The 72089-nt window shown below is 35.3% G+C and overlaps 4 protein-coding genes across 14 annotated transcripts; 1 reads left to right on the top strand and 3 right to left on the bottom strand.

Moving 5' to 3' along the window:
• Nucleotides 1-3555: 3555 nt before the first annotated feature.
• LOC112286052 (uncharacterized) lies at nt 3556-7682 on the bottom strand. Its single transcript, XM_024527579.3, has 6 exons — nt 6889-7682; nt 5510-6304; nt 5046-5330; nt 4761-4919; nt 4414-4536; nt 3556-4224 (listed from the first exon to the last, which is right to left on the bottom strand). Exons 1-6 carry the CDS (start codon nt 7012-7014, stop codon nt 4108-4110), a joined length of 1605 nt encoding a protein of 534 aa, XP_024383347.1. The 5' UTR covers nt 7015-7682; the 3' UTR covers nt 3556-4107.
• Nucleotides 7683-19351: 11669 nt separating this feature from the next.
• Nucleotides 19352-27758, bottom strand: LOC112286021 (uncharacterized). Of its 11 annotated transcripts, none has more exons than XM_090252388.1 (18): nt 27353-27758; nt 26055-26448; nt 25428-25744; nt 25113-25232; nt 24895-24984; nt 24511-24626; nt 24072-24171; nt 23768-23839; nt 23507-23554; nt 23201-23278; nt 22930-23049; nt 22526-22631; nt 22107-22270; nt 21707-21841; nt 21464-21594; nt 21081-21143; nt 20574-20652; nt 19352-20005 (listed from the first exon to the last, which is right to left on the bottom strand). In XM_090252388.1, the coding sequence occupies exons 2-18, from the start codon at nt 26416-26418 to the stop codon at nt 20000-20002; spliced, it is 2109 nt and encodes a 702-aa protein (XP_090108514.1). In that variant the 5' UTR covers nt 26419-26448; nt 27353-27758; the 3' UTR covers nt 19352-19999. The 11 variants fall into 11 exon arrangements, with proteins under 11 accessions (XP_090108514.1, XP_024383281.1, XP_090108508.1 ...); XM_024527513.3 differs by having other exon boundaries at nt 19352-19939; nt 27353-27705; XM_090252382.1 differs by having other exon boundaries at nt 19352-19939; nt 26055-27060; nt 27353-27704.
• An 852-nt stretch (nt 27759-28610) lies between these two features.
• On the bottom strand, nt 28611-35871 carry LOC112286020 (protein SLOW WALKER 2). The gene is made up of 16 exons (XM_024527510.3): nt 34810-35871; nt 34527-34602; nt 34088-34207; nt 33879-33954; nt 33568-33636; nt 33292-33372; nt 32985-33056; nt 32455-32547; nt 32118-32282; nt 31865-31948; nt 31554-31697; nt 31219-31308; nt 30961-31043; nt 30172-30591; nt 29724-29955; nt 28611-29581 (listed from the first exon to the last, which is right to left on the bottom strand). The coding sequence occupies exons 1-16, from the start codon at nt 35696-35698 to the stop codon at nt 28772-28774; spliced, it is 3504 nt and encodes a 1167-aa protein (XP_024383278.1). The 5' UTR covers nt 35699-35871; the 3' UTR covers nt 28611-28771.
• A 6915-nt stretch (nt 35872-42786) lies between these two features.
• LOC112285321 (aquaporin PIP2-1) lies at nt 42787-45027 on the top strand. The gene is made up of 4 exons (XM_024526026.3): nt 42787-43348; nt 43632-43927; nt 44117-44257; nt 44432-45027. The coding sequence occupies exons 1-4, from the start codon at nt 43069-43071 to the stop codon at nt 44552-44554; spliced, it is 840 nt and encodes a 279-aa protein (XP_024381794.1). The 5' UTR covers nt 42787-43068; the 3' UTR covers nt 44555-45027.
• The last annotated feature ends 27062 nt before the right edge of the window (nt 45028-72089 follow it).

Genomic DNA, 72089 nt, shown 5'->3' on the forward strand with positions numbered 1-72089 from the left:
TGGGCGCACACCCCCCTTTTAATCAAATGACATTTTTCAACCATCATTGACTACAAGTTCGACTTAATAAAAGAACTGATGGCTTGAGTTTGAAAGTCAACAGCTCTCACCATGTATTATTATCAGGGTGATATTTAGATGCTCATCTAGGCCATCCTTATGTGCATGTGATTATTGAATCTTCAATAAGTATTATTTGTTTTTGTAATAAAATAAGATGTTACTTTTGCAACATCTGCTATTGATACAGTGAAAGATATTCATATTGTTCTTCAACTTGCTATAAAACTTATCCAAACAAGTTAGATTTTCTATCAATAGTAGCAACTGCTAATTTTTTTAAGCCACCAATATTCAAAGAAAATATCCATAGTCAGTTTGTTGGTAGATGATGCAAGAATATTATAAATTATATATGCAATAGACAAGCCAAGCATACAATGAGCGTCTGTGGAATACTTGACTAATAGCTCATCCCATGATGCATTGAATGTTGCCTCATCAGTAGCTCATTGTCTTATTTTAGTTATGCATAAATTCTTCTAAGACTCTCATTAAATAGAATTTTTTTGTAGATTTGCCAACATATTTTTGTTGATATGTTAAGCATTGTTGTATTATAACACAACTATATAGTGAAAGATGATAATATGGATCTTATTATAGAAGAGCCAAGTTAAATGATAAAATAAAAAAATATAGATAAAAGATAGAAAGGTAATAAAACTTTTAGTAGTAATGCTACTTTTTTAGAAAAGTGACTTCTACTTACTTTATAGGACCATAAATAAGGCAAAATAAGGTAGATTGGAAAAATAAATAATAAAAGTATCTTTAGGAGGAAGTTGAGAGTAAATTCTAATAAAAATCACCAAGAAAAACTAGATATTAATATCCAAAGAGGATTGGTTATGAACTAGGATCGAAATCAGATCCCAAGGCATAAAACCAAGCCTCGACAACGATTCTGGGGTTCTTTTGTAAATCAAAGAGTGGAATTTGATAAGAGACTAGAGTTGGTTTCTATAAGCATTAGTTTTGTGTGATTTTGATTTGTAATGACTTTGTAAAGGCTTTACAAACTCAAATTTGTTTCAGATGACTTGGGTTTTTGTGAAATAAAATAGAGTTGACATTTAGAGCAATTTTGAAAGTTTTGTAATAGATCTACAAGTAAAATTTTGTGGATTAGTGGTAATATTTGTGCTTAATATGTGTTGTAAATTTTAGCTTGATCTAATGATTAAATTGAGGATTATTTGAAGTTCAAGTGGGTCATGGTCTCAAAAAGTAGAATTTTAGGTCTAGTGAGGGTTTTTAAGATTTCTTGCAATCTATTAGTTGGATTGAAGTGAAATTTTATGTGTGAGGATAGTAGACTTATTTTTCTACATATATAAATTTTTTAAAATCAATTGAATGGTAAAAAAGAGAAATATTGGCTTTGGAAGATTGGCATCAAGGTCGAAGAAGGACGCCAGCCAATATCCAAGCACGTTTTTGAAGTTATTGTCTATTTAATAATTTCGATCTTTTTCAAATTTTTTTATACTTGTTGTCAAATTAATTATTTAGAAGTGTGAAAATTTTGTTTAGGATTTAAGATTTAGTTAGTTTTTGGTCTAAATTTTGATTGAAGTCCAATAGGATTTTAACTAGGATTAAATTAAGATTGGATTGACATTTATTTGAGATATATTTGTGATCATTCTAATATTTCTTTAAGATTTCTTATTGTTTCTTTGTAATTCCTTTAAGATTTCTTTGAATTGATTAAAGCTTGATTAGCATTGTTATTATCTAATTAGAGTTTAATTAGTATTCTATTAAAGTTAGGATTTTGTTGTTGCAATTTCCATTCTATCTTCCACAGTCAAGTGCTCAGAGCATTCTCAAGCAGGACTTCACGTATTATGATAGCATAAAGAAGACTTGATGCATTAAGTAATTAAGCACAAATGATCGACATTAGCACAAATTCTTTGTTTGGTACAACTTGAAATTGACACTCTATGATTAATATTTCTTTGATTTTGGTTAAAGTCCTAATATTATTATTTTTTGTCTTGTCTATCATGAAATAAAAATAAGAAAAAACTGTTTAGCTAATTGAAATCATGCTGATGACATGTAATAGCAAAATTTTAAATCAATTCATTTTGTAAGTCAAGTCCATGAGGATCACATGTAAAAATTCTTGTGCTCGTGCCATTGCCTTAAGTAGTACAAAGAAAAGATCTATGAGTCATCTTTTGGCATCACATTAGTAGGCATGCTACATAATCTTAGTGCATCAGTCATCCAACAAAATTTCAAGTGTTGTCCATCCATTGAGCTCCTTATTTTAAAGATGAATTTTCTCATTGTAAATATCTTTCAAAACAAATTAAGAGTTGGCATTTGATTGTTTTAAGGTTGGAAGAATGAATTTAGGCATTGTACTTCGATTTAATATTTGTTTGATGGTTTCACAATCATTGAGAAATAATTTGTATGTAGCCAAAAATGTAGACAAGTCTCCTATGTCTTTGTCATGGATATATATATATATATATATATATATATATATATTATAATTTTTATCTAAATAATATAAATAAGTAGAATTAGGTAAAAAGTAAATTAATTTCATAATATCTTTTAGAAAAGCTTCCTAAAAGCTTTATAAATGTTGTTTTGACTTTATATATGTTTATAGTTGATTAATAGATTAGAAAATTGGTCAACAAGCTAAGCACATGCTACATGTATTGGTAGCTTGATGAATAAGCTAACTATGTGGTCCCCATTTTAAAAACTTGCCTTACAAGTTAAGATACATGTCATGTAAAGTCAACACGTTTTTGGAGGTCTTATAGAACATCACAATATAGATCTTAAGTAAATAGTATATATAAAGGTAAGAGTGAAACCTTCTTCATTCTTATCAACTCCTTTCTTGTTTTTAGTTTAGTTTCAAGAGTCTTTAGTTTCCTTGTTTTTTGGCACTAGATATTTTAATTTTCTTTTTAATATATATACTTCTTTATTTCTATTTCTTTGAGAAAATTTTACTTGTTTATTTGCTTTTATCAAATTTTCTTGGTTGTACTTTGCATTTCTAATTTAAATTCTCTACTCTACTATGCATACATCATTAAAAATTTTGCATTGCACTATTGCATTCATCATTGACATCAATGCATTTTTTGTCAACTACTAGAGCCATATCATTCTCATATAATTCAATCAAGAAAAGTTGTTTAATAGTAACAAACTAGTGATAACTAATACACCTTGTACTCATCTTCTTTTTACATGTTTTGTCAATGAAAAACAACTATTGTTACAATAATTGCTACTATGACCACAAATGAGCCAATTTTTTTTGTGGTCGCTAACCTTGCTCTTCTTTGCAAGCAATCTTGACATCACATATTCCTCCAAAAGAGCAAACATTTGCACCTTGGCATCTACTTTTCCAAGTGACTCATACTCAGTTGTTTGGTGGAGCCAACAATATGTTATCAGAGGAAAGGAAGGCACAAGAGAAAGGTGCATCCAACAGAAGGGTTAAAGGGGGATGTGCCCGAACAGAAGTATTAAATAGGGGTGTGCACGTAGTCGGCCCCTTTAAGTCGAACTTGCAATCAATGGCGGTTGAAAAATGCAGTCTAATTAAAGGGGTGTGCACATAGTCGGCCCCATATTTAAAAGCATGTGCTGACTGCCTCACTTCTAAATGTCTACAGCTTCACACTGCTAGTACTCCATCTGCACCCACCTGTCGTATCTAACAACTACAATGTTCAAGCAATCACTCATTCGAAATTCATAGACAACTCTGCACAATATCCACCATCTACCCTTTCTGTACCAGCAATGGTGAGCTTCAGGACTTGGACAAACGATCAATTAAAACAGTCGCACCCTTGCTCTACAACTTTGATTCACCTGTGAAGGCATAAAGCAGCTACTACAGAAAGGTGTTATGTAGAATGCGTCAATCCTCCTCCAAGTGACACACACATAAGCTTAAAACGAAATGAACAACAATCCCGCTGGTGAACTTCGTAGACAGCACACATTCAACCAACTCGTGAAAGCAATAATCCTACAAGTTCCAATTTACATACTGCTCACAGTGCGATGTGCTTTTTTGCTACATGTGAGCATCTCAGAATATTCCCCTGAGGAATTCTCAAAAAGAAATCCATTGGTTCCTTCTCCAACATGAGCATCACCCTGCTCAAACACAACAAGTTCCAATACCCGGGTCAGACGTTTTGCTTTGAGGTTGTGCGCTCCAATCCGCAATTAGTTCAGCATGTCCATTTGAAAACTGTGCTGCCACTCCATTTCCACACAGATCCTTTTAAACTGTTGCTCTAGCATGTTAACATAACTTCTAAGCAAACGAAGTATTCAACAAACCTCCTCGTCGTCATCTTCATGCTTACGTCCAAGGAGAGTGGTCGGCATCTCATCATCCATATTCTTTGCAAAACGACCTCGAACTCTTGGGCGACTATCTGCCAATGTTTTGCGGCAGGCGTACTGGAGGAGCATTGCATAAAGACCAAGAATGGGTTATTGTTTAACATTCACTGAGGATTTGATCAGAGAATTGTTTTTTCTTCTTGAAATCGCTGTGGCCTTGTAGACTTGCTGCAGGACGTACAAACTGGACCAACCGGCTTCTGAACGGTCTTTCACAACTACCGACTACGGAAAATAAAAATAGTTGCAGCTGATGCGTCAAAAGAGAAGCGTAGATGTACCTTGATTTTTTTGTTAAAATTGCGCTGCGAGCGCTTCTGCTGATACCTAGTTATCCTTATCTTCCGCTCTTCCATGCTATACTTCCCCACCCTGTAATTTCCATCATCAAAACTTGGTGATGCACTTCCTGTCAGTCTCCCTTGCATGCCATTCAAAGTCTGCACAGAATCAACGACACAGTATCGTCGTAACTGTCAGTACATAATCCCCTCGCATAAGAAAATATACGAGTCAATTAGAATGTGTGCATTTCACTGAACAAGTCAACTCGATAAATACTTTACCTGGATGTCCCCCGCACTGTAGACACGACGCATACCAACGTTGGGCATAGACCGCATGCCAACGCTCTGAAATTCACCTGGATTGGGCTGTAGGCGCGCTCCGGGGCTTGTCAATGCTCCAGAGCGATCCATCTGCGAGTGGCGAGAATTCACTCCATTCTCCACAGAGGGTGGTGCAGAGCCCATGTGCCGAAGTTGGCCTAAGGCATGACTGCTGTAGCTCCGCTGCATACTCGGTCGAGTCATTTGAGGCAGAGGTTGCAATCCATCACCATCTCCATCCACCTAAAAATTGGGAGAAAATATTTTCATAAATGAAAACACATCGTTATGCAAGAAAATTTCGCTGGACCTTATGCTTAAGAAGCGCCCAACGAGTTGAACAAACATTCAAATTGTACGCCACAATCATATGAGTACGGTGGCCAACAATTAAACGAAGAGACCAAACGCCACAACAGTACCTGATCAACAAAGTTATCTGTATCAACTGCTCCTTCCTGGATGCTGTAGAACTGTTTTTCTTGAGACATTTTCATCCCATTTTCACCCCCAACCAGCTGCTCGACTTGTTCTTTACCATCCGAAGAGGTTGAAGACAATACTGGTGACGAATTGCCGTTCATGGAAGACAAACCACTGTTCTCTGCCGCAGAAGTTAACATCTCCTGGCTTCCAAACCTATACATCCCATTTGTAGCTGGCTGCGACGTCACCACCTGCAGAGTGGGCGACGGTTGTGAAGATGACGTGAACTGTTTTGTTCCACCATCCGCAGGCATTACTCTTACCGAAGGGTAAACCATCCCCGATGAAAATCCCGTACTTGTCGTAGTCTTCGTATCAAATGAAGGTGGACGGAAGGAAGGTGCCATCTGGCCGAGAGTCAGCCCATTCAGCTTCTCAGACGCCACCATGGCTGGTGACACTAAGCCTGGGGACATAGCCTGGCTCATTGTGGGACTTGAAGGAGATCTCATCCCTGTTACACCATTTCCTGGCAAGTAAAGCCCGGACATACCATATCCCAAACCCATGTTCTCCAGGTCCAGTGTCGGTTTATGAAACACATAGTTGGAGTGCAGAGGAGCATTTGAATACGGAGCACTGTTTCCGGGTGCTCCCTGCTGAATTATAGAATTAACGTCACACTTCGCCTCCACCTCATCTACAAAGGAGTTTAGTCCTGTGGATTTAAAAATGTCGCGGGTTTCAAATGCAGTCAAACCGGACCCTGCAATGCTGTTAAACGTGCCATCCTGGTGACAAGCACGATGTACAATTCAGAAATCACTCCAGAAACAAAATTACAGGTATCTTAACTAAATAATAGTCAGCATGGTCTCCATACGGGTCCTGCGTGCTTTACCGTGCTCTCGTACAACAGCAACTCTACGTGGGAGAAAAACCAGAAAAGACCTTTTGCACCAGCAAAGGTGCCACATTTATCAAGCTAGACATATTTACGTGCGATGCATCCTTACTACGAAGAAATGCAGGTGCTGCAAATAATGTAGAAGGAGAAGCATCCATTGGAGTGTGAAGCAATTGTTAAGGCTTCGCCCAACACTGAAATTGCTAAACAACCAGGTGCATGGACGAATTGGAACCCGCCAACGGGAATTGCTGAGAGTTGCTGACAATACGATTAGTTTCTCCTCCGTAATCCCAAACACGCGAGGCGTGTTGCAACACCGGAATTCTAACAGAACATCACTAAACCACAGTAGCCCTTCATTACGAGAAAATCAAGCACAACTAGACATCAGTCGTCATCACAAAAGGTAAGACGGAATTGTGAACACAACCTATGACGAAACATGTGATGAAAGGAGAGACTCACATCAAGTCCGCTAACGTGGCCAAATGCCTCAAAATTAAGTTCATCCGCATTGTCAAGCAGGCCATCTGAGAAAAACAACGCCTCCGCGTCCGACTGATTGAGATACAACTCTTCCTCTCCAGACATTTAGAGAGCCGCGAATGATTTATCTCCCACGAGCGAACTCGCGAATCCAACCAGACCCGCAAGCAACGCCACGCAAGTCCAAAACAACCCCCCTCCTACAACTCCCCGAAACTTCAGCGTCCACCCAACACTCCCATCACACTAACCTGTTGTCCCCACTCATGTTGTCTGATTGTCTCTCCTCCCCAACAAATTCCACCCTGTACCCACAACAAAACTACCGCAAACTGAAGAGAATCCCCACCAATCTCCACCCCTCGCTCTCTCGCAACCCCCTAGCTAAATCCAAGTCTACTTCAAAAGTGCTCTCTCAAGTGTGTTGCCACAACACAGACTCACCAAAACCTCAACTCGAAAACTGTGAAGAAGAAGAAGCTCACAGGGCTCTTTGCTGCTGCTGCTGCACCGCCCAAGTAAACAATGGGAGAGAAGGCTGCGATGACTTTCCAGGAGAGAGAGAGAGCAGAGAGGCCTTGAGATCAAGCGATGGAGGTCATCGATTTCGCACGAGTACAATGGCGATGCAACGCAGCACGGACGGAAGCCCCGTGGAAGGGAAAGGGAAATGAAGGGAAACGAAAGGAAAGGGAAGGAATCGTCTCAAATACAGACGGAACAGAACAGAACAGAATAGAGCCCCCTCCCCTCTCCCCCGCCTCCCTGCGTGAAGTGAGCGACTGAGAGAGTGAGTGAAAGTGAGTGAAAGTGAGTGAGGCAGTGAGTTCAAGCTCCAACACCCGCCTGGTTATCAACAATCCCGGGTATCAACAACCGCGCTTCTGCAACCATCCCGACTCGTGGCCGTGTGAGCGGGCCCCTGAGAGTGAGCAGCACCCATCCATCAGGAAGGAGGAAGCAGAGGACCCAGATGCCAGTAGAGCGATCATCAACAGTCCCATTCCCCATTGTACCACCCCCTCCCATGCCGTATTTCAGCATCTTTTTATGTACTATGCTGTGTGTATTAATCAATCTACACGGAATTGCTTGCTTGCTAAAGCCCACCCCCCCCCCTTCAATGAGCACACCCCTACTACGGGCTTAGCCCTGTTTTCAACCCACTCCACCCATTACTTGAAAAAGGCATAAATCCACGCTTCCCTGTTTAGCCTCTATTTAGTGAGAGATTGCTTGCTGGCCCCCCTATTTTTGTAACCGCTACTCAAACCGAGCGTGGTCCCCATAATTTCTGGGGGTCCCGGGGGGGAGGAGAAATCTTTGCAGTCGCCCTCACGCCTGAGTCATGCAAGAGTGCCCTTACATGGGAACGCGATCCTTTTTCCCTACAAGCCCCCATCATAGAAAACATTCTGTCTCTCTCTCCTTCAAACGGGAATGGGAATGGGGGCGGAATCGCATGATTGCAATTTACTCAGGGCGGGATCCCCGTCCCCCCACTCCTCCCCCGAACCGGCGCAGCCTCGGCACACACTCCTCCTCTGGTAGCCTCGGACCTCAGGTTTGGATCAACGCGGGTTCCATCAATAAGCATCCCGGCCTGCTCCACCCTCGATTGGTCGCCCTCCTGGAAAACTCCATACATCCATAAACCCACACATCCATCCATCCATCCCACTCTTAATCTCTTTCTTTCACTGAGTGGCTTTAAGGCCTGTACTTGCCAAGAATGTTCCCCCACGTTTTACCTCTCTCGCCCTCTCTCTCACTCTCTAACTTTTGCTTTTTTGCTTTATGCTTTAATGGTCAATAGATGAGAATGTAATTAAATGTAGGATGCATATTTTAAGGAAAACACCAAAATAGGAGATTTGATACCTAAACTTGGGCAATATTAATTTGCACTGCGACTCTTTGGTTTAGGAATCCCATACTTTCCTGGGTCTTTCCTTTTTCATGTATAACTAGGTGGGTATGACTTTTTTGCCCATTTGTGGGAAAGTGTTTCATTTCGGAGGTTTGCATTCCATTAAATAAGTAAATAAATAAATAAATAAATCCTAATATTGTTGCAATTTGAAAATCTTCATTTTTTTATGTGTGTTATTATTTATTATTGTATACTAATTTTAATACCCGTGTAATAATTTTGATACAATTATTACACCATTTTTTTAAAAATTATCAAAGAATTATTTTTTTTGCATAAATAATTCTCATATGTTTGGCTTTAAAATATTTTCCTTGTACATCCATATCTTATGCATACTATTATTGTGTGGTTTAGTATAAAAGTTTTAACATGCCACATAATAGAAGTTGAACTATCTTTCAAAACCATCAAATAAGTTGGTTGAGATGAGTTTTTCTCTTTTCTATTTTGTATGCACACATGATTAAGCTGAAAAACATGTTACCTATAAAATCATTTGATTGGCAACTTGGTCAATAACTTTGTTTGTTACAAAAGAAGCGTTTCATCACTACACATTAAGTGACTTATCATTTTCAAATTGTAAATAGGTAAAATAAAGTACTACTTTAAAACTTTAGTTTTTTTTATTGAAATCCAACTTGTTGTACAAGATAGATCAAAGTTTGTAGAAAAGAATCAATTAAAAGAAACAAACATCATCTATACATGAAAATATTTCTAATGCATTTTAAATATAAAAAATGTAAAGAATAGATATTATTCTTTTACTTATCAACAAGTTTTTATATATATTATTATGAATTTAATCTTGTAATATCTTTAATATTTTGTTTAATTGAAAGAGATTGGATTACTCTTCTCTTCTACTGTTGTTTAAATATATAAATATACATTATTATGTCATAAGATATTTAATGCTTAAATATACATATTATCATGGATATATATAGATATTCTAGTAAATATCTATAAAATTAGATAGAAGTAGATAAAAATAAGTTAATTTCATAATACCTTTTAGAGAAGCTTCCTATAAGCTTCATAGATGTTGCTTTGATTTTATATGTATTTGTAGTTGATTGATAGGTTAGAAACTTGGTCAACAAGTTAACCATGTATTGATAGCTTGCAAAACAAGCTAACTATGTGGCGCATATGTAGAAGACTTGTCTTGCAAGTTAAGATATGTATCTTGTAAAGTCAACATATTTTAGAGGTCTTATAGGACATCGCGATGTAGCTCTTAGTTAAGAGTATATATGGAGGGAAGAGTGAAGTCTTCTTTATTCTTATCAATGCCTTTCTAGTCCTTAATCTTATTTCGAGACTTTCTAGTCTTCTTATTTTTGGCAATAGCCATTCTAGTTCAATATTATATCATCTTTGAGTGATTTTTTAGTTTGTTTCAGTGACACAAAGAGTGTATTGAGGATTTTCTTTCTTCAAGATTCATATCTTTGATAGTTTGACAAGAATACTAATTTATTATTTTTATCTTATTTTAGAAGTGAATGAATTATCTCACTTCTATTGTTATGTTTTGAAGATTGCAGACTATTTTTTAACATTGATTTTTTTTTCAAAGAGAGTGGATTATCCCTCTTTGTAAAAAATTTCATTTGCTATTAGAGATTTCAGATTATCCTCCCCTAATTTAATATTTTGAATTTAATTTAATTTTCTATAAAAAAAAAAATTAAAAGATACTAATCTTAGTAGAAGTGAGAATAGATATGCAACTATTGTAGAACTTCATGAATTTTTCAACATTCTAAGAAAAAAAAACTCACATATTTCTAATGTAAATTATGGAAGTACTATACCTATGCCTATAGAAGAAGTTCAAAGTCTATGGCAAGAAGTTGTGCAGCTGATGGACGCAAGTAGATTGACCTTGCAACCAAATCCATGGAATTTTACTTCTACAAATATGATGGGAACAAGGATTAGTATGCCTGAGAAGTTTGATGGAACAAGATCAAAATTTTGAGGATTTTTGCAATAAGTCAAGCTTTATCTAAGGTTGCATCTTTTCCAATATCTTGATGGATTTACTCAAGTTGGATTCATAGGTACACTTCTATCAGGAAGTACCTTCTCTTTGTTTTTACTTTTAATAAAAAAGAATTTGTGACTCTTTTATGATTTGAATTCATTCATAAAAGTGTTTATGGCCACATTTGGAGAAAGTGTTTAAAAAAGAGTAGTAGAGACCAAGCTCTTATCTTTATGGCCATATTTGGAAGAAATAATCGAGAAAGAATAGTAAAGATCAAGCTCTTATCTTTACAGCAAGGATTACAGTCAACTATCATATATGCTGCTAAATTTCAAAATCTAACTTAGAATATGGACTGGAATAATAAAGCTCTTATCAATCAATTTTGATATGGGTTGAAGATTAATGTCAAAGATTTATTACTAAGAATGCAAAAGGTAGAATCTTTAAAATAATTTATTATTCAAGCCATTGCATGTGAAAATTCATCATTTAAAAGACGTCAAGAACAAAGATTTGGCTCAAGAGGAACAAATCAAATAATGACAATAGCTCCCAAGTTTTCAGAAACTTATTCATGAAGACTAAAATCAATACAAATTGATACAATATATTTTAAATCCCTCACAAAGTAGGAAAAGAGTCGACGACATCAAAAGAACTTATGCTTATATTATAGAGAAGCTAAATACATTACTCAATATTATTCAAAGAAACAATGTAATCACAAAATGAGATGTATGGTTGCCAAAGAAGATGAGGTGTTTGAAAAAAAAAAAAAATCCAACTACAATAGGGACCATGCGGCTAAAATCTTATATAACTCCTAATAAAGGTCTTATTCTTTCTTCAAGTCCCTCATCGTATTTTATAATAGAAGTTTATTTAGGACTAAAAAATTACTAAGTTTTAGCTTTGTTAGATTCAAGATCGTCAATATGTTTTAGAGATGAAGATTTTGTCCAAAAACAAGAGATATTATTAGTCAAAAATACTAAATTTATACATATAGAAGTCATAAATGGTTATTTGCTATCTTTTAGAGATGTTACACATGAGATTGTTCTTTTAGATATAACAATTAAATATCATAATAGCATAATAATATTTAATGTAATAAAATCTCCATTCAATTTGGTTATTTTAGGATTAACTTGCTTAAATAAGTGTAATCTTCAAATAGATTGGATTTTTCATAACCTTAATTTTTTTGATAATTTAATCCAAAATCTTATTAGTCAAGTAAAAATACATAAATTTAATACATCTAAACCTTTACTAGTACATGCAAGAGCGTTTACGCATGCTACAAAAGAAGGATTATATTTTGCTTTACATGCCATCCTTGTTTCTAATGGTGAGAAGATGTGAAGTGGTATTCCTAATCAATATCAAGACTTTCAGGATGTTTTTGAAAAGAAGAATGTAGATATTCTTCTAGAGCATCGTCTTTATGATTGTTCAATTGATCTTCACGAAGGAGCTCAACCACTATTTGGACCAATCTATAGCTTATTACCAAATGAGTTGGTTGCACTCAATCAGTACATTGATAAAAACTTAGCTAAGAATTTCATACATCATTCTAAATCTCTAGTTGGAGTTTTTATTTTATTTGTGAAGAAAAAAGACAAATCTCTATGGATGTGTATAAACTATCGAGGACTCAACAAGATCACCATCATGAATATGTATCTTCTACATTTGATTTCAAGACTTCTTGATCAACTAAATCAAACAAAGATCTATATAAAAATAGATCTATGAAGAATATATAATTTGATATGCATTAAAAAAAGAAGTAAATGGAAGATTATTTTTTAAACTAGATATGGATATTTTGAATGTAATGTCATGCCTTTTGGACTCACAAATGTATCAATTACTTTTCAATATCTAATGAATGATGTCTTTTGTGAGTTTCTTGATGGTTTTATTTTTTACTTATTTAGACAACTTCTTAATCTACTTTTAGAATATAGATGAGCATGGAATTCATGTTTGTCATATATTATAAAAATTTAGAGATGTAGAATTATATGCAAAGTTAGAAAAGTGTGTATTCTATTCTATTCAAGTTGACTTTCTAGAATACATCATTTCCAATGAAGGACTAATGATGGATCTAAAGAAGGTCTGGACAATCATGGATTTGAAGATTCTAAAAATAATAAGAGATGTGTAATGCTTTTTAAGCTTTGTCAATTAATATTGGACCTTCATCAAGAATTTTTCTCAACTTATGATACTACTTATATGTTTGACTTATAAAGACAAACTTGACTAGAGTAAAGAAGCCAAAGCATCATTTAATGCTTGAAAAAAAGAGTTTATTTTTGTACCAATTTTATATTGTGTTGACTTCTCTAAGGCATTTTTCATAAAAATAGATGCATCAAACTTTGCCTTGGATATAATATTATTAGAAATGATAGCAAATGACAAAATCCATCTAATAGCTTTTTATTCTAAAAAAATTTTAATAGCCAAGATTAATTGTGAAATCCACAATAAAGAGCTCATTGTAATCAAAGATTCATTTTAAGAATAGTGTCATTATTTAGAAGGCACCTCAAGTCCAGTTATTCTATATACAAATCATAAGAACCTCAAGTATTTTATGTCAACATTTGTTTTAAATTATCGCCAAGCTTATTGGAGCATGTCCTTATCAAGATTTGATTTCAATATCACTTATTGACCCAAAAAACAACAACGTTTATTGGACGTCCTTTTTAAATGTTTTTATCTTAGATCAAAAGAAGGAGATGAATCTTTTAATCAATAAAAAAAAAAATCTTTAAATCACAATATTTTCACCTTCAAGCAACAAAATCAATATTAACTACTAATTCAAAATTTGTTAAGCAAATTTAATTAAGTATGTCCTCTAATCCTCTTGTCTATAATTTAAAGAATAATTCTTCTAAGTCTCATGATACTTCCAAGTTCAAATTCAAGAACAACCTATTCTGTTTTGAAGGACAATTATACATTTTAGAAGGTGGGGCATGATTACGTGTTTTTCAAACTTGTCATGACTTTTCAATAGGCGGACATTTTGGATACAACAAATTTTTGGAGCTAATATTGAGAGATTTTTGATGGCCTCAAATGTAGAAGGCAATTAAAGACTTTGTACAATCATATGATATTTGTTCAAGTTTCAAAACTCCTTGTCATCAACCTTATAGACTTCTTCATCCATTACCTATTTGAGAGCAACCATGGTCTTCCGTTCCTATAGATTTTATCATAGATCTTGTAGTCTGAGATTTATATGATTTTATATTTGTGGTAGTAGATTGTTTTACCAAGATGGTATATTTTGTATTATGTATAAAATCTATCATAGGTGAAGAAATGGCTATGTTTTTTCTTAACAACATCTATCGCTATCACGGATTGTCTAAAGATATTATATCAAATAGAGGGACTCAATTTATATCAAGATTTTGGAGAACCCTTTTCAAGATTTTAAGCATGGATATAAAGCTCTCTTTGGCTTTTCATCCTAAAACTGATGGACAAATACAACAAGTGAATCAAATTTTGGATTAGTATTTGAAGTGTACTATCAACTATCATCAAGATAATTTGACAACTCTTTTATGATTGGCAAAGTTTACATATAATAATTTGGTACATTCTTCCACTCAAAAAATACTTTTTTTTACCAATTATACTTATCATCTATGATTTGATGCTTTTGACTTTTCAAAAGTTGATAATCTGTGCTAAAAGATTTGGCAAATTGTTTGCCAAAGCTTTATACAACAATGAAGGTAAAATTAAATGAAGCTCAAGAACCACAAAAAATTAATGCAGATGCATATTGTAAGGAACAACTATAATTCAACATGGGAGACAAAGTATAGTTACTTTGTCACAATATCAAGACTACTTGTTCTTGTAATAAGATCGACTATTATAGGCTTAGGCCTTTTCCTATTAGTGAATAAGTCAATGATATTACTTATTGATTATATCTATTGGAATCTATGAAGATCTACCCTATATTTCACGTGTCTCTTTTTGAGCCATATAAGAGAGTGAATATCTTGAAAAGAAGACAAATGCCACCTCCTCATATAGAAGTGGATAATAATCAAGAGTTCAAGGTAGAAGAAGTCTTATGTTGAAGGCAACGCCAAAATAAGTTAAAATATCTTATTCATTAGCGTGGATATGATATTAGCAAACGCACATATAAGCCAACAAAGAATCTTACAAATACAACAAAGAGAGTTGAAACTTTTCATTAATGACATCCATCAAAACTAAGATGAAAAATAGCAAATCTTTGCTAAAAAAGAAACAAGATCAAAAGGAAGATAACACTCTACCTTCTATTTTTTTTTTTTGTAGCTTTTGTATATTTGTGACACTAAAAAGATGGAGGACCAACAACTAGCAAATTCAACTGAAGAGCATTCATTTGCAGACTTATCAAACAAGACATTGTGATTGTCACAACCTTTAAGATGACGAAATTGAGATGAAGATCTTTAAGAATGACATGTCTATCCTCGAAGAGATGGCGAGATAAAATGTGTTTGGTATCATGACCTTGGAAGAGACTCTTAATGTTTGGTGATTTTATTAGATGTAAGAACAACTTTTGACGATGTTCTAAATACTTTATTTAAAGGCCTCATCAACAATTATATAACATGGTGGTCTTCTCGACTTAGTATGGGATACTATTAATAATTGAGAGGACCTATCAACCATCTTCAAAGAGAATAAAGATTAGAGTATGCGGCAAATACAATTTGCCATATCTTGGATTTTCTTAACATATGAAGACCACTTCTTGTAGAACTCATCTCTAGAAAGAAGGATAATGTCACAGATATACATAGTTATTCTAATAAATATCTATATGATTAGGTAGAAGTAGATAAAAGTAAATAAAAGTAAGTTAATTTTTATAGTATCTTTTAAAAAAAAGCTTCCTAAAAGCTTTATATACACTACTTTGACTTTATATGTATTTATAGTTGATTGATAGGTTAGAAACTTAGTTAATAAGTTAACCATGTATTGATAGCTTGCAAAACAAGCTAACTATTTGGCGTACATATAAAAAACTTGTCTTGCAAGTTAAGATACATATCTTGCAAAGTCAACATGTTTTAGAGGTCTTATAGGAGATTGCCACATAGGTCATAGTTAAGAGTATATATGGAGGCAAGACTGAAGCCTTCTCTATTCTTGTCAATGCCTTTCTAGTCTTTAGTCTTATTTTGAGACTTTCTAGTCTTCTTGTTTTTGGCAATAGCCATTCTAATTCAATATTATATCCTCTTTTAGTGATTTTTTAGTTCTTTTCAGTGACATAAGAGTGTATTGAGGATTTTCTTTCTTTAAAATTCATGTCTCTAATACATACACATATACATTCCTTCAAAAGATTTAGTCACAAAATATTTAGCCTTTTAAAATTTCCAAACTTAGTCTATTGTACCTTCAATGAGATACATATTAGGACTTAGAATGTCATTCAAATGCCAAAAGTATTTTTTGACACATGACAATACATTGGATACATTTTCTATAATTTTTGGAATTCCAATGCATTGAGATAAGAATTTGACTATTCTTGTCATTTGAAAATATATAAGAATTAATCACTAATAAAGGAATTTTTATTTATCACAATTTAATATGTAATTGTTACATTGAATGGTTAGTTATTGAATTTTGTACACATTATAGAACAATTGATTTTACCAACTAGCTAACAACATCCATTACAAAGGCAATATTGACTTAAATGCATAACAATTCATACATCTGTAAATTTTTAAAAATTTTAATAAAATTTTAGTAAAGTGTTGATATTAATTTAAACATCAAAAAATCTATGTACATATTAAAAAGTATTTAAATAAAAATATATTTTAAATTTTACAATAATGTATGGTTGCATTATAACAATGTAATTACTTTGTTCAATCAAAACACTCATAGATGCTCATTATTTTTTTTTTATTTTATTTTACATATTTTTTTATGTTTTCACAATTATTTTACAAAAATATTAAAATATATTTTTTGTTTCTTTTCCATTATTTATACTTTTGATGCCATTTTCATTTCCAAGACTGATTGTGATTTCTAAATGTGTGAATTTAAGTGCAAGAATTTGCTTTGCTTTTTTCAATCATAATTATTTTGTTTCAAATGTTGACACTGTTTTTGAAATGCTATCAAAGGATTACCTCAATGATGCCATATTAAAAAAAAACATATATATATATATATATATATATGAATACAAAAAAAGAAAAAGAAATTGTATTTATGACATTCTCATAACATTCATGCATCTTCATCAATAGTGAGGATTAAAATCAAAGTGTTCATCAAATAATAATTCATGTCTCAATCCACCATTAAACCCTCCATTAATATTTACCACAAAGATGTGATATATGTGTATATATATATATATATATATATATTATAAATGATTATAAAGAACAAGTTTTAAAAAATTGACACTATTATTCATGTTGGGATGTGGCAAGTGTCATATCTGTTATGAGAGACAAATTATGATATCATGACATCATGACACCAACACCCAAAATTGCATTATAAAAGGAAACCCTTAATTGAACATTGGATTAGGGGAATTAAAATGAAACACTGTGAAAATTGCACCATTATAGTCATGGATTTAGTATTAAACAAATAAGTACAAGTAGTGAATAAAAGCATCTATTTTGGTACTGTTTTTTTCTTTTTATTTATTTTCATGAATAGTGTAAATAACTTTTCCAAATATATCTTTATCATACTCTGTTAAATTTCCATGTAAAAGCTGAAGTCAATTTATTTTTATTTTTATTTTTAAATCCCTTAATAAGAAGTACGTTGTTGTTTTTTAATCTTATAGTTGTATCAATATAAAGATAGATTTTTGTTTCGTACACATAATAATCTCACTCAAACATGCTACATCTTTTTAATTTAATGATGTTTTTATATTTGTTGCAATTTGTTTTTAAAAAATTAACCATTAGTTATTTTTGGCCTGTAATATCAAGTCAAATAAGTTCTATTTTTGTAACTTTACTAAAACCCCCCACAAGACATATATATTTTTTCTAAACTTAATAAAATTATGAATTATCATATAATTTTAGACAAATTGAGTCTCCTATACATAATAACACTAATAAGGTTATGTAGGCCAACAACCTCAAGACTATTATTGAGTATTTTAGTTTTTCTAAGTTTTGCACTTGGATTCATAAGAATTGTAGATATTGGATTTGATTAAGAATATTTTTAATTATTTGTAATCAAAATCTTGGATCACATAATATAAAAAATTATAAAGAATGTTCCTAGAAATGTTTCTAATCCAAACTTCTTATGGAGAAAATACTTAAATATTATCTTATGGAAAAAGAAGCATTTTTTTTTATGAAATTATATATAATAATAATAATAATAATTTCTCTTAAGTGCATTTTTTAACTAAGTACTCACAAAATATTCCTACTATATGGTTTGGATGATAATACTATTCTAAAACCTAATCATAATTGATTTTTAATAAAGAGCTTCAAGTGCATGTATATATGTAAATTGTACATGATAAAAAGCCAAATAAAAATTGATTGGAAATTGAGAAAAAATAATTCCTCAGTTTATAGTTATGCAAATCACAAAATTGCATTCAAATTTATGAAAACAAATAATGGATGACGATTTTTTTCAACTTCTTTCGTTCTTTTTTCTTATCATAGTTAATTTGAAATTATTTATTTGTTTTCAGCATAACAAAAAACTGCAACATCTTATTTATGATTTCATATCCACAGTTTTTGTAAATTCATTAGCACAGGATGATGAAAATGCAGAGTTAAAATGTCTGCCTAGAACTTGGCACTCCAGATACTTTCAAGTTTACATGCTGTTTGCCACAATTCTGTTTTAGAGAATTCACATGTAGTGTTTTTAACATACTAAATGACACTGTAACTCCCCACCCACTTGACATATTTTTTTGTTTTGTTTTGGTAATTGTTTTGATATATATATATATATATATATATATATTTGTTGTGGTGGAAGTAGCAAAAACAAATTTTGACTAAAATTTTGACAGAAATTTTCTTAAGGTTTTGGTGGCAGTAGCAAAAACTGTGGAAGCATTATCAATACTTTTAGAAATACACCTCCACAGTGTGTAGTTTTGCCTTCATATTGATTTCAAACCAATAGTTAATATTTATGAAGGTTTTACACTAAATTTTTTAACAGTTCCTGAATTGAATATCGATGTGAAGATGCTTAGCAATGCAAATAGAATAATTACTGGAACTGGGTTTTAGCCTCAAAGCACGGGAGAACTAAGACATGACAGGGTAATTCTCAAAACGTCCCAAGTCTATCAAAGTCTAAAACTTTCGAAATTTGAAAATTATGAAGTCAAAAACTTCCAATTTCACATTGCAATGACTGACAAATATATAGGAACAAGATACCGAATCAATAGGAGCTACTACAGATTAAAACTATGAGCTTAAGGAGTACAGTTTAAAGGTGTGTGGATTCACTCATTCATGTTCTCTCAAGTTATGAATGCTATACCATGCAATTAATAACCGACAAACTGAAAGAACAATAATCAACGCAAGGTGAGAAGTTCAAGGTCTGGCTTACTAAGGCTAGTATCTAAAGAGGACGCATCTGACTCCAGAATTACTCCAGATTATAAAATACTGAATGAGCTACAAAATGTGGGTACATCAAACCTAAGGAAATTCATGCCTTCCATGAGAACGCACCCACAACTCATGATCATGAAGCGCAGCTCTACCTCCACGATATTTTACAATGCGCGTCTCATCAGGAAATACTTGGGATGTTTCGAGAACTTTTGTGTCACCGAGAGCTACTGGAAGGATCAGAGTTGCTGATCAACGCTACCTCCTACTGGGCGTTACTGATTCAGTTGACTCCACCAGTCCCTCAAAATTTCCCGAGTTGCTTCCGTTGTTCATAGTAGGTAGCTCGTCTTTACCATTTTCGACATCAGGTGATTCAGCTTCGACGTCATGTGCTAATGTCTGTCAAGCACGACAAACACTGGGCTCAGCTTCAGAGGTATTGGCGTACTGAAAAGTTAGCTACACCTGAAATAATGCCCACATGCAGATTGTTTGGATGAGAAACAAGTTTAAGACCAGATGGATCGAACTTCAATTTTAGAATCCACCTTATTTTTAACTCAGACGGGCATAGCATTTGTAAGCGTAAGGAAAATTACAGTTCACCTGCAACTACTACTGCAGGTAAATAGCAGCAGCAGTCCATCTAAACCCTGTTCAATCTTTCACCTCGAAATCGTATTGCAAAACAAATGCAGGAAAAATGCTGCGGTTAAACAGCGTCTTTTGCAGAACGGATTTACGCAGTACATTCGCTGCTTAGCATGAAAAAGGTCATTTATCTTCTTGTCTCACTTTTCAGGACTCAACTGTGTATATGTATTTACACACACTCACACATATATTGTCGAACTTCCAAAGACACTGCTAGTGTTTCGGAAAATGTATGTTAGAACAGACAAAAATAGATGCTCTTGCTGCCAGAAATACCTGAAAACGATGTCGTGCGAGCGTGGATTTGTCCAGCGTTAAGTATGAGATTACCCAACAGAAACCCTAAAAGTTACAAGATTGCGGAGAAAACCATCCATACCTGGGACTGCGACCGAAAGTACATAAATGGAGAATATCGCAAGAAATTGGAAACGCGTGAAGTATAAATGTCCGCATACCTGTTGAGGAACAACTCCTACCATTTAGTACATGATACGGCTTAAATAAAGCATGGCACTTAACCACAGGAGATGTACGTAAGTATCTTCAATAACACTGTCTCAAGTACATGTGAATGCAACTTAAGTGGCTCCAAAGGCGGAAGCAATTGCTCTATGACCACATCAATATCCACAAGTTGTAACTTGAGAACTTTTGTACCAAACATAAAAACTTAACTACAGTTGTAATTGAATCATGTCTGGGATAGTAACCACACAAGAAAAGAAGCCAAATAATGTCGATGACCACTGGCATTCACGCAATACTGTTCGATAACATCTACATATAGTATGTTAGATATAAGACTACTACACAACGAGTGATGTGAAGATAAATCGAAAAAGCATGCCAACCTCCTAAATTTTCGGCTGTTTGTAAAACTTACTTTTCAATTTGCCGAGTGAGGTGACTTTTATCCCACAGTCCTGCTCGAGACAAGTAACCCCACCTGCTAACATACAAGTAATGAATGCAACGATACTTGCACAGTCTTACTTCAACTTAACAAATTTTATAAAACAGTATCCTAGAGACTTAATCCCACCCATAATAAAGAAGTTTCACACATTTGAAGTGTTGACAAAGGGAATGTATAACCAATGTCTTAAGGGCAGAAGTATACCTGGCCCCTGATACACATGGTGTGAACATATTTCACAATCTAGATTGAAGATATGATCACGCACTTTACATCGTTTTGGAAATTTGTGTAGGTTTGGAGATGACTATGATTTTACGAACCGCATGTGTATCTAGACCAGAATATACCTTTGATTGAAGTACTCTCCATCAGCATCCAACATAGGAGCAATTCTCTGATCTAGCCTGCTCATTAGAACGAGCAGCTTCTGCATGTTCTCTGCGAGATCTCTCTCATCCAAATTTGTTATTTTATCTGTCTGTAAACAAAATACACTAAAAATCAGAACAAAAAACACCAGAATAAGAGTATCAACGCAGTATAAGGCAGAATAATAGCAACCAACATTGGCAGAAAATGTAAGAACACACCTGTGCTGGTCTCCCAGCAGTGCGACGTTGTAATGCAAGCCGAAGCTGATTGAATACATCCCCAACAGCTTCCTTTTGATTCATCAACTCGATCAATTTAACTCTATGGTCCTTTCCATGCGCAAGAGCCATCACCTGCATGCAATGAAACGTTAGATCAGAATCTAGTGAGAATACATAGGATAATTAACCGTGAAAGAAAAGCGTCTTTTATACAATCTCTTTATCTTAAGGTGTTACCATACAAGTGCTGAATACCTACGTATTAGAAAAAAAACTCAATGAATAATTTGACAGTGCATTCTCTGACCTCCAACCCTCGCACCGAATTGCGGAACATGAACATCATTGTCAATGTGGCTACATTCTAAGATGACAATACAAGCCGAAACTAAAATACCTCTTTCTCTAACTCGCGACAGATAAGGGCTGTCCTCCATCTCAAGTGCACTTTTGACATGCTCACATCTGTGTAAATATGATCACCAACATATAGTGTCTCATCGCCATGAAAGCCGAGTGCTTTTTCCACCATCAGGGCGCTACCTCCACAGTAAAGCCCACCTGAAAAGTGCAGAAATTAGTACTGTTAAGCATGAGATTGCACGGCAGGGTAGGCAATTATATAAATATCATAATACAGTTAAACAAACACTCAAGTCCAAGTGAACGACAGGATCCGCCATGTTCATCAAATCCTTTTAATTGTATCTACCATGTAGTGATAATGAGCTTTTTTAAATATGACCCAATTCCCGCCCTAACTTCGATTCAACTGTATTGAAACCTAACTTAAGCATTGCAGCTGATTGTCCTTACCTGATGTGGCCTTGTAGCAAGGGCGCATTAGGCCTTCTTCCGTCACAATTTCATATAGAGGATTGGATTTTTGAAAGAACTCAGGTTTCCTAGCAGAAACAATAACCTAGAGCACACTTGCAAAATTAGTATAAAACGACGAATCTGCTTGATGCAGGACGTATCTCTAAGATCATACACAATACGGAAGCTAGTAAATGGAAATACTAGATCCAACGAAAGACTAAAAGTAATTTAAAAAAAGAAAAAGCTGGAAGGTTTGGTCGTGCAAATGTATTTCTAAAGCATACTGTTTCTCAACCAAAACCTTGCTTGGCATCAATTGTGAGTTTAAGGATATAGGTGAAACAGATATGATTGATGCTCGACTAACTCACAACAACACATTCTAGGTAGAAACGAACCATATCAAAGAGAGCTCGCCAACCCATGCCATCTGGGAGGTATTTATCAAAAGCGTATTGCATCATCTTGTTCGTGTAAAGATAATCAGAATTTGTAATGAGCAATAACCTCTTGCCAGCCTGAAAAATCAAGACATGTTAGATACAAGTTAAGCCAACTTTTGAACGGTTGCATTTGAAAACCTGAATTGATTCGACTCCACATGTTCAGCAGATGCAAATCCACTCAATTCTAAAGAAAAATGAGTTCAGAACAGATGAGTGTTCAAACCTCCTTTTGATCCAACAGAGCCAAAGGGAGCTCAGGATCAAGTTCAATAAATAACTCTGGATTGTTGATGATTTCTGCCTGCAGCAATGACATACAGAGCTAGATTGATTAACCTCTCTCAATGCAATAGACGAGCTCCTTAAAGTGTGAAATCCTCTAGTGAACAATCCCCTCTTACCTCATCAACCCGGATAACTGAATGCCGAGGATAATGTCACAAGCTAGACAAATTTATCCACAATAACAGCACCTTTTGTCATGTACATAGACAACACTAAAAGCTAACACCTGAGGTTTTACACGAACCTTTAATTGACCTTCGACGTGAGCCTTGAAAAGCGACTTTGACACCACCTGTTAAAGTGGCTTCACTGTTCAGAATCGGCATTTAGAATAAAGCCCGCAGTGATATACATGCAAAATCATGGTATCCGGACATGCTGTACCAAATCATATGCTATTGAGATGATCGCTGAAGTGATTCTTTTGGTAAGAAGTTATGAGAGCAAAGATGACAGTCAAAGGTACCAAACTGAAATAATTTTTCATCAAAAGTCATTATGTTACCGCATACAAGCCTTTGTAATCCAATGGGCCAATCTCAGGAGGCAAAGAGCCCTCATCAAGCCTTTCCACCATCTGCAATTAATACCAGAAAAACCGTGAGATATCCAGCTCCAGAGCATGAAACCTTATAGCATTGTGCAAGTGAAAATTAGATTTTCATTAGTACTTCAGCTTACTAGCCTAATATCTGTTCTGATTGGCTAAGCTTTAATATTCATACTATAAGAGTTAGAGTTCGTGACTAGGGCTCCCATTCCCACAGACGAGAAAATCATAATGGTGGAATGTCTAGTATATAATTCACCTGCATAAACATTACTGATTCAGATATTGAGAAAAGAGTATTCAGAAACTCCCAGCGCCCCTCATCTCGCAAATCCACGAGTTCACGACCATAGAGCTCACTGTAACCATATGTGGATCCGATGCTAAGTTAAAATAAAACGTTCTTATGTAAATAACAAAAATTCTTTACACATAAATAGATGTATGAATTCACTTATCTCGCCCAAGTTAGAAGTGCTGAAGCATCCAGACACAAACTAGCAATAAAAAATTGCTGCTTCATCATCTTATTTAAAATAATAATAATAATAAATAAATAAAAACTCTCTTGCCTTGCTAATCAAGTTGAGGAATTTTCGTAATCAACAGATAATTGGGTCAAGTATGGGAAAGTCTCCAGCCCAGGTGACTGAAAAAACCCTTATGTGGAGAATATTAAGCAAATACAAGATAAACACCTGATTTCTCGATTTGAGAGCATCTTGGTTCCGTGCATTGCTCGCTTTATGTAACCAAAACGGTCAGCCTTCACAAGATTCCCCCTCTTTTTATCAAGTACTAATCCTCGAATAACCTGCGAAGAGAGAGTCTCGATCATGTAGTGAACATATACGAAATTTATTCACATTATTGAAACTGGCTGAAGTGAATCACGTGATATTGATAGTACTGCTGATATATTCAGGATTGGAATAGAATAAAAACCTAATTTTGATACAGCTTGCTTTCAAAGAAGAGAAATAATGACGTGAAATCCCTAGTGCAAGGCGAGTTGAGATTGCCAAGTGAAGACAAAATCTAGCATGGGAATAAATAAGTATCATCTATTTTTCAACACATACCAGCTCTGGGTCAAATTTGAGGCCGTCCACTGGGTAACCCATAGAACGAAGATTATTCATTCCGTATTCGTAAGCCCTCCCTTCCCAGGCCTGTAGAATAATCAGGCAAATGATGGGATTAAATAGCTTCATATCTAACCAAACAACTTCTGCCGAACAACGATTCCAGAAAATCCCGCTACGATAAATGATGAATCCTCACACAAAGGGTCACTTACATGAACGTTGTAGTGAATTAGAGTATAGTCCATGTCGTAACCAATAGTAGTGATCGACCGTAAGCTTAAAGTGCGACTGCAGAATATACCCCTAGAAGCAACACCATGAGGAAAGCGTCTCTGCAACCCCAAATTACAAACGCAGAAAGACATAAAGACATTGACCGGGAACCTCGATAAAATCAGTTCAATCAACTCTACTGTGAAACCTTAAAATTATAGTGCAATGGAATCCTGAGATATATTGCAGACAGTCCGTGGCTCCACTAAAGCTCTTGAGCTCTACATTGTAACCGGAATGACCGCAAAATTTACCGGAATCTTTAAAGCATCAAGCAATGCCTCCGCTTCCTTAGCTTCTGCTTTTGCAATTTCCTCTAAAGAACCATCCAATGACGCAGCAACTTCTTGTAAGCTAGAATCGCCATACTCAAAAGCTTCAGGCCTTACGTTCATGTCACCTTTCGTGCTTTCCCCCAAATAGTCAATGTCAAACTTGCTGTCCTTAGAACTTTCGATCACTCGGAACAAATCAACAGCAGGCACTGGATGATTCCGCCCATCATTCTCTGGTAATACAGCATGCCAATTATTCCACGCATCCAAATCATCCCCATGGGGAGGGCCGCGACCTGATATTACACATTCTCTGTTGTTACACTTTTTATGCTTGTTATGAAACAGACTCAACTCTTGCGTACAACTACACTGAATGATAATGAAGGCTAAGTTTGTTAAACCACTACAACTACAAACTTGTCCAGGATAGTGGCCACGGATGCAAATTGATTTCTAAGCGTGCGATTCATAGCTGCCACTTATAACGCCTATAAAATACGACTCGAAAGTACTTACTCTAGGCTGAGACTGACTACAGGATGCAACAGGTTGTAATGCAAGCCTACACAAAAAAGAAAAAAGAAAAAAAAGAAAACCCTTTACCGTGTACAGAAGCATCAGAAGATTCGGTTTCAGAGCCGTTGCTTTCATTGCCTCCCCCTTGAAAGCCGCTTCCACTAGCACAAACAATGCTACGGGCTCGTTCTTGCAAATACCCACGACGGACACAAAGCATGAAGCTTTGAAAATCCTGGCCACAACCCATGACAGCCCTGCCAAAGCCATTCAACACAGACGAAGAAGTCTTCGTGCTGGAAGCATGATAGCGGGCGGCAAAGGGCTTCAAGGACGTTGAGGCTGGCGAGGTGAGAGACTCAACCGCATCTGTAGACTTGCAGCGAGTGTAACAGGGACGAGCACCCCCATACAGAAATTGAGCCATTGGTGAGCTTGCCAAGCGATCCATCTGCGTTTTGGATAGTTGAACACCTCTAAACTGCAATTTCTGCAAGGCCAGGTTAGCTTGTAACCCTTTCGTGAAGCGCATCTCTTAATTATGCACATTTACCAATGCTACGTAGATTGCACCGCGCTGCCTTCCTACAAAGGTCCCAGCCAATGGTCGCATCCCGGGACTTCAAAAAAACTATAGCAAGCTTCTCTATCGCCTGCGTGCTAACAATCAGTGCATGAAAACGCATTGAATGAGCACGACGAAGAGGTTTTTCCCTCCCTCCCTCTCTCTCTCTCTCTCTCTCTCTCTCTCTCTCAATGCTTCATGAGGACTTTCGGCGTCGTTTCCACTACCGAAACTACGACTATTAAAAAGAAAACTATCTCGCATCCATTACAAACACTCCATTCCTTCTAAAACCATGTGAACCTAATAGCCCACGAAGAGAATTCACGCTAAATTCTCAGCTTTCTTAAACCTCCCACTACGTCTCCAATGGTCCTGAAATTCAACCCGAAAAGTCCCACTCAAAACCTGCGCACATGATTCAGCGTAAAGGTAAACCTCTCGCTCTCCGCCTCAGCAACGAATCCCATGCGCACTGCACTGCACTGCCAGAGCTTTCGTCGCTAAAAAACCGTCTCTGAAATCGCGCTAAAGCCAGTGCCGCCACATACACCGGAGCGAGGAGATCGCAACAACCACCCACAAACGAAAAAATTTAAAATGCCACTCCTCTCTTAATAAAACTCTGCCAACACTTCCCACGGCATATCAACCGACACTACCCGGACCAGCAGTAGCAACACAGCAATTGCGAGTAATGCTGCCACCTAGATCGCACCCACCAACAAGGGTTTAACCACCCACAAACTAGAAGAACCGAAACCGAAACCGAAAGAAAACGAGAGAAAGCATTAGACAGAGAGCGGGAGCGTGAACTGACCTAAGCCATGACACTTCCACCCGGGTGGCGGAACCCACTCTCCCAACAGAGAGCTGCTGTCGTCTTTCGGCGGATTCCAAGAGACGCCCAGGGTAGAGCTTCGACGCTGCGCCAAATCCCTCTTGCGCTGCTGCTGTGCCACACCCGAGCAAAGTCGCCAGGGATCGGGGGCCCTGTGGCGACGGCGGCGGAATGCTACTGACTGCTGCGTCGTTCACATGGGAATAGTATCTGTGTGAGTCCGCCTCTCTCTCTCTCCCTCACTCGCTTGCACGCTCCTTCATCGATCGGCCACTAGCAAAGCCCCTCGCATTTCCAAAGTGTGCTCGAAGATGCCATGGTCGTGACCGTTCTTGCTGGGCTCAGTGATTTCGGAGATTGTCTGTGGTTTTGTGGTGTTGTGGTTCTCTTTCGGCGTTGCCATTGGCTGTGATTTGCTTGCTTCTTATTGGCACCCACTTGAATGGTAGGGTCCCTTCCTGTGGATTTCAGTGTTTTCTCCCCTTTCGACTATTACGGAAATGGTTCTCCATACACATCATGTAGTTTGTTTTATGTCTGTTTTTTGTTTTTTTACCATTACTGGTCTCCGCTTAGTTCGCCTTTTGCACGGCTGTAAAGAATGGACGGTAGTCTCCGTATGGGACAGAGAGCGGTTGTTCTTTTCTTCCGTTTTCTTAACTTAGACGTGGTTGTGAAAAGCGGTCTGAATGGTTTGGGAATTACTCTTGCGTTTCAGTTGTCGCTTAGTGAAGGCTAGTCTAGTGAAGTAGCTGCCGTTTTGATATTGACTTGGGGCGGCGAGCTGCATTTGAAAGGGTCAACTGTAGATAACCTGCAGGTGGAGTTGGTGTTAGGTGGAGAAGTCGTTTATTTGAGACTCGTTACATTACTGGACGATTCAATTGCAATAACATATCAAGAATCGAGTGATGGGCGGAGGCCGGATGTAGCTTTCTTAAGCTATTTTTGTGTTATTAGGTGATTAGAACCAATCATTTGAGTGTGCGATGCCATGGCCGACGCACAGACAACTTCTACCGTCCACTACAAAATCCAACGGTAGGAGATTTTAAATAGGCAGTAGTTGATCACTCGGAAAGATTTACATCTTGATCGCGAGAAAACCTTAAGAGGTGATTTCAGAGAAAAATTCTTGGGAGCACGTATTAATACTAACACTTGCATGTGAATTAAAATTAAAAAAAATAAAATAAACCCAAGATGGACTCAATCTTCTTACGTAACTGCGAGAAAATAGAAAGAGGAATTATCTATTTGGTAACAATGGTAAAATAGTTATCTTCAACTGAAATGATGAAGATATTAGTTCATCTTAGATTGCAGTAAAAACGTAGCTCTGAATACTGAATTTGTACCTTGGCAAGTTGCAAAACTTCGCTGAATCCATCAGTGACATCAGACCTTGCGGGACTTCTTATTCCCTTTCCGACTCTTCCCTTTTGGAGCCTCCACTGCCTGGTCACGATCTATGATATCTTCATAATCCTGAAAACTTGCAAACGGCGACTTCGATTTCCCCTTTTTCCCTACAGGCACCTCCACATCTTGTTTTTTCTTCTTCTTCTTCTTCTTCGGCTGATCTCTGCTAGCATTATCTTTCTTGGTAGCTTTATCGTGAATTGGTTTCGACTTCGTCTTATTGGACTCTGGTTCATCATCAGATGGTAGATCACCCACTTCTATGCTCCCGTCACTATCATCTTCAGGTTCACTATCTGGATATTCTCCCAAGTCAAAATCGTCCTCACTATCGCCATCGGAATCACTGTCTGCAACCTCCACTGGTATGCCCTTCTTATTCTTCTTTGGTGAATCGTCCGAATCGTCGGAATCGTCATCCAACTCCTCATCCTCCTCATCATCTTCCATGTCGACAGTGTGTTCCATTTTATCATAGTCAAATTCCCCTTCGCTCTCACCTCCGTCATCTTCACCGGAATCTTCTCCTGCTGATCCCATCTCACGACCTTCATCGCGCTCCAATAAGGCATCTACCTCGTCGTCATCGCTATCATCTACATCGCCTCCATCCACATCATCCAGTCCTGTTATATCATCCTCCTCGTCATCTATTTTGTGTTTTGCCTTTTTCACCTTGCGGTTGCTGACCTTGAATTGGTAAAACTTATGGAAGACAACATCATCAGGAGCAACTTCATTTTCGTTCAGAGCCAAAAGCTCTTCTCCAACCAGACGCTTGGCAACCTATCAAAGGAATCACATGCTGTTAGTCCACTATCCAAGTATCCAAGAAATCACATGCTGTTAGTCCACTATCCAAGTATCACACGAATATCACAGAAGCATGTTTAATGTATTACGATACAAAATAGGACTATTCACGTACCTTCTTATCAGCTCCAGGCATTGGCAAAATAGCGCCTTCTTTCTGTTTCTTAGTTTTTGGCTTCTTCTCCGCAAAACGATCCAGAAAAGCACCAAGAACAAGATCACGCAACGGATCGCCAGAATACACCACATTAGCACCTGACAGCAGCGTTCTAGCCATGCTGGCCACTGATGGATGCATGTGCATTGCAAGTGCCGAAAGCTCCCACCAGCATGCCTTATCAGCGTTGCTGCACGTTTCAAAAGAAAAACATTTTTTTAGGAACAGTTAACACACAGACTTCATAACCTGGAGCTAGTCCTCTTCTAAAACATTTTATAAACAATGCTTGTATGCTCAATTTACCAGTCTAATGCATGCATGCGCTGTCAAAAGCAAATGCCAACAAGACAGGTTACACAGGTCATAAAATACGGATTAACATCAGGCTTCTCAAATGCCCTACCAGTGAGAGGGGTCTCGGTGCTTTGAATCATAATAACCTTTCAAAGGCCAGGTCTTCTGCCCAGGTTCTATAGAGGTACTTTCTTCAGAAACCTTTGCTGAAGGTTGGCTTACGTTCTTTCTCACTAGAGATTTCTTCGATTGAGACCTACTTGCAATCGTAGTTCCCTTGACGACTGATCTTTTCGTGCCACCATCTTCATCAGAGCTACTATCTCCTTCATCTTCTAAAGCTGGAGTAAATCCGTCGACCATATCATCGTCTCCTGCCTCAGCATCAGAATCGCTTTTACTTGCGTCTTCAGATGAGTCATTTGTTTCAGGGTTAACTTTAGGAGCTTTGTCAGATGAATCCTCATCCGGAATATCCACAAAGTGCTCGATCTCATCATCTTGGCTTTCCGGTTGTAGAATCCCATCCCTTGCACACACGGAACGGAAACAAGGTTAATCGAAAATGGAGCATCAACCATTAACTTATGAGAGTGATAACTGGCTTTGTTGCCACTAATGTACTTGTATAGGGAGTAATTTTTTTAAAAGAAAAAGAAAAAGAAAAAGAAAAGATGAGTTTTTATGTTTTTTATTAACTCAAAAAAATCATTTTCCAATATTATCCGAAGTCTGAACCTAGAACGAAAATAAATGATTTCCAATGATGTAGTACACATTTAAATCAAACATATCACGGCAATATATGAATGGAGATATCATCAATGATCCATTCAGGGCAATACGAGAGTTCGAAGTTGAGAGTTCCAATATAAATCTTTATGTCAAAAAGACTCACCAGAGACTCGGCCTTGCCTTCAGGACTTCAGAAAGAACCAAAAGGCACCCACAAGCAAAATTAGGGGGCTGTTGCAGCGCTACCTGATATTCAAGAAAATTATCATGATTTGTGATGAGCTACAAAGCTTCAACCCGGGTTAACTAGCCCATGATGGTGAAGAATAATCAAGCAGATGAACATTAATCCCAAAGATAAAAAAACTGAGCGGAAAGCTTTATTAAGTACGAAAAGAAATAAAAATAAGAAGATAAAAACCTGGGTAAGCCGCTTGGCAAATGCAGACATGCGCCTCAGATTGATATCTTGCTTCAGTGCCTTAAAGAGAAGATTTAGGAACATTTCTGCCTGCAAATACCGCTTCCTGTTTTGTTAACAAATCCTTATACAAATGTTATCAAGGTATCTGTGTTCGGTAAATAATAGCAGAAAACAAGTGATGAATCAGATAAATTTACGGACAGGATGCAACGATAGACGATCAACTTTCTGACGAATTTTCAAAGCTGTTACAAATCGAGGACTACTATTTCTAAGAAATGCACAAGGACATTGTACATATTAAAGTCAATGTTTGAATGTGAAATGAATACCTTGTTTGACGTGGTAAGACTTGGTGAGAGCAGAACTGAGTAGAGAGCTCGATAGAACCGTTCACTAACAGCCTGGTTCTTTTGGAGTAACTGATGCAAAAGCATGAGAGCTTGCACAGCAACATTAAAATTATCTGAGTGTACCTGCAATTAGCTTCTACTAGTCAGATCAAAACCATAATGAACTGCTGATAAAGAAAGTTTTTCAACAATCGAATTCAACGTATATAGATGTCAATACAAATAAAATAAACAAAAATAAACAGACTCAAAATACACAAATAAAATAAACAAAAAAATAAGGTCCTTACCAAGCGGAACAGAACAGGGGTATGTTCTTCAATAATAGAATTTACATCGTCTGTAGCCACATATGGGAAAGCTCTGTTAACACCCTTCACAATCCCCAGTTTCTATTTCAGGCAGTTGCATCAAAAGGATCACAAGTAACACGATCAAAATTAAATTATTGTTGTAGAATGGAATGCACAAGTGTGACTAAATATTTCCATCCACTTATTCCGGTGCACAGCGTGAAACACAAAATAGGATACACCAACTTACTGTCAATAATGCAGACAACAGCCTAGCATCAATTTCTGCAGCTACAGGTGCAACATCAGGCTTTCCATTCACCCCTTCGCCTTTATTTTTTCTTTTCTTATAATTAGAGAACTTCTTTTTCCCTTTCTGATTAAAATCTTCCTTGGCGTCACCTACTGTCACTGTCTGCAGTCATAAACAGCCATCAGCAAATTACCTGGCAATTGACCCGCTACCTTTTCTATATTAATGAATGAACACATTAGATACAAGCGATACAAGCACGCCGCAGCAGAAGAAAAAACTTGGAATATAGGGCAGAACAGCGAACAAAAAGAGTTTAAGTTCAAAAACTCACTCTAAAAAGTGCAAAATACAAGTTGATCAGCTTCTTGGCAACCATGGGTCCATCGCCTCTTTTGGCAAGCATAATTTGATTCAAAAAGACAGCCTGCAAACATCAAAAAAAAAAAAAAAAAAAAAAAAAAAAAAAATCATAATAAAAATGCACGCACCTGAATCAAACAGATGAGTTACACAATATCGATAAAGTCACGACATTAAAGCCACTTTTCCGAGATTTTCACTTGTCAATAGCATGACCGTTGCCAACTGAGGTTACAAATACTCCTATTCGCTACCGTAACATTACAGCTGCAATCTTTAAAATGCTCCTGTTAACATTAGTTATGCTAAATTATTTATGAGAACATAATTTTGGGACTTACATAAACAGTATACAGATACGTGAGAAACAATAGAACCACCCAACCACACACATCCACTAATCAGGTTTTAATATCGAAAAAAACCTGCCGAGAAGGCCATTTGTTCATATTTTAAAAAACGATAATAGTTCATTCATGTCTAGGAGGAAGGGACTTTTACCGCATAATATCGGGCACGATTTCCAACATGTGGCCTGAACAAGAAGGAATCAACTTCCTCCACAACAACTGCCTGTTTTCCCACACAGGCAATAGGTTGAACCAAATCAGGTCAGCAAATGTAACAATTAGTACAAACCCAGTTCTCTTCACTACTTGAGATACACGTTTTCGAAGTCTGCATGTACAAGACTATGCTACAAATAATAGACAATACCCATGAATATTACAAACCACTCAAAGCTTCCTGATAAAATACACTCTGTTAAGTAATTGGGAGTCTAACTTTAAGTCTTCACAAGTGATACCTTCATGACAGGATGAGTTGTGAGGAGACAGGAGAGCAGATAACTGGCGTTAGAGGCCACTTTCCTCTCTGGATCACCCAACTGCAAGGAGCCCATGTGTAGATGGTCAGCCATGCATATAATAATAATAATAATAATAATAATAATAATACCATCTTGTGCAGCTATTTTAAGAAGAGATTCGTATTTACGTAGAAAAATTTCTGTTCTCCCACACCGATTGATTCCACTCTCTACAATTAAACCATGTGTTGTTATATTAGCCAATTACAATACCTTATTAACGAGGGCTGATAAAAGTCGACGTTCCTGCTCTGGTTTTGCCTTGAGAAGTTCAAAGACGGTCTGCTCACAGGGTAACGCAATCATTAGAAGGAAAATATGTACAACTGTGTCGGCGAATACTCAGTTAGGACACACCCAAATAATCGTTCAGCGAAATAATCACAGGAAATTTCAAGTTCTCCAATCCAAAAAGTATCAGAAACAGCCTTTCATGACAAAAACCACAGCACTGATTGCCATCATAGTGTGATAAATAACAAATATAGACCATCCGTTTATTAAATTCCCTCACATGCACTGACCTTGAGGGCCTTCTCTTTCAAAAATGATAGGGTGTCCTTAGTAGCCTCCTCAAGAGCACCGACAAATCGCTCATACCTGTAGCAAAATCTAAGAGTATCAGGAATTTACACACCACGTATTACTTCCATTATTGTAGTGCCTTGGTAATCCATAAATACCATTAAGAATGTTATGCGTCGTGCAAGGAGAATATAAACAAATAACACACCTCCGTTTCACGCAGTCTTCGAAGTACCAATAAAGAAGCAATGTCGAACCTTCCTTTGAACTCGCAAGGCTTGATAATGGCTGTTGATTGAGGTACTTCAGCTTTCGATCTGGCAATAAACTGTTTGAAACATATTTTTCCAATTTGAAACATCTGTTAGCGATGAGGTATTACACCAATTTAACAGGAGACGTCAATAAGAATCTTAGAACGACCTCATCCTTCTAAGAAAAATGATCATTCACAAATTACGCAGACATATTAAGATGGGGAAAATGCACATCATGAATTTACAAATATCGAAGAAGCCAAACTATCCAAGTTTGAATTATCACACAACACTTTCATAATGCTAAATCCTGTAAGGATGATGCTTCGTCCATTTCAAAAAGCTAGAATACCCAAGCCACAGTAAATGTAAAGTATAAAATTGTTCTACCTGCTCAAAAATAATTCTTTTAAGGCGTCAATACCTATTGCCGCATGCCTCTTCCCTCCTTTCGAGGTCACCATTCCTGAGGAAAAAGCATTCTCAACCATCATCACCATAATTAACGATAATGAAAGTCAATTTTACAACTTTTCTTGCAACGAACCCTCCCGGTCGATGATCCGGTTATTCGATGTTAGACCATAATTCGTATTCATGATTGGCAAAGTGAAAAATCAATGCCTTCGGAAAATAAAGGGCATCCGGTTGGCAACAGAAAGCCCAAAATTACCAATAAGCGCATCCAAGGTTCGAAGGTTGAGCATTGGATTGTCCTGCAGCATCACTGTCATCGCTGCAACTTTATCTGACGACGTTCCAGACCTTCGTGCAGTCATCAACCACCTCGTATCACTGTCTTTGGATCGAGATTTTTCGTAATCTGAGACGGCCTTCTCCATTAGTTCCTCGGCCTCTTTTCGTTTGCTCTCAAAGAATTCTTCTCCCTCTGTTGGTATTTCGCCAGCAGAAACATCCGTAGCGGCTTTCGCTTTAGGATTGGCCACAGCAGCTGTGACACCTTCATACCATAAAGAAGCACTCTGCAACGACTTAACCAATGATTTATCCAAGGACACGACCTTCTTAGTATCATTGCTCTTGGAATCTCCTTCCACAAACCGTTCCTTCTTGGCGCATCTCTCATTTCCCTGTTCGCCGGCCTCACTAGGCCAGGATCGCTTCTTCCCTTTACCTTTCTCGACATCTGCAGCTGCTTTCTTACCTGAACCAAAGATCAACCCTACGTCTTGACCACTGCGATTTCCCTTTCTCTTCCCCCCCTTCCCTTTGAAACCCGAATCCTGCAATTCACCAGCCTTCTTACTCTCCGCCCCTTTCTTCCCCTGACCACCAGGCGACTTCCCAACCTTCTTCCCTTCTGCATTCCCGTCTCCCTCCCCTCCTCCTTTCTTCTTCTTCTTCTTCTCTCCAAGTCGCCCCGTCTTTCGAAAATCCGAATCATCAAATCCCGCTCCAAAAACACCACCTCCACTCGTAAGCCCTAGTTGAGCTGCGAAGGAAGCGACTTCCGCTTGAATCGAGTCCAAATTTTCAGCAGCATTGTTCTTCTTCCCCTTCGTTTTGCTCGTGCTCTGCGGAACTTCAGCCACCTCCGCCATCAGGAATGCGACTAAAGTCCACAAATCTGTCAACTAACATCCACTTCTAAACAATTCAAATGCAAATGCACGACATGCGGCACTTCAACCAATCCACAGCGCAATCTGATGACGGAATTCGCGACCCTGGATGTCGCAACAAGGTAAGGTCTACCTTCAAAGGGAAACCCTCTTCCGGTCTCTAGAACCTCACCTCTGTGCGAGGAAAGCTTAAACCCTAATGCACTTCCAACCCTAAACCCTCCGCACCCTTTAGCCGTGCCACTGACTTCCCATCCCTGAAGCCGCGTGACCCTAAATCCGTCCTGCATTCGACGTCTGTGTCCACGATGGCGCGGCGTCGGGTGGCCGTGCCTAATCCCGTGGAATCTTGACCCTTCCACCGCGGAGAGGTTCCTGACATTGAAGGGAATAGAATCTCTTGATTAATCTTTTACAATTACATGAGTTCTCTAATTACACTACTAGATTATTTTTTTAAAATAATTACTTCTTTTAGAAGATTTGAATTTATTGGGATGATTTTGTGTTTTAATTGCTTAATCCTTTATTTGAAAATAATTCTCAATTTAAATCAATTTTACAAAGATTGCACACATCAGTGAAAACATCAAAATGATGAAAAATTGCGTAAGTTCTTAGATTTGAATTGCATGGAAACTTAAAAAGATATATTTAATATTTAAAGTAAGCATCTAATTCTTGTCATTACAGAACAAAATCTGTGTTAGAAAAAACGAGAAAATCATATGTTGGTATATTGGTATGTGATTTAAGTCTCTTAATCAATTTAAATTTATACATAAAAAGGAAAAGAAAAATAAAATTATTTACAGGGTTAAAATCTTTTAAATATAAACTTGTAAATTATAATTTTCATATGTTCATGATACATCTGTTTTTATTATTTTTGCAATATGTATATATATATATATATATATATATATATGCACACACATACATACATACATACATACAGGGAATTGCTAAATCAACCCATGCATTTACCAAATCAACCCACTCATCATCATTGGTTGCAAACCCAACCATTTTTACATCCAACCAATACATGTGCTGTTTTTTTTTTTTTTTTTTTTTTTTTTTTGATTTGTTTTTTCCCTGGTACGACTCAAGATTAATTTTTTTAAAGGAGGTTATACTAAGAAGAAAATTAGTGTTAATAATCCTCTTTGGGTTCAGTGATTGCATGTATACGAGTAATCCTTGGTGCAATTAGGTGCTACAACCTTAAACTAACAATATATCTCCATTCATATCCATTACTGTTCAATCCACATTCCTTCCATGAATAACCCTGTTCATTCACCAAGGATCAATTACGCATCAAAACTCAAATCATCAATCAAAACCCACTTACTTCTGAATTAAACAAAACGATCCCATTTCCATCTCACTTATTAACAAACAAATCAGCAGTTCTTGTGACTTAAGAACTCATTGCAATCTGCACACTAATTTTCCCACTTGGGTACTAAGCTGAAGACGAAAACAAAGAAGAAGAAGAAGAAGAAGAAGAAGAAGAAGAGAATGTTACAACACTTGGACAGAAGCTTAACTGAAACCTTTATTGATGAGCTTCAAGAATCATTGGCTATCAACTGGATGTTTTCTGCAACACTGCAGCTGTTTCTTGAGGCTCCCTAGGCACATAAACGATGAATTGTCGTTGTTCAGTTTCATGTAGATAGCAGCAGATTGAAAGGGTTGGATCAATCTTTCTGGTTGAATCTGGCAATCTGCACATCATTGCAGAGAGCTGAGATGAACTACCTTATCATCGACTCGATGTCAGTGCGGGTTGTGGATGCATGGAGTTCTGCGGTGCTAGATTGCGGTGCCATGCATCATGGATGAGCTAGACCAGAGGTGGAACTTTAAGTCCCAAACAGACAGTGAATACTATTTACCTCACAGAAGCGAACTTGTCGATTAATCTGACTGGGTAGTCGCTGTGATGCAGATACCGCTTCTTCACTTCCGCTCATGCAATGCGGTGTCTGAGAGTTAATAGCCAGAATGGATTCTGGTGGTTATGTACCTGCAAATTCTGTTGGCCATGTGAGTGTGTTGGTTGCACGCATCGATGCACCGTGACTCCGAGATCGAGATCACGTGGTTCTCCGAGTGAGTGAAAAGCTTCTGCTCACAACTACAACTGGGCATTTATGCTCACAATCGATAATCAGACCGGTTCTCTACTTCTCTCCCCAACTCATCAAACAACGATCAGCGAATGCCGACAGAAGTATCAACTTGCAACTTGCAAACCTCGTTGCAGCTCTAGAAGTCCACAATGTCAAGGAAAAATAGCCCTTGCGCTCAATCATGCGAGCTAGACTAAACTAGACAAGACTAGACTACACCCACCAAGCTTTGCTAACCCATGTGTAATTGTTGTAGGCTGGAGTGCCGTCTGATTGAAGCATGCAAAACATGGCAAAAGTAAGTTATGTGTAGCAGGAATGTTGGAAAAACAACAAGTGATTGAAAGCATGTCAGGTGGATGTGAGAGGAAAAGACCCAAGTATGAAACAATAGGAGGAGGAAACGACCAAAAAAAAGTAACAATTTTGTGTGAAGTAAGTTGGCAAGAGTGAGTCAAGTTAACCTTTTGTTTTGTTTTTGAATATGGCTATTTTTTAATAACACTCTTTTGAAACTTTTGTGTGTCACAAGACTTTTTGATATCTAATTGGTTATTTTATGCTTCATGCAATATTTTTATATAACATTTGGTGTATCTGGTTATTGCAGTTTTAAAATTTGATTATGTTTATTTCTTCTAGAACATATATATATATATATATATATATATATACACTCATTCAATATTTTTAATAAAAAAATCTCATTTCAAAAAAGATAACATTTTTTAAAATGAAATTTTAGAAAGACTATGTCTTAATACAAATAAACAAGAAACAAACCAAAAGTATAATAGGTTTTTTTGATATATATATTTTTTGTATACATTGAAATGTCTTAAAACTTAGCAAAATATTATACTATGATTTATTTTTATATTGATGATGGTTTCATTTTCGGCACAGTCCTTGAAAATTATGAAATATTTGTATTTAGTTTTTTTTAAATTACAAAATTCTGTGTTGTATGTTTAATAAAACATGTTTTTATCATATCAAGTATAACACTTTACAAAAAATCTATCTTCAATACATTTGTATTACAATAACCAAATACATTTTGAGTTTTTATGGTATAGTCAATTCCAAAACCAATCTGTAGCATTCAGTGTATTTTTAGTGTAAACAATTTACATCAAGAAATATCAAATTTTTGTTATAAGATATATATCTTAATTAACATACATGCAAGTAGAATTTCAGAGGACACTGGATGCAGATAAAAGGCTTCAGTATTTTTCAAAATGCTTTAACTCTCATGTTTTAACACATCTTGATTTTTAAGAGTTATTTTTATCCATAATTTATTTATTTTATTTATTTATTGAGAAATATTCATCAATACAAAACTAAATCATACATTGAATTTGGATTTTTTCCCTTTAAAAGTAAATAAATAAACTTGTAACATGTGTAACAAAATGGATTGTTGTTTTTGAATTATTGCAAAATACCACCATTTTTTAAAGGCCTTTTGGATCTAATTGTGTATACAAATTACAGAAATGTTAAACTTTTTACATTAGCTTGTACTTTAGATTATTTCAGACTTGATTGAGTGCGCCCTTAACTTGTTCCAATTATTGCACTGTTACACAATTCTAAAATTAACAAAAATTTCAAGTTTATAATTTAAGCAACCATATTTAGTGTAAAGAGAAATAAAGATAATCTAAGACCAAGAAAAAATATTCGTCAAATTTAAAAATCTACCTTTAAAAATTTCAGATGCATGCTGAAAAAAAATGTCATTTCACTTACTTCCATCAATTTTAGTGTTAAAAAAAATCTGAATGATAAATCCTTTTTGCATGTATTTTCCAAGACACAACCAAAGGGATATTGGCCACATTTGAAAAACATCAGGAATTACATAAACACTTTCTCATACAAGCTAAAATTGGATCAGAATCAACCCAAATTAATTGCCACACTACATCAACTCTTGCATATCACCAAAAGTTACATGCTTTCCTCTATTTAACAATTCTGCAAGTGATATCCAGAACACAATACTCACGCTGGGCCAAAAGGAATATTCCATACAATATTCCGCTATCACCAAGCGCTTCAACCGTCGAGAAACTGTGGCTCAATGCCGTCGCCGTCGTTAGAATAATCGTCATCGTCGCGGCGCGGTCGTCGCTTTCGCCGTCACCGCATCGCCGCCATTTTCCCGATTGCCGTCGCCGTCATGTTGGCCGAGGTTGTCGTCTTCGTCGTCGTCGAGGTTGGGGATGGTAGCGAGGAGAAGCAGGAGCAACGACGAGAGAGAAGAGCCGCTGCAGATCTAGAATGGAAGCTCATCGGAGCAGCAAGCAGTGGCGACGATGGCGATGTCATGAGGATACAAATACATACAAACCAACAAACAGACAAACAACCAACACCTCCCCCGATCTGTGCCATCACAATGTACAGATGCGGTGCGACCAGAAGGGATCGAGTTCCGTGATTTCTACTCCAAGGGATGACCCGAGCTGAGCAACACACTGTGTAAGGTGGGCAACAGGAGGCGGCAGCACAGGGCGGATGAGCTAGCTGGCTGGCTGGGTGGCTAGGCATAGAGGCTCGTGTCTCAGACCGACTCCCTGTAGCCGTCCTGTCGGAGGCCTGCCTGCAAAGGCTGGTGGAGTTCTACCAACGCTGTCCGTCACTAGCCGTTAGGTTTTAGCGCAAGGCCCCACCCATGCAACCCACGTCCTTTTGGCTCTTGGGCTCCCTCGGCGGATGGTAGGTCCCTGGTCCATGCTGCTGCTGCTGCACTCCGTCGTACTTTCGGCGTGACGAGAATCTATCCAACTTCTGCCACGCTGGGCGGAAAGTTGCTCCGCTAAGGGATGGATCAACGATGAATTCCAAAACTGGTGGACAAGGTTCGCAGGATCTCCTTTTTTTTTTTTTTTTTTTTTTTTTTTTTCATTTTTCCTGCAGAGCTCTGCCTCCGAGACTGGATGTTGCTGCGCTGAGAGCACAACGGGTTGGCACTGACTGGGTTCGATATTACGGTTCTATTTTCTTTTGGTTTCTTTTTCTTTTTCAAAAATTAAATTAATTCGCAAGCAGTTCTACTCTCTGGGTACTTATCAGTTGCCGATGTACAGGGCTCTGGTCATAAAATCTTCCATGCACAGTGTGCACCAGAAAGAACGATTGCATAGGCTTCTGAGGTGCCTTGTCTGGTACTTGAAGTCTTAGAAGCAGCTTCCGATCACATCCCACGCTTGTTGGTTTGGAACGGTATCAGGTAGTCCTCCAGCCACGCATTCAAAGAGGAGAAAAATATGTTGCTGGGTGCAAACAAAATGAACCGCTTCGTTGCATAGCACAGAAAGAGATTTGAGCTGTAGCGGTGAGATCGACCACTGCAGTTACAGTAGTTTTACCATCCTCTTAAGTTATTACTTGACCCGGATGTTGGAGGTTTGATCGGAAGATTCCTGCCCACCCCAAGTGGCTTCGTATAGAAAACATGCCATACAGTTAAGCGACATAGCTCAACATCCAAAAACATGATCATGCAGCATGTTCAACGTTGATAAGCTTAAAGAACTTTAGAGAAGCAAAGGTCTCGCATCGATTGGCCCAGGAACAGTGAACCTGGTGATAGCATCCTGAAACCTAAAAATTGTATTAAAGGTATAAACTCATTATATGTGGTCACAGATTAGCAGTACTAGTCGGGCTTCATAACATAGAATTTTGTGGGAAAAAGATCAAAGCTCACAAGCTGTCATTTAGACTACAAAACAATGCTTTGACGTTAACCTCCGTGGATTTCGTTTATTTAATTCACTTGGTGATCTAGGGAATGTTTTGAAGTTGGTAAAAGAGAAAAACGATGGAGATCATTAAATCACCCAAGAAATTGTAGTGTCCTCGGATTCAACCATGGTTAAGAGCACTTCTCTCAAATTGAGGTTGGTTCTTGACCATCTATGCAATGCGATTACCTCTTGAGGCCCACCTAATTTTCAAAGCAAAAAGTTGCTGAGGAGCCACATCAATCATCTAGTTGCTCCACGGTTCAGCTGTTCACAGCCTTTCACATTTTCTCCATTAATGGTGGTACTTGGAAATTTGAATTGTGGCCAACTCAGTAGAAATTACATGCACGCTCTCTGTCCCTCTATCGAAAACTGGAGCGCGGCGAATACACACTCTCTGCATGCTCTCCTTGTCAATCCATTTACATGTACTTCAGTGGATGTTGGACTGTCTTTTACTAGGGTAGCTGAACAGGATTCCCAACCTCAATGGTTGATGTGCTCAGTCTTAAATGTGTTGAAATCTTGGGAAACATAGCCTCTAGATGCTGCAAAGAGGAGAAATTAATTCGTAGCCCATGTATACGTCCCTGCTGCACTGTTTGTATCAACATAAGGTATTACGAAATATCCGAAAATTGCTAAACAACAATGCATTGTTCGTAAAAAGAAAAAAGATACTCTACCAAAGGCTGTACGGTACTACGAGATGGATTCCCACACAAATAGAGGTGAATACCCCGTCAATATACTAGCGCAACAGAGAATTGGTGTTTTGTCTACCAAATTGAGGAAAGAAGCGTCGTCATATATATCATGCAGGCATCGCTATCTATCACTTTCCATTCACGGCCCTCATGCCTAGCTCAGCTATCTACTGAACGGCACACTCCCTTTGTATGCCACCTACAAACTCAATGGAAGTACCTCCGGTTCGCTGTCGATGAATTGCCTCCCGGGAGCATTGCAAAATCCACTGTGAAATTCACCATGTATATATATATATATTACCGTCCGAACAAGTGCTAGATTTAATCTAGTTGAAACAGAAGAAGAGTAAAGTAAAGCGAGAGGAAGATGCCTCTGCAAGAGGAGAGAGAGGCGACGGTTGTCCTATATATATGTTTGTGCTCATAACCTGAACGTAGTGCCTTTCTGGCAGCCATGTTTTGTCAGAGTGCACATTGACGTCCGCACGATCCACAGCTTTTTGGTATCAGATTGCCAGAAGGGGAGCTGGTTACCTGTATTTCACCTCTGAGCATGAAGGTGCGCGTGCAGTTGTGCTCAGGAAGCATTACCTTGCGCTGGAGATAAGGCCAATCGAGCTTCTTTTTCATAGTATAAGACGTGAGTACAGGTGCGAGCCAGCCAAGTGGCTTCCAAAATACAGGGAGCGTGGAGGAACTAGTCGAGTGTTTTGATTCAGGAGCAAACCATGGCAAAAGACGCGGGCACAGAGTCAGGGGTCCCTTCCAAGGACTACTCTGATCCACCTCCGGCGCCTCTCATTGACGCCGCCGAGTTCGGCCGATGGTCCTTCTACAGAGCCATCATCGCCGAGTTCGTCGCCACTTTGCTGTTCCTGTACATCACCATTTCAACCGTGATCGGTGCCAGCCGAAATGCAGGCTGTGCGGGAGTCGGACTATTGGGCATCGCCTGGGCGTTTGGAGGCATGATTTTCGTGTTGGTGTACTGCACCGCTGGTGTCTCAGGTACACGAATTGATCAATCTCAAGCTGTAACTTGGTCTAATCTGGAATGACTTGAATCAGCAGGGGACCCCGTTTTGAGCCGCAGCAGTGACTTTTCCAGTGTAGATTGGACTACAGAAGTGCCCGAAACTGATCGAGAATTTTTGGCAATTGTATCATTTGCTATGCAGTTTTTATCAACGTTCACAAGTAACTCTAGAGTGAAGTAGGCTTCATTCGAAATATTACTTACTCTTGCTGTCATAACAATTTTGTTATCACTACTACTTTTGAACTGTGGCAGGAGGGCATATCAACCCAGCAGTCACGTTCGGTTTGCTCATGGCACGAAAAATTTCGCTACCTCGTGCTCTTACATACATGATAGCTCAGTGCCTGGGAGCAATCTGCGGTGCAGGCCTTGCGAAGGGGTTCCAGACTGCTTTCTACATGAGATATGGAGGAGGAGCAAACTCTGTGGCTCTGGGGTACAGTACAGGCACTGGTCTGGCCGCTGAGATCATCGGCACTTTCGTTCTGGTATACACCGTGTTCTCTGCCACCGACCCCAAGCGCAATGCCCGTGACAGTCATGTGCCGGTAAGGATTTAATGCACCGCACTTACAAACGATCTAAATTGAGCAACACTGAATTGATGCTGTTGAGGCGCTTTTGGTTTCAAATTGACCAACTCGTGGAAAGATTATGCACATCGAACAAATGAAGAAGCCTGTTTCTTTGTGTCCTTGCTGCAAGTGCTTGACATTTGTGTGGGGCTCTATGTGCAGGTGTTAGCTCCTCTTCCCATAGGATTTGCAGTCTTCATGGTTCATTTGGCAACTATCCCCATCACAGGAACTGGTATCAATCCCGCAAGAAGCTTCGGCGCAGCTGTCATCTACAATCGCAGCAAGCCTTGGGATGATCACGTAAGTGGTTCACGTATCCTCATTCACAGCTTTTAGTTGATGTTCTACACACAAGCCTCTGTGATCAGTCATCATCTCCTTCAGCTATGAACTCGAAGTTGTGGTTTAATTTTTGGACAGAGAGGGAGAGATTGGTCGTTTAACTGGCTTTGAAACTTCTTAAACGTTGTGCAGTGGATCTTCTGGGTCGGTCCATTTCTGGGAGCAGCTTTGGCGGCTAGTTACCACCAATACATCTTGAGAGCAGCACCTTTCAAGTCTCTTGGCTCCTTCAGAAGTGCCCCTAGCCACGTCTAAGCACGAGTTCCTCCATCTCCGTGAGCTAGTTCTGGTGACTTGCAGTGTGAAACAATCACCTTTGTGTTTCTCTTCGGCTTTCCTGCTCAATAACGATGTGTTAATTTACGTGCCGGGAACCCGAGTGACCAAACTCACGGACGCTAATCTTGGTTGCCGACTGGACGAGTGTATTTGTTTACCAGAGTGTTGCGTGTAGGGGCATATAATCCTGCTCTTTTCCAGAGTGCAGAGATTAGGGTTTAAAAATAGATTGGTTTTCGATTATCAGAACAGACACTTCAGGGATTCTGTCTTTTTCTTTTTCGTGATGGATGGAACAGCAAATGTGGGTAAACAATCCTTGCTACAGCTTATCGAGATGCCTCTGTTTGGTTCTGTAGATGACTTGGACCCCAATGCCCTCGTGTGAGGAATTGGACGTCGACCCTTGTATTGATAGATTTTCTTTGAAGCAATAACTCTTTTTCCTATTTCATGCTTCCACCGTAGTTCTCTGATTCACACATGTGCCAATTTAAAGGTTTTTTTCCTCATGGCTGATCACCTTCACACACAAAAGGACTTCACTCACGCATTGAAAATTGTGTCTCATCCACAACCAAACTCCAGATTTTTTTGAATAGACTAAAATTGCCAAAACCCATCCTTCAGTATTACATTTCTGACAGCAAGTCAGATACCACTTCTAGCACACGATTACGAATCATCACGGGAAGCAATCCAAATCACAAAAACGCTAACATAGCTGCAGCTTTGCGATCCATCACCAGTTTTGACCATGCTTCAAAATTACGAAACGCCACAGTAGCCATCTGTAAACTTCTCACAAACCTTCCAAGCTTTCGGAGTGATGGAAAGCAGGCGAGTGAGTGGATGGGTACAACAAGTTGGCGACCGAAGCAGGAAACTGTTGCAGGGGGGACAAAAAGCATGGCGCTCGACAGTGAGTGTGGTTGGGCTGTGGGGTTCACTGCTATCCCGGCCTACGAGAGGCTGCACCTCGCGATCCACGAGGAGCCGTAGAACTCAATCGTGTGTACTGGACAATTCTGTCTTGTGCACATTTCTGTTTAGTATATCATTCTGTCTAATATATTAATCTGCGTAGTATATAAGTCTGTCTGGTACACATTTCTGATTCATCAGTCTAGTATACATTTCAGTTTTGTATATTGTTTTGTCTGGTACATTAATGTGTTTACTGTGTAACTCTGTCTGGTGCACAGTTCTATTTGGTGTATGATTCTGTTTAGTATAAATTTTTTCTAGTACAAATTTCAGTTTCGCATGTTAATCTGTTTAGTGTATAACTGTCTAGTACACATTTCTGTTTTGTATGTCATTCTATCTAGTATATCAATCTGTTTAGTGTTTGCTTGTAGCACTATTAGAAACTAATGATTCAGTGTTCAAGTGATTTAATATCTGTATTTATATTTATATATTTCTTCTAATTATTAACACATAAACCCCCCCTGTTACAAGTTTTACTTTTAAACAAATATGTGTTGATTTTATGGATAATAAGATTATTAAAATTTTCAATTGTTAACATATATATATATATACATGTATTCTTTAAGGACATCAACTCTTGTACACAGATCTTTTCTTGGCTCTTCGAAACCCTTAACAATGTCAATTTTAAATATTTGAGATATGAGAAATATTTTTTATTAGGGATATTTTTACTTTAACACAGTAATTTTGTAAATTCAAAATGATTATATTACTTAACGTGTAAATTTATTGCTTTTATAATTATTAAATTATTATTATTATTATTATTATCATTTCAAACATCAAATTATGTACTATTTAGTTTCTAATTTCAATCCTTTTTTAAATTATAAAATCAAAACAGATAAAAGGAACCAGTGTCAGTAAATTTATTTATGCTTTAAAATATATTGTGACAATCAATTCTAATAAAGAAAATTATCACATAATAAACATATTCACAAATTTATCCAACTTAATTTATAACCTTTAAGGATGAAAATTTTATATACAAAAAATATAAGTGCACAAGCAAAAAATATTAGTTAAGGGATATTAAATAACCAAAATATATTTGTACACACACTTTATTTGCATTTCTTGTTGTAATATGATATACTGTTTATGCACAAAACATAATTTGAGTAATGAAATTTGTACTAGGAGGGATAACAAAAAAGCATGATTGAATCATTGGTAACGAGGCAATTGAACAGTACACTCACAATGTGGTTAGCAAGATAATTGAATTTAAAAAATAGATTAGGCTACAAATAATAAAATTATTAATCTTAACCTTAATACAGTGCTTATCAGAACCATTAATTCAATTTGGACAGAGCAGTAACAATCGCCATAACAAAGCCCATAATGCTCAGAACCTAATGCCAAAGTATTTTACACATGAATGCATGATGTTGGAAGAATTTATATGAGTATTTTGGTTTTAATTTTTTGGAACATTAATTAATGTAATATGAAATACCTATAATTACAACTTGAGTAAAACTAATCCTGTAGAGTTTTTATGATTGTGTTTAATTTGAAGAATGTTTTTATTAATATAATTCTATTGTATTATCATTATTATTAAATCATATTTTGTACTTGGAATGGTAGGTTTGTCTCTTGAAAAACGTGTATATAAAATATATTATTATAGGATATTTAGTGGAATAACCAATTTTAAAATGTTTATTTTTAAAAGATTTTTTATTGGATATTTAGGTCTATACTAATATCAGATGTATTTTTTAATGATGGATTTTTCTAACTTTTATTTTTTAAATAATAAAATATAAACCATAAAATATATTAATTAAAAAACTAAAAAATATTTAATTATTTATACACTTTTTACAATATTTCTTAGTTTTTATATAGTTATGTGTTTTTAAATAATAAAAATCATAACTTCTAAATGATAAAAAAATTATCAAAAATATCTCCTAATCAGAATTTTAATGCTCAATATCATAGTATATATAATATTATGTGTAATATTCTTATGAAAGTGGATTTTTAATGAGCTTAGTATTTAAGTATTTTTTTCTACTATTTTTTATTTTATTTTTTTTTATCTTTGCACAATCCTTAAATACTATTGGCTATCCATGCATGTATGTATATATGTGTATGTATATTTGATTTTTTTTTAAAGAAGTTATGTTTTACTTGTATCAAAATATTATTTTACATCATTAGATTATACTTTATCACAACTAGCCATGTGATATTAACAATTTTCTTGTATAACCATTTGTTTGCTTTAAAATTCATATTTTTCTTCCTACAATATTAAGAAGATAATCCTTTTTTCAAAATATTTCATTCAAACCTAAATTATGAATAAATAAGTAAAACACAGAGCATTTAATTTTTTTGACAAAAAATGGTATGATTCAATTATTACGTTAATTGAGGTTTTTATCATTAAATAAAAAAATTAATTTATTTTTTGAATTGTGGTGGCTTAATTCCACATTTCATTTACCTCAAAGAATTTCCAAAATCTATAAAATAGCTAGATTGTTAACACTATAGAATGACATATAATTGTTTAAATTTTGTCAAAAATTAGAGAAGTAATTTTAAATAAAAGCTATTTCTTACTTCTAAATCAATTATATAAATGAAAATTCTTTTTGTACTATTGAATTCTAATATAATTCTATCAAATATCATTTTCATAATGCAAATAATAATTTAAGTTTATTTGTGTTTGTAAAATCTTAATTTAAAAATAAAAAATAAAAAGATCTTACCAATTCTCTATTACATAATTTAAATAAAAAAATTTAATTATTACATTTTGTTCTTTTTTTGTATAGAAAAAAGGTTATTAATCTTAGATTTTACATCAATCAAATAAAAAATTGGTTAATAAAATTATCCAAGTTAGTACCATTTATTAATACAAAGAAAAATAAAACTTCTTGTTGAATTGATCTAAAGTCCAAGTTCTTATAATTTAGACATAAACATATCCAAAATTTAATAGATAGAAAGCTTCTTGTGAGTCATCTAATCAACTCATTAGTTGTTTTAGGACAAAAAGATGCATTTAGAGTACTTGAAATCACAATATATAGTGAGTAGTGTAGAAATCCTTAGACAAATAGAAAATTAAAATGCTAGTTGTAGAAATGGAGTCTTAGTAAGTCTTGGAGGCAATTATCTTAGTTGATTTAGTATTTTTATTTATTATTGAGTATTAAAGATTATTTATTAAGATCAATATTCACATTGGCCTTCTATCTATATATATTACTTATAAATAATTATAAATGTTAATTAATAGTATACTACATGTGAGCCTTGGTGAGGCTCAAATCCTTGATTTATAAGCAAGTTATCCTTGAGGTAAAATATTTTTACTTTATTATTTTATTTATTTACTTATTATTTTTAAACCTTCATAACTTACTCATAGTAACTCGGATTTATATATTTCTTACACCATTGAAAAGATGAGAAAATTAAAATTTTAAAAACATATTATTTTATTTTTATTTTTTTATTTTTTACTGAGTAAATATTTTATGAAATTTTTTTGATCAAATTTTAAATTGTATAAATTTTTATTTCATTTTTTTTGTGTTTGATCTTCTTTTATTATTGCTATTTGCTTCCTTCACTTGACACCACTCATTACAAACAACTCTTAAGTAAGAACATCTTGTAATTTGAGTTGAAGAGTGAAATTTATCTTCATACTTCTCTCAGGACTTAATTTTAATTTAAAGATGACTTTTTGATGACATCAAATCAATATTTGATATTAATTTCTCTTATCAAATATTAACATGTAAGTATCTATCTGAAAATAGTTTCTTTATGTTAAAGATGACAAGTTTTAATTAAAATTCATGTAAAAAAGAATTTTATACCATTTATTAATTTGAATCAAATTGTATACAATTCAACTTTAATAGAAAGAACAAAGATTAAACTTAGATTGAATAAATAGAAGAGAGATTAAGTAATAATTTAAAAATAGCATATAATTATAATTTATTTTAAGTAAATTTTTATATCAATAATAGTAATAATAATACTTTTATCCTCTACTATGAATATCTAACAAAAAGATTTTAAAAAGATTTTAAAATTATTCTATTATATTTTTAAAGATTTTTAGAATATTCTAAATATATATATATATATATATATATATGTATATATATATATTTTAGGAGGATTAAGGAAGTTATTTGAAAAGCTTGGTAAGATTGTTTCATCTTTAAGTAATATGGAAACTTTTCAAGAAACTTTCTAATATCTAATATATATTCAAGTTAAGACTAAGAAAATCTTTAATCTTTACAATACATTTCTTAAAGTTCTAGTTCACCTCTCTTGGTGTTGATTTTGTACTTATATGATTTAATCAAGTTTTTCATAGTTTTCTTCTTGAAATTCTTCTATTCAATTTCTTGTTTGGTTTCTTATATAATACATCTATGATAGTTTGTTAGGTTTGCTCTCTCATAATTAATAGTACTTGATCTTTCTTAATAGAGAATAGATTATCTCTTTTTTTGAAGGCATTTAAGTGCTTTAGAGGTTGCAAAGTATCCTTCTCTAAATTAATATTGTTTAGAATTTATTTATTTTATTTATTTTCTTTCAAGATGGCTGGAAGTGAAGATATTAATATGGTTGATTCTCTTGAGTCCAAGTTAAATGTTATTATAAATACGTTAAATACTTTATATCATAGAATTACTGAAATTGAAGGATTTTTTGTAAGATTTTATCATAACTAGACTTGAAGCAATTGAGCTTGTGATGCAACTACTTTCTTAAGCTTTTACATTCAAGGAAGCAATGGCACCTATACCTTAATAAGAAAACTCACCTATTCAATAACGTAAGGAATCTTAGAGTAGTCTTCAAGAAAAGTTTGATGGCACATGCTTGAAGCTTTAAGGATTTGCTAACCAAATTTGATTGTTAACTTTTTTACAATTTGAGTACTATCTAATAGAAGAATTACAAATTGGTTTAATAAGAATTTTACTTGTAGATCAAGCCTTATTTTAGTTTGCTCTTTTATTTGAAAAAAAAATCTCTATTCTTAAGTAACTTTGAAGCTTTCTTAGAAGCATTTGTAGAGACATTTAAAAAACATGACAAGGCCCAATGGGCAATAATAAAGATTTTCTCATTATGTCAAAGGTCATGTTTTGTATCAATATATGCATTTGATTTTAGATAATTTATTTTTGACATTAATTGGGATGAATAAACTTTAATGAGCCAATTCTATTAAGGCTTAAGAAATAATAAGAAAGATCAATTATTATCATTATTTTATCCTCAAAAACTTAATAAAGCTATTAACAAAGTTATGAAGTGCAATAATTGATTATTTCAATGTTATTAAGATTAATTCTCCTAGACTTTGACAAAGTAACAAATTCAAAATTTGTATTCTATTTTCAAAGACAAGAATCCAATAAAAAAAATGAGAGTCTTTCAAAGAAATATGACAAAATAAAATAAAATAATATGTATATTAAAATAAAAATTGAAATGGCTATTGCCAATAGATAATAAAACTAAAGACTCTTGAAACTAGATTAAAAACAAGAAAAGAATTGACAAGAGTGAAGAAGATTTTACTCTTGCCTCTACATATACTATCTACCTAGAATCTATATAGTGATATTCTATAGGATCTCTAAAAATGTATTAACTTTATATGACATATATCTTAACTTGCAAGGCAAGTTTTTAATGTGAATGCCACATAGTTAGCTTGTTTCATAAGCTATCAATACATATGACATGTGATTAGTATGTTGACTAAGTTTCTAATCTACTAATCAATTACAAACACATGTAAAGTCAAAATAATATCTGGAAAGCTTCTAAGAAGCTCTTTATAAGTCATTATAAAATTAATCTATTTTTATCTATTTTTACATACTTCTATATATTTATATTATTTAAATAAGAGTTACAATAGATATATATTTATAATATTATCTCTTTTTTTAAGGACGAGTTCTACAATGAGTGGTAATAATATATTGAAGAAGTCTAAGATGAGGCAAATTGTATTTGCCACATATTCTAATCTTTGTTTTCTTTAAAGATAGTTGATAGGTCCTTTCGGCCATTAGTAATGTTCTATTCTAGAATATGAAGTCTACATTCTTATTTGATTATTGTTGAAATCTTTATAACTTCCTTCAAACAGAATATTTATAACACTATCAAGAGTCATTCTTATCTTTAATAAAATCACCAAACATTGAGAGGTCATCTTGAGGGCTATGATAATTACAATGTCTTATTTAATAAGTCAACAAATGATGGTTCTTAAATTGAATCTACTGGCTATTGATTCTCCATATTTTAAATGCCTTAATTATATAGAAAATATAAATAAGGATAGAAAGTAGAATATAATCTTTTTTAAATTATTTTTCTTTTATAGCAAAGATTTGTATCTTGGACATATAAATATAAATCAATAATTAGATATAAATAGGTAAAAGTAGGTTAGTTCCATAATATCTTTTATAAAAGCTTCTTAAAAGCTTCATAGTTATTGCTTTGACTTTATATGAGTCTTTTTAGGTTAGAAACATGGTCGACAAGTTAGCCATGTGCCACACATATCAATAGCTTAAAGAACAAGCTAACTATGTGTGCCATGGCAAACTTATCTTGTAAGTGAAGGCATGTGTCTTGCAAAGTCAACACATATTAGAAGTCCTATAGAACATCACCACATAGCTCGTAGTTAGATAATATATATAGAGGCAAGAGTGAAGCTCTCTTCACTCTTATCAATTCTTTTTTTGCTTCTAGTCTACATTCAAGAGTCTCTAATTTTCTTGTCTTATCGTAATAGCCATTTCAGTTTCTTTTTAATATACATATTTTTTTTTTATTTCTATTTTGTTATAGTTGTTTATTTACTTTTATTAAGTTCTTATCCCTGAAAGTTTGTTATCTTTTATCTTGGTTTTGATGGATATTATTAATGAAAGCTTTAACTTTCTCTGCTGAATTTGTAAGATTTTTGTTGGCTTCCATGTATATTCACTAATATCATATTTGTACCAATGAATAAAATATTCAATCCTATGTTAGCACTATCTTGAGTCTATGACTTTTTTCACCTCAAATTCTTGATTATTATCCTTTTCTATAAGAGGTAGTGGTATTTGTCTTCTTTCTAGGATATTCATTGTCTTATATGGCTTCAAAAGAGACATGTGAAATACAAGATGGATTTTTATAGACTCCGGTAGATGTAATTGATAAACAATCGGATTGATTTATTTTCAAATAAGAAATGGTCTAAGTCTATAATAATCCAACTTATCAAAATGATGAATAGTTTTAATATTATGACGAAGTAATCATACCTTATCACTAACATAGAAATAAGGTTATTTCTTGCAGTAAGCATCTGCATTATCTTTTTGTTGTGCTTGAGCTTCTTTTAGTTGCACCTTCATTGTTGTATGTAGCTCAAATAACGAATTTGTTAAATCTTCTAGTACAGGATTATTAATTTTTGAAAAGTCAAAAGCATCAAGGCATAGATGATAATCATAATTAGAAAAGAAAGATATTTGTTGTATAGAAGAATGTACCATTGTTATGATGCACTTAGTTTACGTGCATGAAAGATATTTAGAAGATAATTAATTTTATATGTAGGAGAGGAAGAATATAATACTAATACATTTTAAAATTTGAATAGAGTTTAGAATATGAAATTATTTTCTTGAATGGATTATTTGAGTTTGAAGGTATTGTCTTTTAAAATACATACCTGGTTCTATAATGGTTCAAGATGGATATTGGGTTAAGAATAGGGATTTTCGACATTAAGGATTTTAATTTTTTTTGAGAGGAGGCAAGTGGGAGAAGAGGGAGTTAGAGGTTGAAAAGAAGGAAAAGAGGGGTCACTAGAAATTTTGGAAGAAGAATGAGATTTAAGCTTGATTTGAGGTTTTTAAGGCCACTTATAGAACTTTCATCTTTTTATTTTGAAATTTTGAAACAAATTAGATTGTATTTTTTACTTTCCAACAAACTATTTCATACAAGAAGAAGAGTAGTGATAAGGAAGATATATGCAAATTTATGAAAAGAAGGTTGCTAGAGTTTTTGGATAATAAGATTTAAGATTGATTCAAGGTTTTTTATTGCATTTTCTGAATTTTTATCTTTTTATTTTGAAATTTTGGAAAAAATTAGATCGTGTTGTTAACTTTATAACAAGCTATAACATATAAGAAATGGAGCTTAGAAGAAGGAGGTCCAAGCAAATTTGTGAGAAGGAGGTTGTTGGAGTTTTTGAGTGGCGAGATTCAAGACTAGTTTGAGGTTTTTTTATTGCATTTCCTAAATTTTCATCTTTTTGTTCTGAAATTTTGAAGAAAGCTGGATCTTGTTAACTTTTCAACAAGCTAATTCATACAAGAAGAAATGATATAATGAGAGAGATTCATATAAATTTGTGGGAAGGGGATTGTTGGAATTTTCAGGTGGTGGAATTTAAGACTAGTTTGGTACTTTCTATGCCATTTATTGGATTTTATTTTTTTCATTTTGAAAATTTGGAAAAAGCTAGAGTTAATTTATAGCTTTTCAAAAAGCTTTAGTATGTAAGAAGATGAGCTATGAAAAGAAAGATCTAAGCTAATTTGTAGATAGGGATTTTGATAGCAATGATTACATCAAGTGACCAATTTTTTTTTTCCTTGGTTTGACTCTCATTTTTTCAAGATTTTATTTATAGACTTTAATAATTTGAAGTTTGTAGCTTGAATTAAGGTTAATGAGCTGAAATCTATCTAGATTAAATTAATAATAAGTGAATTATAGATATTTTAATAAAATAATATTTAGATTTAAGTTTTGAGTTAGGAGTTGGATGCATGTTAAAACAAAAAAAAAACTAGTCTAAATTTTGTACTTAGCCTTTGGCTATTCTTTTATATTTGACTTTATTTGAGCAACATTATACTTTTTACAATCCACTTGTAATCAAGGATCTTGTGATCTTCCAAAGAAGTTCACCTTCTTGACACCTTACTATTATAAGTAAGCTTTGCCAATAGCAAAAGAATAATCCAATCATCTTATTAGTAGTTGATGTTACACCTCAAATATTGCTCCAAAATTTGATTTATTTGCTCTATTCATCCATCAATTTGAAGATAAAAAGTCAAAGATAATTTAATGTCTACTTTTAGAATATTAAAAAGTATTTTCTAAAATCTTAATACACACTGACTTTTTCTATGTGATATAATACTTTTAGATAATCTATGATAGCAATAGATATTGTGAAAGAAAAATTTGGCTGTTTCTTCACTTGTGATAGCTTTTGTATATAGTATAAAATGTGCCATCTTGGTAAAATAATCTTCTATCACAAATATAAAGTCATAAAAACTTAGGATTGAAAGATCCATGATATATCCATAGAAATAGAAGATCATGATTGTTTTGGAATGGATAATGGTTAAAGAAGTCCATAGGGCTGATGATAAGAAGTTTTTGGCCTTGAACAAATGTTACATGATTGAAAAAAGTCTTTCATTGCTTTCCACATTTGAGGCTATTAAAAATCTTTGAATATAAGTTCTAAAGTTTTGTTGTATCTAAAATATCCAGCTATTAGAAAGTCATGATATGCTTGAAAAATACGTAAATATGCTTCTCTTTCTGAAATATTTTGGCATCCTTCAAAATAGAGTAGGTTGTTTTTGAACTCAAATTCAGAAGTATCATGAGACTTAAAAGAAGAGTTTTTGATATCATGAATAAGAAGATCAAAAGACATATTTAATTGAATTTTCTTAACAAAAGTTGAATCAATACTCAATGTTGATTTTATTGCTAAAATATGAAAATGCTTTAGCTTCAAGATAATCATTCTTTATTGAACAAAAGGTATGTTTCTTTCTTTTGGTACAAGATATAAACATCTAAAAAGGATGTTTAACAAATCTTATTATTTTTTGGATGAATAAGTGATTTTAAAATCAAATCTTAATAAATACATGCTCCAATGGACAACAATTCAAAATATGTGCTGACATAAAGTATTTAAGATTCTTGTGGTTGATATAAATAGTGACTAAATTAGAAGTGCCTTTTAAATAATGGCACCATTCTTGATATAAATCGATAATTATAAGAAGTCTTTTGTCATGAATGTTGTAGTTAATATCGGCTACTGAAATTGTTTTTTGAATAAAAAAACTATTGAGTGAAGTTTATTATTTATTTTTATTTGTGATAATACAACATTCAAAGTCCAATGTGCCTATTTCCATAAAAAATAACTTAGAAAAGCCAACACTATATAAAATTGGTGCAATAATAAAGACAGTCTTTAAAGCTTCAAATGTTGCTTTTGCTTCTTGATTTCATTGAAGTTTGTCTTTACAAGTCAAATGTATAAGTAGAGTTGTAACTTGAGAGAAGTTTTTGATGATGATTTGATAATAGTTGATAAATCTCAAAAAACATTGGACATCTCTTATTGTTTTTAGAATCTTCCAATCAATAATAGTTTGAACTTTTTTAAGATCCATTATAAGTCTATCATTTGAAATTATGTATCCAAAGAAGTCAACTTAAATAGTATAGAATACACACTTTTCTATCTTGGCATAGAATCTTGCATCTATTAGTTTTTGTAATACACAACAAAAATAAAGATTATGTTCTTTTATGTTTTTAAAATAAATTAAGATGTCGTTCATATAATAGATAATAAAGTCATCTAAAAACTCTCAAAAAATATCATTCATTAGATAAAAAAAGCTTTTTGTGTATTCGTAGGTTTAAAAGACATGATGTTGTATTCAAAATATCCATAACTTATTTAAAACACTATTGTAATGTAATACGACTATATAGTGAAATTATAATCAAAATTAAAATTTTAATTAATATCTAATTATCTTGATTCAATAATAATTCAAGGTATCTAAATATGAATTTTATAAAAGCATCTTATTTTATTTTTTCATCTTAATAGTTACTAGGTTGAAGGTTGGTTAGTGTCACGGACATACATATAATTACCTATATGAATAGATAAAAGTATGTAAAAGTAGATAAAAGTAGGTTAATTGTGTAATATCTTCTAGAGAAGCTTCTTAGAAGCTTCATAGACGCTGCTTTGACTTTATAGGAGTCTATAGTTGACTTTTAGGCTAGAAACTTGGTCAACAAGTTAGCCATGTGCCACACATGTTGGAAGCTTAAAGAACAAGCTAACTACGTGGTCCATCCATAGAAAACTTGCATTGTAAGCAAAGGCATGTGGCCTAGAAAGTCAACATATATTGGAGGTCTTATAGAACATCGCCATGTGGCTTCTAGTTAGATAGTATATATAGAGGCAAGAGTGAAGCCCTCTTCACTCTTGTCAACTCCTTTCTTGCTTCTAGTCCAGTTTCAAGGGTCTCTAGTTTTCTTGTATTTTGGCAATAGCCATTCTAATTTCTTTCTTAATATACATATTTCTATTTTGTCCTATTTCTTTGAGAAAAGTCTCACTTACTCTTTAGCTTTCATCGAGTTCTTGTCCTTGACAGATTGACAAGAGTACACTTACAATATGAGAGCTTTGTCTTTTCTTGATTAAGAGTGGATTACCCCTTTTTCTTGATAAGACATAAGCGCATTAGAAGTTGCGGATTACCCTCTTTTGAACTGATATTGTTCTTAGTATTTTCTTTGTTATCAATTCCTCTCTTCTATTTGTTTTGAGCGTTATTAGACATCTTCTCTTTTCTAAGTGCTACTATGACAGAGCTTGTTGAAATGAAGAGTGCAATGGCACAGATGCAAGAACAATTGAGGGAGTTAATGCTTGCGATGCATCAACTCAATTTACCACCACAAGGAGCAACAAGAATGGTAGGAAGTGAAGATATAGAGATGATTGGGGCTGCTTCAACATCTGCACCAAACCATGTCCCTTCTCCCAGAATGGAACACCCTTCGAGTGTTAGAGAACCGAGAGTGGCCTTGCCCGAGAAGTTTGATGGTACCAGATCCAAGTTTCGAGGATTCATCAATCAGGTCCAATTAGTGATTGAACTTCAACTCCAGAGCTATCCAACTCCAGGGTCACAAGTTAGATTCATTGGTACACTTCTTTCAGGTTTAGCATTGTCATGGTTTTCATCTTTTCTTGAACGACGAGATCCAATATTGGATAATCTGGAGGCTTTTTTGGCGGAGTTTCGATCCATGTTTGGAGAACATGATGCAATTCGTGTTGCAACCAACAAGATCCGTATTTTGCGACAAGGCAATCGATCAGTAACATTATATGCTTCGCAATTTTGACAACTTGCAACTGATATCAAGTGGGATGATGCCGCACTTGTGAGTCAATTTCTCTACGGATTACAATATGAGGTAAAGAAATTGATGCTTAATTTACCTGATCCTCAAACATTGAGTCAAGCAATTGACTTTGCTGTGAAGTGCGACAATCGACTTTTTGAATTTCGATTCGAGAGTCGCACAAGTAGGCCTCAACGTTACTACAATTCAATGGCAACACTGACGTCTCCTCAACACATACCTTCAGAAGTAGAGGATATGCAAATTGATGCGGTACGTTTCAAACCTCTTACTGAGCAAGAAAAGTCTCGTCGTCGACAAGAAGGATTGTGCTTATATTATGGAGAACCTAAGCACACTGCTCAACATTGTCCAAAGAAGCGACGTAACTACAAAATGAGGAGTACGGCTGTCAAAGAAGACAGTATGTCGAAAAACGAGTACGTCCAGCTACAATAGGGACCGTGCGGCTGGAATCTTGTACAACTTCTAATGAAGGTCCTATCCTCTCCTCAGAACCATCTCCTTGTTTTATAATAGATGTGCGTTTAGGACCTAATAATTACAAAGCCTCTGCCTTGATAGATTCAGGAGCCTCAGCTTGTTTTTTAGATGAAGAATTTGCTAGATGTCATAGAATATCATTAATACAAAAAACTAAACCTGTACACGTAGAAGTCATAGATGGTCGTCCGTTGTCTTCTGGAGATGTAACTCACGAAACACTTCCTGTAGATGTAGTAATAAATGGTCATAGTAGTTGCGTAATTTTTAATATAATTAGATCTCCCTCTAATCCAGTAATTTTAGGCTTATCATGGTTAGAAAAGTATAATCCTCGAATAGATTGGATTTCTCGTAAACTTGATTTTCCTCGGAGCATTAGTAACAGTTCTATTAATCAAGTAAAAAACCATGAGTCTAGTATAGTAAAACCCGCACTTATAGGTGCAAAAGCATTTATACACGCAGCAAAAGAAGGATCAACTTTTGCTATTTATGCTGCACCTATTTCTGAAAGCGTGAAGACTTCAAGTGACATTCCAAGTCAATATCAGGATTATCAAGACGTTTTTGAGAAAAAGAATGCAGATATTCTTCCTGAGCATCGCCCATACGATTGTTCAATCGATCTCAAGGAAGGAACTCAGCCACCATTTGGACCAATTTACAGTTTATCGCAAGATGAGTTGGCTGAACTCAAGACATATATTGACGAGAATTTAGCGAAGAATTTCATACGCCATTCAAAATCTCCAGCAGGAGCTCCAATTTTATTCGTAAAGAAAAAAGATGGATCTTTACGAATGTGTGTTGACTATCGAGGACTCAACAAGATCACAATCAAGAACAGGTATCCATTACCTTTGATATCAGGACTCCTTGACCAGTTAAATCAAGCTAAGATCTATACAAAAATAGATCTAAGAGGAGCATATAATCTAGTACGGATCAAAGAAGGAGATGAATGGAAGACTGCGTTTCGAACCAGGTACGGACACTTTGAATACAATGTCATGCCTTTTGGACTCACGAATGCACCAGCTGCTTTTCAACATCTCATGAATGATGTATTTCGTGAATTCTTAGACAATTTTGTCGTCTACTACCTAGACGATATCCTGATTTATTCTAAGAATGTTGAAGAACATGAAATACATGTTCGTCAAGTATTACAAAAACTTAGAGATGCAGGATTGTACGCCAAGATAGAAAAGTGTGTATTTCACACTACTCAAGTTGACTTTTTAGGATACATCATTTCAAATGATGGTCTTATGATGGATTCTAAGAAAGTCCAAACAATCATGGATTGGAAGATTCCAAAGACTGTAAGAGATGTCCAATGTTTCTTGGGATTTGCCAATTACTATCGGATCTTCATCAAAGACTTCTCACGAGTTGCAGCTCCACTTACACGCTTGACTAGTAAAGATAAATTCCAATGGAATCAAGAAGCGGAAGCAGTATTTGAAGCCTTGAAGACATCGTTTGTCTCTGCACCAGTCTTATATCGTGTTGACTTTTCCAAGGTATTTTTTATGGAAACAGACCCATCGGATTTTGCCTTGGGTGCAGTTTTATCACAAATGGGAACAGATGACAAACTTCATCCGATAGCTTTTCATTCAAGAAAATTCTCAGCAGCCGAGATCAATTATGAGATCCACGATAAAGAACTTCTTGCAATCGTGGATTCTTTTCAAGAATGGCGTCATTATCTAGAAGGTGCTTCTAGTCCAGTCACTGTGTATACAGATCACAAGAACCTCGAGTATTTCATGTCAGCACGCGTGTTGAATCGTCGTCAAGCTCGTTGGAGTATGTCTTTGTCAAGATTCGACTTCATTATCACTTATCGGCCAGGAAAACAACAAGGTTTGTCCGATGCCCTGTCTAGACGTTCTTATTTTGCACCAAAAGAAGGAGATGCAGCTTTTGAGCAACAAAGAACGGTCCTCTTGAAACCGGAGCAATTTCATCTCCGAGCAGTGAAATCAACACTGACTGTTGATTCAACTTTTCTCAAGCAAATCCAGTCCAGTATGTCCTCAGACCCTCTTGTTCATGATATCGAGAATAATTCTTCCAAGTCTCATGATTCTTCTAAGTTCGAGTTCAAGAATAATCTATTATATTTTGAAGGACGCCTATATGTTCCAGAAGGAAAAGCACGTTTGCGTGTTCTTCAAGCACGTCATGACTTTCCAGCAGCAGGTCACTTTGGATATAATAAGACTCTGGAACTCATATCAAGAGATTTTTGGTGGCCACAAATGTGGAAGTCAGTCAAAGACTTTGTACAATCATGTGATATTTGTTCAAGATCAAAAATTCCTCGTCATCGACCTTACGGACTTCTTCAGCCATTACCTATACCAGAACAACCATGGTCTTCTGTTTCTATGGATTTCATCACAGATCTTCTAAACTCAAGATCTTATGATTCTATATTTGTGATAGTAGATCGTTTCACCAAGATGGCACATTTTATGCCATGTACAAAATCTATCACAGGTGAAGAAACAGCTAAGCTTTTCATTGATAATATCTATCGCTATCATGGATTACCTAAAGATATCATATTGGATAGGGGAACTCAATTTGTGTCGAGATTCTGGAGGACTCTTTTCAAGATTTTAAAAGTGGACATAAAGCTATCTTCAGCTTTCCATCCTCAAACTGATGGACAAACAGAGCGCGTAAACCAAGTCTTGGAACAGTATTTAAGGTGTACCATCAACTACCAACAAGATGATTGGACAATCCTTCTGCCATTGGCAGAGTTTGCTTATAATAATACAGTACATTCTTCCACGCAACAAACACCTTTCTTTGCCAATTATGGCTATCATCCACGACTTGATACTTTTGATTTTTCAAAAGTTGATAATCCTGCAGCAGAAGATATGGCAAATCGGTTGTCAGAGTTACATGCAATAATGAAGGCGCAGTTGAAGAAAGCTCAAGAACGACAAAAGATAAATGCAGATGTATATCGTAAAGAGCAACCACAACTCAACGTGGGTGATAAGGTATGGCTACTTCGTCGCAATATCAAGACCACTCGACCTTATGACAAATTGGACTATCGTAGGCTTGGCCCCTTTTCTGTTTCTGAACAGATCAACCCAGTTGCATATCGGTTACATCTACCGGAGTCAATGAAGATCCATCCTGTATTCTACGTGTCTCTTCTTGAACCATATAAGACAGTGGATATATAAGGAAGAAGACAAATGCCACCGCCTCCTATAGAAGTAGATAATAATGAAGAATTTGAGGTGGAAGAGATATTAGACTCAAGGCGGCGCCGAAATAAGCTGGAATATCTTGTTCATTGGCGCGGATATGATATTAGTGAGCGCACATGGGAGCCATCCAGGAATCTAGCAAATGCATCAGCTAAAGTCAAAGTTTTTCATCAACGACATCCATCAAAACCAAGATGAAAACCTCTCTTATAAAAGAGACAAGATTGAGGCAAGATAACATTCAATTTCCTTGTTTGTAACTTCTTTGCATTTGTGACGCTAATTAGATGGAGAGCCAACAACCAGCAGATTCAACTCAAGAACCTTCGTTTGCTGACTTACCGGATGAGACATTGCGATTGTCACAACCTTCAAGATGACGCATCCGAGATGAAGATCCTCAAGAACGACATGTTCTTCCTCGAATAGATGGTGAGATACAACGCATTTGGTATCACGACCTTGGAAGAGATTCTCGATGTTTGGTGATATTATTGGAGATAGGAACGACTCCTGATGGTGTTTCAAATGTATTATTTGAAAGAAGTTATGAAGGCCTCAACAGTGATCAAATAACAGGGTGGTCTTCTCGCCCTGGAATGGGACACTATCGATGGCTAAGAGGACCCATCAACTATCTTCGAAGAGAACAAAGATCAGAGTATGTAGCAAATACAATTCGCCGCATATTAGATTTTCTCAATATATAATCACCGCTCCTCGTGGAACTCGTCCCTAGAAGGGGGGGTAATGTCACGGACATACATATAATTACCTATATGAATAGATAAAAGTATGTAAAAGTAGATAAAAGTAGGTTAATTGTGTAATATCTTCTAGAGAAGCTTCTTAGAAGCTTCATAGATGCTGCTTTGACTTTATAGGAGTCTATAGTTGACTTTTAGGCTAGAAACTTGGTCAACAAGTTAGCCATGTGCCACACATGTTGGAAGCTTAAAGAACAAGCTAACTACGTGGTCCATCCATAGAAAACTTGTCTTGTAAGCAAAGGCATGTGGCCTAGAAAGTCAACATATATTGGAGGTCTTATAGAACATCGCCATGTGGCTTCTAGTTAGATAGTATATATAGAGGCAAGAGTGAAGCCCTCTTCACTCTTGTCAACTCCTTTCTTGCTTCTAGTCCAGTTTCAAGGGTCTCTAGTTTTCTTGTATTTTGGCAATAGCCATTCTAATTTCTTTCTTAATATACATATTTCTATTTTGTCCTATTTCTTTGAGAAAAGTCTCACTTACTCTTTAGCTTTCATCGAGTTCTTGTCCTTGACAGTTAGTACTTTTATCATCTAGGTTGTAGAGACTCTTTTACTATCTTAGAAAGACCATAAATTGATAAAATCAGATTAAAAGAGATAAATAATTAATATGGTTGATAGTGGGATTAAGTTGAGGATAGAATTAGGCTAAAAAATCCTTAGGATAGATTAGATTGATATCCAAGAGTCAACTGTTTATGAGATAGAATTGAAATCAAACCTCTCGCCTCTAAACTGACTGCCTAGGGCAAAATAGGGTTTCATTTGAAGATTGAAGATTAGGATTTGAGAGCTAGTTTAGACCATCTTGTAGAGATGTAAGGCTAGTTATGGTAGAAATTGTGTGGACTTTGTAGCTATTGTTGGAAGTCAAGGTTTACATTGACAACTTGGAATTTATGTAATGAAATTAGGGCTAGTACTCTTCACTATTTCGTAAAATTAATATCACATCTAGAATTCAAATTTTGATAATACTTGGCTAATTAGGTGTACTAAGTATATGTAAAATTTTATGATAATTCAATAGTAAAATTGAGAGATATGTAGATTTTAGTATAAGCATATATTGAAAGTTGGCAGTTTAAGGTTAGATAGGATTTCTATGATATCTAAAGATCTATCAGTTGGATCAAGATGAAATTTGGCATGGTATTGGAAGACTTAATGATCAAGCTACAAACCAATTTTGAATTGAAGTTAATATTTAGAAAAGGAGAAATCACTACTGGAACTTCTGCATCTTCTTTCAAGTTGGCAACTGAGTGACATTAGTGCAATTTTTTGAGGTTTTCTCACAATTTATAAGTTAGATTGGACTGAAATTTCTCAAGCGTATAGAAGAATTATATTGAAAATTGCATAGAAAATTTCACATCAAGTGGAGGGTTAGATTAGAAGTTACAGCTTGTCAAAATCCACTTATAAGAATTAGGTCTTACAAGAAAAATCTAAATTGCTAAAATATGATAGTAATAAGATAATTGGGGTTTCTGTATGATTGAAGCTACTAAGAAGAGTGTTTTTTTAGCACTTTTGAATTAAAATTCAGATTATATTCTTCTTATATGGGTGAAACCAATTAGGATCTCTTGGATACTTGTGAAATACAACTCCAACTTCTACAGTTAGGTGCTTGGTGCATTTCTAAACAAGACAACGTGTAATACAATAACATAGTCTTCCAGATATCTTTTTCTTTGATATATGTCAGATTGCATGTCCCTCATAGATCTATTTTTGTATAGATCTTAGCGTTGTCGTGTTGTAACACGACTATATGGTAAAAATATAAATAAAAAAGATTTTATTAATATTTAGTCATCTTAGATGTTAGAAATAGTGGCCAATTCCAGTGCCAATATTCAAGTCCCAGTTAATGTCACCCCATTGCAAGCTATACCACCATATGTGACATCAAGAATATGCTCCATCGGCGTCATCGAACCAAGTACCCTCTGTACCAATGGGACAACTAGGATCATTTTCTAACCCTACATGGAACAAGCCTAGTAGGTATATACAAGTGGAGATACTCAATATGCCTGATGAAGGTGCAAGAAGACCACTTGTTAAGTGCATAGAAAAATTTGTGTTAATCTAATGGTACAAATAGAGGATATTTGATCATAAGTGTAAAGAGGTATCAGAAGTCGGCATATTGGGATTGTTTAGGGTTTTTATAATATCTGGAGATCTATCAACTGGAATAAGATGAATTTTGATGTGGTAAGTCGAGGACTTAAAGATGGAGCTGCATACAAGGTTTGAATGAGAATTAATAGTTGAAGCAGGGAAAATTACAAGTCAAGGTTTGTCATCAACTTTTTAGGCGGTGGTCAAGAGACATCAGTGTAGAATTATGGCATTTTCTTGCAATCTGTAAGTTAGATTGGATTGAAACTTCTTGTGCATTTAGAAGATTTACAAAGACTCTAGTGGTAGAAGTTTTATAACAATCAGACTAGTAGATTGAGAATTATAGCTTGCCAAAGCTTGATGCCTAGGATTAGGGTTTAAAAATTAAAAATTAAAATAAAATAAAAAATAATACTAATAAAAATAAAATAAAATAAAATAAAACTAACAAATAATAAAAGAATTTATACTTATAATATCTTGAAGTTATTAAAAATAGTATTTTTAAGCACTTTGCATTGGAAATAAGCTTTTACATTGAAATCCAAAATAGTTTGTATTTAGATGGTTGAAACCTACTAGATTACTTGGATACTTGCAAAACATCATTTTATCTTTGACAACTAGATGCCCGGTGCATTCTCAAGCAAGATAGCACGTAATACGACATTAGTGGTGAATCCAATATGAAACACTTGACATGGGAGGTATTGGAATTTATTTATTTTTATTTTTATTTTATGGAGAACGAGAATAAAAATTTTGAAGGAGCTTCAAGTGGAGCTTTTGATGGGATTTTGTCTGAAGGATAAGGTATATATATGGATCCATCCATTGCTAGTATGTTTCAAGCCTTATTATTATCTATGCAGTAACAACAAAGCAATGATCACAAAGAAGCTTTAGCAACCAAAGCATTGCAAGCAGTGGTCAATAAAATTGATCAATTTGATGGAAGGGATATTTCAAAGTATTTAAGATGTTATGTTTGGAAAATGGAATTAAATCAGGTTTCTCAGAAGAAGATGGTTGAATTATTTTGACTTACCATGATATCGGAGATAAGAGAGCATATTACATCAATTATAGAGCATTATTGAAATTCATGGGAGATTTTTTCACATACATTAAAAGATGAATATTTCTTGTTGAACACTGATCGTGTTACTAAGAAATTATTTCTAGAATAGATTGAGCAGTCTAATGAGAATTTGTAAGCAACAGAGCTACTAAGGGAATTTGACAGGCAATATTTTCAATTATTGAAGATAAAAAAATTGACATTAGAGTCGAACAAGGTTGAATTATTTCTTCAAGCTGCTAATGGAGAATTACAAGGAAAATTGGAGTTGCTTCTTGAAGATAAAGAAAAAGATGAAGGATTGATAATAGAGTGGAAAAATATTGAAAATACAGTAGGTTTGCTTACAAAAAGAGAAATGAGAAAGGATAGGAGTAATATTCCAAAAGCTGTAAAAGCACCTAAAATTCCAATATATATAACACGACCAACAATGCCTACTATTCAACCTTCAACATCTTTATCAAAGAAAGGAGATATGGAGATTGAAGAAATTATACGTGGAATGCCAATTTGATTTGAAGGTGCTAGAGTAGATGATGAATTTGGTGGAAGTATAGAAACTAGTGAATTTTGGACTTTTGCCATTTCCACAATGTAAAAAGGAAAAATGACTCAAGAAGCATTATTGAAGACTACAGCTATAATATGAGGTGCAACAGGTTGAGAAGATCCTGTTGAGTCTCTTTTAGTTCATGCATATATTGCTAAGAGCCAACATGAAGCTTTGATGGAAGAAAAGAGATGAGGAAATTTTGATGATATAAGAGAAGGAAATTCTTCTAAGAGGCAAACTCCACGAGACAAGGCTCGTGAGGCGGCTTCACAAGAATTACCTATAAAGGATACTTCAGCATCATTGGAAGAAAAAACAAAGGAGACAAAAGATAAGGGTAAATTTATTGCTTATAAGCTACTTTCTAGTATTGAAGCGGTAACAAATTTAAAAAGGATGTTGGAAGAATGTATATTAAATGCTAAGGCGAAATTCACATTCAAAGAAATTTTGGAAATTGCAAAGAAGGAGTTTCATGATGTTATCATTGACAGCATTAAGCAAAAGTGATAATTAATGGGCAAAGCTGGAATAAGTCATGCTATTGATGCAAGATTATATAAAAATGAAGAAGAGGTTGATAATGGTTACAAACAATCAACAAATGAAAAGAATGGGTATAATCAACGAGTACATTTCGAAGATTATAGTGATAAGAAAATAGAAACTTTGAGCCATTATACTCAAAAGCATTGGGCAAGAGCAACTATTGAGGTCTTAGTGAAAATAGGAGATATAGAAGAACCAATTGTTGCTTTAATCGACCATGGTTCTGAAATAAATCTCATGTCTAAATATCTTTATAAGAAGCAAAAATGGCCAATTGATATGGAACATGGATGGGCAATACGAGTAGCTAATAACATATGGGACAAATTATATGGAGCTTGTTCAGATGTCAAAATTCAGATTAGAGATGTTGCGACAGAATAACATTTCTTTTTTCAAGATACAACGTCTTATCCGTTGATTTTAGGACAACCTTATATTACGGCAATACGGATGGAAACAAAAGTACTTGACGATGATTCTGCTTATGCAAGGGTACGTAGCAAAGATGGAAAGAAAGTTGTAGAATTTCTAACAATACCTCTTAACCATGAATGGAATCGAGATAGGTTGAGGGAGAAACCATTGCCAAAGATTGTTGAAGGATTTAAGGATTTTGGGGAGGTACCACTGTAAAGCGAGATTATGGAGGTATAAAAGAGGAGGTACTCTCGCGAGATGAAGGTACCTTTGATGCAAGTTTTATTGATATTTTGGAAAATGGAAATATTATGTATAAGAAAGTTGATGATTTTAAAAGAAAAGAAAGAAAAAAGATTATATAATATTGAAGGAGAATTACGCAAGTTAAGGACATTGCAAGATGATGAGAAGATTTTAGATATTTATGAAGAAAATGGACTAGAAGATTCATTGGAATTGATTACATCTATTGGATTAGCGGATAATGATAAGATTGTTGAGATTCATTCGAGAGAGGTTTATACCATACTTGAATCTTTTCAAGCACCAAAAGTCACTATAGAGACGAGATATAAAATGGCAGATAAGAAGGTAAAGCCTGTTGCCGGACCATTACCAGAAGATTCTAAGGAACAAATGGGAGAAGCATCAAAAAAAGTAAGTTTAAGAAATCCAATGAGAATTGGACATTAGTTTAGTAAAGAGACTTTTGAAGAATTGAAGATTGGTTCTGATGGTTCTTTATTGTAGGAGGAAATTACTTGCTTCAAAAAGATGTTGGCTAAATAAGGTAGATCCTTTACCTTCGAATCTTATGAAATTGAGTGTGGATCCAAATATTATAACACCTATGGTTATCTTCACTGTATCGCATGTACCTTGGAATCTAAGACCGATTCTAGTACCGAGGGCACATTTACCTAAATTAGTGGAACTATTAAAAGAAAAGATGAAGATGAAAATATTAAAACCCTCATTTGCGCCGTATTCTAGTCGATGGTTTACGGTACCTAAGAAGAATGGGTCACTACAGTTTATTCAAGATATGCAACTGGTGAATGCAGTTACTGTCAGGAATGCAGGAATTGGGCATATTGTGGATGAATTTACTCAGGCGTTTGCTGGAAAGGCGATCTATTCAATGGATGACTTGTATTCAGGTTATGATCAATTTCAACTTGCCGAAGGAAGTAGAGATATGACGACGATGAGGACACCACTTGGATTGGTTAGAATGTGCACTCTTCTTCAAGGCGCGACCAACTCAGTTGTGCATATGATGAATGGGATGAATAAGGTATTGAGAGATTTTATTCCGGAGAAGACTATGCCTTTTCTGGATAATGTTCCTATAAAAAGGTGCAGAGAAGGAGACAAGGATGAAACTTTAGATAAGAGGGGGTGTCGCAAATATGTTGTTGATCATATACAAGATTGAGAAAAGATTTAAACTCGGCTTGGAGAAGTTCATCTTACATTATCGGGTATGAAGTCCATATTTGGAGTATAAGAAGTTGTGATTGTTGGACATTTATGTGGATCTTATGGAAGAAAGCTAGATCTGACTAAAGTTGATGCAATTGGAAGGATGAAAGAGGATTGTGATTCTTTAACAGAGGTTTGCAGATTTTTAAGTGCATGTGTATTTTATCGAATCTGGATCCCTCATTATGCTGACATAGTGGATCCATTATATGAACTGTTATGCAAGGGCTATCGATTTAAATGGAAAAAAAGGCATATTCAGGCAATGCAAAGTTTGAAGAAATTATTGATGTCACCTCCAATATTGAGGAAGGTTGATTATAAGTGCAATAGATCAGTGATTCTTACTGTGAACACTAGTCCAATTGCCATTGGATGGACTCTGGGTTAAGATGATTCAAGTGGAAATAGATTTGCAGTTCGATTTGAAGCTAAAGTTTTAAGTATTCGTTAGCGTGCATATTCGCAAGTCAAAAGAGAACTTTTGGAAGTTGTTTTGGCTATGAAAGCTGAAAAGGACTATTTCATTGGGGCAGCAGTAGTAATTGAAACAGATTGCTTGCCATTGCTTGGAATGATTACTAACTGTTCAACACCAGATTTGTAATGTTGAGATGGATTGCTTATATTAAGTTTTTTAATCCGAAATTTAAGTATGTTACTGAGAAGGACAATTTAGTAGTAGATATGCTATCTCGAGCAAGATATGAGAGGGAGGACGAAATGGTTGAAGACATTAATGACGTCGGATTGAAATTCTATTCAGTATCAAATTTCAACAAAGAAGACAAGCTATTTCTTGAAGAATCTTATGATGGAGAATTATTGGATATTGATCATTATTTGAATACCTTGACTAAGCAATAGAATTGGTCTATAGAAAAATTCAAAAAAATAAGAAAAAAAGCATATGGATTTTTGCTTCGAGATGGATTCTTATGGAAGAGACCTAAGAAAGGAATTGAAATGCCACAACGAGTGATAGGCAAAAAAGAAGAAAAACTAAAATTATTAAAAGAATTTCATGATAGTTTATGGGCAGGGCATAGAGGAATCTGGGCTACTTTTGCTAAACTCAAGGAACGATATTGGTGGAAAAATATGTATCAAGATGTGCTCTCATTTGTAGAGTCATGTGAAATCTGTCAATCGTATTCTAATATGCGACATTGAGATGGTCTTCAACTTACGTATCCTCTGGCTATTCATTTTAAATGGGTTGTTGATTTGGTTATTATGCTAGTTGGATTCTGGCAAATGAGATATTTGGTCTTAACTCGTAAAGATTTATCAAATCAAGTAGAAGGAGGAACATTGAGGACAAAATCTACAGAGGGGGTTTGTAGGTTTTTGCTTGAAGATGTCATTTGCCGCTACGGATGCGTAGAAAAAATCACTACAGATCGTGGAGAATTAAATGCACAAGAAGCTCGTAAGTTCTTTGAAAGATGTGGAGTTAAGCTATCATTGACTACTGCTTATAATCAGGAAGGGAATGCAAAAAGCGAACGTGGTCACCCACCGATTGTGAAAGCATTAGTTAATACTTGTAATGGGAAAGTTAGAGAGTGGCGACGGCTTTTGTCATTTGCATTATGGGCTGATCAAACAACACATAGTTCGGTGATAGGATATATGCCAGGAGAACTTATGACAGGTCGAAAATCAATTATGCCAATTGAAGAAAGGGTACTTACTTAGAGTATGCTACTATGGGAAGATGGATTGACAAGAGAAGAACTTCTGGCTATTAGGATTCGACAATTGGAGCAAAGATCGGAAGATGTGCAGATAGCATTGAAAAGATGAAAAAGAGCAAGGTTACAAAACAAGGTGCGATTTGATAAGCAACATCGATTGAAACCTAAAGCAATCGAGGAAGGTGACTGGATACTTGTTTATGACAATAGTTTGGATAATCAACATAGTACTTTGCGAAAATTTTTAAAATTTTGGTTGGACCCTATGTAGTAACAATTGTTCATGATAATACAACTTACTCATTACGGGAGTTAGATGGTACAAATTTGAAAATACCAATTGCAGAGAAGTGAGTAAAAATATTCAAACGAAAATATGCGGAGATGAATATGGAAGACCTTAATGAAGGTATAGAGATTCCGCAGGAAGAAGATGAAAATGATTTGGATAATGAAGGAGACAAAGACGAATTGGACAAAGATATAGAGAATATATTATAAATCAAACAGCAATTGGATAAATTGGTACATATCGGAGGATGCACAGATTCAAAGGGGGTGGATGTCGTGTTGTAACACGAGTATACCGTGAAAATATAAAGAAGGGGACTTTTATTAATGTTCAATTAACTTGAATATTGGGAGCAACGACCGATTTCAATGCCAATATTCAGGGGCTAGTTCAGACACCCCGTCATAGTCGGTCAGGGCATACTTATCAGTAAGAAAATGCTCCATTCGAGTCCAATAGTAGGAGTCAACAGAATCGAAAGGACTATATTGATGATTGAGCGAGTCTGACGCGAAGGACCAATTTGACCCAATTAGGGGAACATTCAGGTCTTACTACGGGCTTCTTAGCCAATATGAGACCTGAATTGGTCGGGCGACTCAATGTGGTTCCAATTATGGGGATTTCGATTTCATTTCAAGTTGTCTTGTTCTCTGTGCCGTTTTAGGAAACGCTGTTTTCAAAAAAAAGATCTTTTAAAAGGTGAAAAAATAGAGGAGAAAGCTCTGACGACGTAGCCAATTCCGGATCCAAGACGGAAGATTGAAGAAATTTGAGAGCCTAGGATTTGAGAGAAGGGGGAGAAAAAAACATTCGGAAATGGTTAGGGTGGAAGAGAGGATTCAGAGATTTGGAAATTAAAGAGGTTAAGAAAAAAGGAGGATACAAGATTTTTGGGTAAGGGTCAGAAAAGAGACTTCTGGCAATCAATGTTAAAAGGTCGATGTGTTGTGCTGGTGAATCGGGGTTTTAATGAAGTGGGTGTGATTACTCTTGACTGTTTTGTGAAATCAAAGTTACGTCTATGATTGAAGAATTAAAAGGGTGTCTATAGGACTGAGTATGCGGAGAGAATGAAAATTTTTGGGTTAATCTAACAAGACAATCAGTGGATACAAGGTCGTGAGTATGAAGCGGTATCGGAGATTAGCAAATTGGATTCTTCGGGGTTCTCTGTAATGTCTAGAGACCTACCGGCTAGGGCAAAAGGGATTTTTGCGAGCAGTCGAAGGACATCTGTATAAATTTATAATATATTCTTTCAATTGTTTATATTTCAACAGTCAAAAATTGATAGACTGCTTGATTATTAACGAATCTCCATACTACCTCCTACAGCCAGACGCTCGGTGTATTATCGAGTAGGAAAGCACGTAATATGACAACGAAGTATCCTCTTCCAAACCAATATTGTCTTCTTGTAGAGT

This window comes from Physcomitrium patens, chromosome 8 (genome assembly GCF_059467195.1).
Source record: "Physcomitrium patens ecotype Gransden chromosome 8, ASM5946719v1, whole genome shotgun sequence".
Lineage (NCBI taxonomy): Eukaryota > Viridiplantae > Streptophyta > Bryopsida > Funariales > Funariaceae > Physcomitrium > Physcomitrium patens.

What these genes read in the sequence shown, in the direction of transcription:
- LOC112286052 (XM_024527579.3), bottom strand. Translation starts at nt 7,014, where the DNA reads ATGTCTGGAGAGGAAGAGTTGTATCTCAATCAGTCGGACGCGGAGGCG. An exon ending in GCCACGTTAGCGGACTTGAT is followed by an intron (nt 6,305 to 6,888) that starts GTGAGTCTCTCC and finishes GCTTGTCACCAG; the next exon opens with GATGGCACGTTTAACAGCAT. An exon ending in CAGATAACTTTGTTGATCAG is followed by an intron (nt 5,331 to 5,509) that starts GTACTGTTGTGG and finishes CCCAATTTTTAG; the next exon opens with GTGGATGGAGATGGTGATGG.
- LOC112286021 (XM_090252382.1), bottom strand. Translation starts at nt 26,499, where the DNA reads ATGCGCTTCACGAAAGGGTTACAAGCTAACCTGGCCTTGCAGAAATTG. An exon ending in CTCTGTTGGATCAAAAGGAG is followed by an intron (nt 23,050 to 23,200) that starts GTTTGAACACTC and finishes TTGATTTTTCAG; the next exon opens with GCTGGCAAGAGGTTATTGCT. An exon ending in ACTTTCGGTCGCAGTCCCAG is followed by an intron (nt 19,940 to 20,573) that starts GTATGGATGGTT and finishes CGTGCTTGACAG; the next exon opens with ACATTAGCACATGACGTCGA.
- LOC112286020 (XM_024527510.3), bottom strand. Translation starts at nt 35,698, where the DNA reads ATGGCGGAGGTGGCTGAAGTTCCGCAGAGCACGAGCAAAACGAAGGGG. An exon ending in TGTTGTCTGCATTATTGACA is followed by an intron (nt 31,949 to 32,117) that starts GTAAGTTGGTGT and finishes GGGATTGTGAAG; the next exon opens with GGTGTTAACAGAGCTTTCCC. An exon ending in CCCCTGTTCTGTTCCGCTTG is followed by an intron (nt 31,698 to 31,864) that starts GTAAGGACCTTA and finishes AGCTAATTGCAG; the next exon opens with GTACACTCAGATAATTTTAA.
- LOC112285321 (XM_024526026.3), top strand. Translation starts at nt 43,069, where the DNA reads ATGGCAAAAGACGCGGGCACAGAGTCAGGGGTCCCTTCCAAGGACTAC. An exon ending in CTGCACCGCTGGTGTCTCAG is followed by an intron (nt 43,349 to 43,631) that starts GTACACGAATTG and finishes GAACTGTGGCAG; the next exon opens with GAGGGCATATCAACCCAGCA. An exon ending in CCCGTGACAGTCATGTGCCG is followed by an intron (nt 43,928 to 44,116) that starts GTAAGGATTTAA and finishes CTCTATGTGCAG; the next exon opens with GTGTTAGCTCCTCTTCCCAT.